This window comes from Drosophila biarmipes, unplaced genomic scaffold (genome assembly GCF_025231255.1).
Source record: "Drosophila biarmipes strain raj3 unplaced genomic scaffold, RU_DBia_V1.1 ptg000016l, whole genome shotgun sequence".
In the NCBI taxonomy this organism is placed as follows: Eukaryota; Metazoa; Arthropoda; class Insecta; order Diptera; family Drosophilidae; genus Drosophila; species Drosophila biarmipes.
Window position 1 is genome coordinate 818193 of NW_026114534.1, and position 72089 is coordinate 890281.

Sequence of the window (72089 nt, forward strand, 5' to 3'; positions counted from 1 at the left end):
GTTAAAAACTCTTTAAACCAAAAGGATCGATAGGCCGAGCTTTTGCTGTCCCTGTGTGTACTGAACACCGAGATCAAGTCAGCATTTGCCCTTTTGCTGTATGTGTGGTTTCTGTCCGCACTGAGCTGGCCTTGGGACACCTCCGTTATTATTTGAGAGATGTACCGCCCCAGTCAAACTCCCTACCTGGCAATGTCCTTGAATTGGATCATACCTGAGTAATTGGAGTTATACCAAATTTTCAAATCAAAAATACATAAATGCACCGATTTATTAAAGAATTTGTTTGCGATTATATAACAAACTCGTGATACTTTGATCAAGAAGCTTGCATCAAAACCCAATACCATAAGATATAATAAATATATCCGTATAATGGCTAGGAAATGATACACGTTCCATTTAATCAAGTAAGTAAGGAAACAATAAGAGTAGTGGTATTTCATTGGCGATACCAAACCGAGGTCTAATATCTCCCACTTATTCTACACCTCTTATGTCTCTTTACACTGCCAGATTAGAGTCAAGCTCAAAAGGGTCTTCTTTCCCCGCTAATTATTCCAAGCCCGTTCCCTTGGCTGTGGTTTCGCTAGATAGTAGATAGGGACAGTGGGAATCGGATCCCTCCGAACTTATTTAACGTGGCGTGTTCCACACTAAAGGGATTACAACCACGGCACTCACATATGCCCACTTTGGAGCATATAGTGCAGCGGGTCTAGGTTAAGCGCCAGACCAACGCCCCGGACTAGAAGCTATAGCTATGTACATAGCAACCACCCCAGTAGCAATTTAAGTACTTGCTTGTCGGGCAAGCACTTCCCCTTGCGTTGGGGCGAGATCTATCTAAAATCTCTACTGTTCTTTGGGTCGCAGCACCCGAGTTGTATAAACGAAACATCCACGTCGAGCCCGGGGACTCTACCCGCGATATAGGTGTCAACCACAGCCACCACGAAACTCCCACAAGGGGGCCGACCTCAATGAGCAGCCTTGGATAACTGCTCAACCCGTGGTACCGAAAATTACAGGCTCGGTGGGCCTCACCCCTTCAGCTCCGACAAGCTCGGATGGGGCAACCATGTCATATTAGTCGCCTCCTACGACAAGCAATGACAGACTGTGGCAGTATTCTTCGCTGCTACCACACGGCAGGGATGAGGACTAAGAGTCTCGTTAATCCATTCATGCGCGTCACTAATTAGATGACGAGGCATTTGGCTACCTTAAGAGAGTCATAGTTACTCCCGCCGTTGACCCGCGCTTACTTGAATTTCTTCACTTTGACATTCAGAGCACTGGGCAGAAATCACATTGTGTCAACACCCGCTAGGGCCATCACAATGCTTTGTTTTAATTAGACAGTCGGATTCCCCAAGTCCGTGCCAGTTCTGAATTGATTGTTAATTGATAATCGTTATAATTAATAAGAACTAATTGGTTTAACCCAATTAGTATTCTTAAAAATTTTAGCAAGAAAGTTCCACAATTGGCTACGTAACTAAACTATCCGGGGAACAAGTAACTAACATAAATGCTAGAAACTCTATTTACCCAGAACGAGCACATAAACCATGTTATTGTTTCCCAATCAAGCCCGACTATCTCAATCTTCAGAGCCAATCCTTATCCCGAAGTTACGGATCTAATTTGCCGACTTCCCTTACCTACATTATTCTATCGACTAGAGACTCTTCACCTTGGAGACCAGCTGCGGATATTGGTACGGCCTGTTGAGAAGTTTGCGTGTCCCCACCATAAATTTTCAAGGTCCGAGGAGAAAATATCGACACAACAGTATATGTCATGCTCTTCTAGCCCATCTACCATATCTCTCTGCGAAAGACTTCCATGGTAGTACGGCTATAAAACAGAAAAGAAAACTCTTCCGATATCTCTCGACGGCTTCTTTATGGTCGTTCCTGTTGCCAGGATGAGCACGAGGCCCATATTTAATAACAAACGGATACTCAACAGGTTACGGAATTGGAACCGTATTCCCTTTCGTTCAAAATTATTCAAGTATATTAATTTAGCTAGATTTTATATAATATATATATTTGTTTGGCATTTGTATTTTACTTGAAAATTTTCGGCTTTCGCCTTGAACTTAGGACCGACTAACTCGTGATCAACCACTGTTCACACGAAACCCTTCTCCACTTCAGTCCTCCAAGGTCTCATTCGATTATTTGCTACTACCACCAAGATCTGTACCAATGGCAGCTCCATGCAGGCTTACGCCAAACACTTCTACGCATACCATTGTACCTTCCTACTCACTAAAGTTTCAAAATTTATATTACAAGTAATAAAATCATCTACTTTAGCGGTAATGTATAGGTATACAACTTAAGCGCCATCCATTTTAAGGGCTAGTTGCTTCGGCAGGTGAGTTGTTACACACTCCTTAGCGGATTTCGACTTCCATGATCACCGTCCTGCTGTTACAAGCAACCAACGCCTTTCATGGTATCTGCATGAGTTGTTAATTTGGGCACCGTAACATTACGTTTGGTTCATCCCACAGCGCCAGTTCTGCTTACCAAAAGTGGCCCACTGGGCACATTATATCATAACCTTGAACTTCATATCAAGAAAGTTAAGGTTCTTACCCATTTAAAGTTTGAGAATAGGTTAAGATCGTTTCGACCCTAAGGCCTCTAATCATTCGCTTTACCAGATAAGATTATTTTATATAATATTAAAATGCACCAGCTATCCTGAGGGAAACTTCGGAAGGAACCAGCTACTAGATGGTTCGATTGGTCTTTCGCCCCTATACTCAATTCTGACAATCGATTTGCACGTCAGAACTGTTTCGGTCTTCCATCAGGGTTTCCCCTGACTTCAACCTGATCAAGTATAGTTCACCATCTTTCGGGTCACAGCATATATGCTCAAGGTACGTTCCAGTTAGAGGCATAAATAATATAAATATCATTATACATAACTATATAGAACGCCCCGGGATTGTGTTAATTAGCTATAAATAGTTAAAAAACTAATCCCATTATTAGTCAAGTTAATTACGCTATTAGGTTTATATCCCAATAACTTGCACATATGTTAGACTCCTTGGTCCGTGTTTCAAGACGGGTCCCGAAGGTATCCTGAATCTTTCGCATTGTTAATCCTACAAGTGCATATAATAAACACAAAAATCAATGATAATTATGCCATTATATAATTCCGAAAAATTAACGCACTGTATTCATATAAATCTATCAGCACTTTATCAAATTAATAACATTTATTCTGTGTTAAAATGCAAGCAAATTAATTTGAATAAACTATAAGTTATATTTTATGATAAATTTGGTATGCTAATAGATTACAATGTCCTTATATGGAAAAAATGCACACTATTATCATAATATTGTTTAAATATTACAATTCTAATGATGAATTTTCCATAACGGATATTCAGGTTCATCGGGCTTAACCTCTAAGCAGTTTCACGTACTGTTTAACTCTCTATTCAGAGTTCTTTTCAACTTTCCCTCACGGTACTTGTTTACTATCGGTCTCATGGTTATATTTAGTTTTAGATGGAGTTTACCACCCACTTAGTGCTGCACTATCAAGCAACACGACTCTTTGGAAACATCATCTAGTAATCATTAACGTTATACGGGCCTGGCACCCTCTATGGGTAAATGGCCTCATTTAAGAAGGACTTAAATCGTTAATTTCTCATACTAGAATATTGACGCTCCATACACTGCATCTCACATTTGCCATATAGACAAAGTGACTTAGTGCTGAACTGATTTCTTTTCGCTCGCCGCTACTAAGAAAATCCTTGTTAGTTTCTTTTCCTCCCCTAATTAATATGCTTAAATTCAGGGGGTAGTCCCATATGAGTTGAGGTTGTGTATAACTTTTATATGCAATTAATTCTTTATATATAATGATAAAACATTTTATTAAATTCGTTATATTAATAATATCTGTATATAAATGGCATTTGTTTGATTTAACGAATCAACGAAGAACAATAATATTGTCAACGGTTTTCTATTTTCTAATCATTAATAAGAGACAATTCTAGATAAATTTTTATGCTAGACATTTCTCAGTATCATTTGATTGAAAAAGAAAATATTTCTCTTCGTTTTTCACATTCAAATTATTTACTAATGTGAGATAATGTTTTTCATATATTTTTTAATATTATGAATAAAATAATTAAATTATTATTATCCAATAATATACCATATGCTTATAAAATTTCATTATAAAATTTGTATAAGCAACTTAATTAGCATAGTCTTACAACCCTCAACCATATGTAGTCCAAGCAGCACTATAAAATTAATTAAAGTACATAACAGCATGGACTGCGATATGCGTTCAAAATGTCGATGTTCATGTGTCCTGCAGTTCACACGATGACGCACAGTTTGCTGCGTTCTTCATCGACCCATGAGCCGAGTGATCCACCGCTTAGAGTTTTATAAATTTGTTTCTTAATTTTGTCAAATATGTTTTTATTGAAAGAAATTAAAAATACACCATTTTACTGGCATATATCAATTCCTTCAATAAATTTATTTTTATACCTAAAACGAATGCTGCGAAATGTCTTAGTTTTATATAACCAATATATATCAAAGTATTTCTTTTTAAATTGCATTTATTGTAAATAAATATATATATATATATATTAATACTTTTTTAGCGATATAAATTGAAATTTATATAAAACATTAACCTGTATAAAACCAGGTACAACATTGTACATTTTAGGTTGTTGCATTATCCAATGTATGCGCATAACTGAGATGAACAATACATATCGCAACGCGTGTATATTATGGTCCATATACACACAGTATTTTAATTGTGTTTATATACAATAATAATTTAATATTATTATTTTAATAATTCGATTTGCTTGTTCGAATTTTTATTTGTTTGTTTTGGCTGCTTATTATTTCTCTCATATGTATTAAATACAATATATAATTTTAATATTTGCATTATTTCGATTTGCTTGTTCGAAATTTCATTTGATCTATATTAGATCATATACATTTTGGCAATTCATATTTTATTTGTATTACTATAATGTATTTATTATAATATAAACAAATATTTTATTAACGGTAAGGATATACAATAATAATTTAATATTATTATTTTAATAATTCGATTTGCTTGTTCGAATTTTTATTTGTTTGCTTTGGCTGCTTATTATTTCTCTCATATGTATTAAATACAATATATAATTTTAATATTTGCATTATTTCGATTTGCTTGTTCGAAATTTTATTTGATCTATATTAGATCTCATATACATTTTGGCAATTCATATTTTATTTGTATTATTATAATGTATTTATTATAATATAAACAAATATTTTATTAACGGTAAGGATATACAATAATAATTTAATATTATTATTTTAATAATTCGATTTGCTTGTTCGAATTTTTATTTGTTTGCTTTGGCTGCTTATTAATTTCTCTCATATGTATTAAATACAATATATAATTTTAATATTTGCATTATTTCGATTTGCTTGTTCGAAATTTCATTTGATCTATATTAGATCATATACATTTTGGCAATTCATATTTTATTTGTATTACTATAATGTATTTATTATAATATAAACAAATATTTTATTAACGGTAAGGATATACAATAATAATTTAATATTATTATTTTAATAATTCGATTTGCTTGTTCGAATTTTTATTTGTTTGCTTTGGCTGCTTATTAATTTCTCTCATATGTATTAAATACAATATATAATTTTAATATTTGCATTATTTCGATTTGCTTGTTCGAAATTTCATTTGATCTATAATAGATCTCATATACATTTTGGCAATTCATATTTTATTTGTAATACTATAATGTATTTATTATAATATAAACAAATATTTTATTAACGGTAAGGATATTAAAACATTAATGATCCTTCCGCAGGTTCACCTACGGAAACCTTGTTACGACTTTTACTTCCTCTAAATAATCAAGTTCGGTCAACTTTTGCGAAACAACCGTAACACGCAAGGCGTCACAGTGATCACGTCCGGAGACCTCACTAAATAATTCAATCGGTAGTAGCGACGGGCGGTGTGTACAAAGGGCAGGGACGTAATCAATGCGAGTTAATGACTCACACTTACTGGGAATTCCAAGTTCATGTGAACAGTTTCAGTTCACAATCCCAAGCATGAAAGTGGTTCAGCGGTTTACCCGGACCTCTCGGTCTAGGAAATACACGTTGATACTTTCATTGTAGCGCGCGTGCAGCCCAGGACATCTAAGGGCATCACAGACCTGTTATTGCTCAATCTCATTATTGCTAGACGCAATTTGTCCATTTAAGAAGCTAGTGTCCTTATAATGGGACAAACCAACAGGTACGGCTCCACTTATATAAACACATTCAAACACAATAAACATTTTACTGCCACCATGAATGAAGGCTATATAAGCTTCAACACCATAATCCTGAAGATATCTATTTAATATATTTGAGTCTCGTTCGTTATCGGAATTAACCAGACAAATCACTCCACGAACTAAGAACGGCCATGCACCACCACCCATAGATTCGAGAAAGAGCTATCAATCTGTCTTACACACTTATGTTCGGACCTGGTAAGTTTTCCCGTGTTGAGTCAAATTAAGCCGCAGGCTCCACTCCTGGTGGTGCCCTTCCGTCAATTCCTTTAAGTTTCAGCTTTGCAACCATACTTCCCCCGGAGCCCAAAAGCTTTGGTTTCCCGGGAAGCGACTGAGAGAGCCATAAAAGTAGCTACACCCAATTGCTAGCTGGCATCGTTTATGGTTAGAACTAGGGCGGTATCTGATCGCCTTCGAACCTCTAACTTTCGTTCTTGATTAATGAAAACATCTTTGGCAAATGCTTTCGCTTAAGTTAGTCTTACGACGGTCCAAGAATTTCACCTCTCGCGTCGTAATACTAATGCCCCCAAACTGCTTCTATTAATCATTACCTCTTGATCTGAAAACCAATGAAAGCAGAACAGAGGTCTTATTTCATTATCCCATGCACAGAATGTTCAGGCATTTGAAGCCTGCTTTAAGCACTCTAATTTGTTCAAAGTAATTGTACCGGCCCACAATAACACTCGTTTAAGAGCACTAATGCAGGTTTTTAAATAGGAGGAACATATGAAAAAATACAAGTATCTAAGCACATGTAAGAACTCCACCGGTAATACGCTTACATACATAAAGGTATAGTACTAACCACAATTGTAAGTTGTACTACCCGTATGAAGCACAAGTTCAACTACGAACGTTTTAACCGCAACAACTTTAATATACGCTATTGGAGCTGGAATTACCGCGGCTGCTGGCACCAGACTTGCCCTCCAATTGGTCCTTGTTAAAGGATTTAAAGTGTACTCATTCCAATTACAGGGCCTCGGATATGAGTCCTGTATTGTTATTTTTCGTCACTACCTCCCCGAGCTGGGAGTGGGTAATTTACGCGCCTGCTGCCTTCCTTAGATGTGGTAGCCGTTTCTCAGGCTCCCTCTCCGGAATCGAACCCTGATTCCCCGTTACCCGTTGCAACCATGGTAGTCCTAGATACTACCATCAAAAGTTGATAGGGCAGACATTTGAAAGATCTATCGTCGGTACAAGACCATACGATCTGCATGTTATCTAGAGTTCAACCAATATAACGATCTTGCGATCGCTTGGTTTTAGCCTAATAAAAGCACATGTTCCATAAGGTTCATGTTTTAATTGCATGTATTAGCTCTAGAATTACCACAGTTATCCAAGTAACTGTTAACGATCTAAGGAACCATAACTGATATAATGAGCCTTTTGCGGTTTCACTTTTAATTCGTGTGTACTTAGACATGCATGGCTTAATCTTTGAGACAAGCATATAACTACTGGCAGGATCAACCAGAATAATGTTTTTATTCATATTTCATTCATATTTTTTGAATAGAAATTAGCAATATATATGTTGTTATAGATTTTATTTCTATCGAATACGGCCATTTTTATATAGCATTCGTATACGTTTGTTTTCCAATTTATACTTGTTTCGCCACTAATAATAACAAGTTTTTATTGATGTCAAAAAGAATCATATTCTTTATAAACACAATATTTATTTTTCATATATTTTCTTTATATATGCACATTTCATTCTAAAATATCATTTTTGTTTGACATACATAATATATTGTATCCACACATGTACAATTTTTGTTTAACCAATATAAGATATTGAGTTAATCATTTGTATTTTGACGATAAATTTAAAATTTATCTATATATATCCATATAAGTCTCTGGTAATATATAAAATAGAACCGAGTGTATATATATAATTATTACTACTATATTTATTTCTTAAATAATATATACTTATATTATTTATATATATACTCTTTATTATATATTATATAATTTCTTAAATAACTCTCTTAATAGCTATTTTTTATTATCAACAATATAAGTTGATATTAATATTGAAAATGTATTCATAATTACATTTTTATATTTCTTTGGTAGACTTTTATGTACTATTATTATTTAATAATACACATATAATATAAATCATGTTAGCCTACCTCCTAAAATTAGCGATAAAATTCGGAAACAATTTGTTATTCTATGTACAATAGAAACTTGGCCTTTGGGCTTAAAATATTAACCGCGGAGCCAAGTCTCGTATTCAAATAAATGAATAAAGAAACAAATTTGACGGATAATATCTTCTCTACTGACATATGTCAATAGCAGACGGCCGGCCCATTGACCATCCTATAGTAGTTTTTGGACACGCTGTCTCCCATTCGGGTATATTCAATTTACTTTGCCACTCACCCATATAGTGTTCTCTTATATAATAAGACAACGCACTTTTATATTCATTATATGGATATATTGCCTTCCTCATATTTGCCACACCACCTATAGTAGTTTTTGGACACGCTGTCTCCCATTCGGGTATATTCAATTTACTTTGCCACTCACCCATATAGTGTTCTCTTATATAATAAGAAAACGCACTTTTATTTTCATTATATGGATATATTGCCTTCCTCATATTTGCCACACCACCTATAGTAGTTTTTGGACACGCTGTCTCCCATTCGGGTATATTCAATTTACTTTGCCACTCACCCATATAGTGTTCTCTTATATAATAAGAAAACGCACTTTTATTTTCATTATATGGATATATTGCCTTCCTCATATTTGCCACACCACCTATAGTAGTTTTTGGACACGCTGTCTCCCATTCGGGTATATTCAATTCTCTTTGCCACTCACCCTTATAGTATTCTCTTATTTAATAAGAATACTAAAATACTTCTCATATTATAGATGTAATCTATTAACTTCTCAATATCCATACGGTTTATGTATGGTATTGACAAAATCCTATGCATTTGCATAAGATTTATTTTGCCACAATTTATAGTACTAGTGCCGCCCTCACTAGGTATAAATATCTCATTTCGCTAGTAGTGTATGGGGAAATTCTACTAGCTATTCTCATAAAAATGTCACTTATATGCCATATCTATACAATTCATGCACTTTTATATGTATATTTGCTATATTATACATTATTATGCCTTATAGGTATTATACCTATAAGCCACATCCATACGATTGCTTAATATAAATATATGTATAATTTTTTATACATATTTTTTTTTTATTTATGTATGGTTTTTTATTCATATCCATATACTGTATTCAATTTTATATGGATATGATTGGCGTTTTATATAGTATTGACAAAATCATAAGTTTGACCAATACGAGGAGAGGTCCGCCAACGACCACCTCCCTATAGGTGTTTTTGGACACGCTGTCTCCCATTCGACTGCTTACTATACTAGGGGCTACCCGCTCCGTATGATATTCTCTCATATAACAAGAGAATGCAAGAAATATTCGTATTTTATGAATATAATCCATTTATTTTTCAATATCCATACGTTTTACTTAGTTTTTTGTACGGTATTGACAAAATCCTATGCATTTGCATAAGATTTATTTTGCCACAATTTATAGTACTAGTGCCGCCCTCACTAGGTATAAATATCTCATTTCGCTAGTAGTGTATGGGCAAATTCTACTAGCTATTCTCATAAATATGTCACTTATATGCCATATCTATACAATTCATGCACTTTTATATGTATATTTGCTATATTATACATTATTATGCCTTATAGGTATTATACCTATAAGCCACATCCATACGATTGCTTAATATAAATATATGTATAATTTTTTATACATATTTTTTTTTATTTATGTATGGTTTTTTATTCATATCCATATACTGTATTCACTTTTATATGGATATGATTGGCGTTTTATATAGTATTGACAAAATCATAAGTTTGACCAATACGAGGAGAGGTCCGCCAACGACCACCTCCCTATAGGTGTTTTTGGACACGCTGTCTCCCATTCGACTGCTTACTATACTAGGGGCTACCCGCTCCGTATGATATTCTCTCATATAACAAGAGAATGCAAGAAATATTCGTATTTTATGAATATAATCCATTTATTTTTCAATATCCATACGTTTTACTTAGTTTTTTGTACGGTATTGACAAAATCCTATGCATTTGCATAAGATTTATTTTGCCACAATTTATAGTACTAGTGCCGCCCTCACTAGGTATAAATATCTCATTTCGCTAGTAGTGTATGGGGAAATTCTACTAGCTATTCTCATAAATATGTCACTTATATGCCATATCTATACAATTCATGCACTTTTATATGTATATTTGCTATATTATACATTATTATGCCTTATAGGTATTATACCTATAAGCCACATCCATACGATTGCTTAATATAAATATATGTATAATTTTTTATACATATTTTTTTTTTTATTTATGTATGGTTTTTTATTCATATCCATATACTGTATTCACTTTTATATGGATATGATTGGCGTTTTATATAGTATTGACAAAATCATAAGTTTGACCAATACGAGGAGAGGTCCGCCAACGACCACCTCCCTATAGGTGTTTTTGGACACGCTGTCTCCCATTCGACTGCTTACTATACTAGGGGCTGCCCGCTCCGTATGATATTCTCTCGTATAACAAGAGAATGCAAGAAATATTCGTATTTTATGAATATAATCCATTTATTTTTCAATATCCATACGTTTTACTTAGTTTTTTGTACGGTATTGACAAAATCCTATGCATTTGCATAAGATTTATTTTGCCACAATTTATAGTACTAGTGCCGCCCTCACTAGGTATAAATATCTCATTTCGCTAGTAGTGTATGGGCAAATTCTACTAGCTATTCTCATAAATGCCTTCTTTATGCCATATCTATACAATTTATGCACTTTTATATGTATATTTGCTAATATTATACATTATTATGCCTTATAGGTATTATACCTATAAGCCATATACATACGATTTCATTTTTTTATTTATATATGGTTTTGTATTTATAACCATATACCGTATTTACTTTTATAAGGATATGATTGGCGTTTTATATAGTATTGACAAAATTATAAGTTTGACAAACACTTTTTTAAGTCTTTTAGTTAAAATTGTCATTTTTAATTGACTATCTAAACACTAGATATATTTGCACATGGAGCAAAGAGTATAAAAATTGGTCGCGTCACTAATAATATCGCGATACATTTTTACTACCATCAAAATACCACATACGTTTATATGTCCTCTTTATTTAATTTGGTTTCTAAACCTCAGGAATAGTTTTAATTATATGTGCGCTCTAAGTTGAATGAATTTCTTGAATCTCTTTACTTGAATTTCTAAGACTTAAAAATATTTATAAATAGATGTCCTATTGCATAATATTTTTTTATCGCTTCACTTATAAAATAACGATCCTGCCTTTCTACCTTTGAATAAACATTCATATAAACATGGAGAAAAAAACGTTCGCGTCACTAACAGTATGTGACGATAAAATTTTGCTAACATTAAAAGGAACATATTTTTATATGTCAACTCTTAGTTGAATTGGTCTATTGCTTAAGATTCTAGACCTTAGGAATATTTTTATATTATATGTTTGCCAATCTTCGCGTCACTAAAAAGATGACGATTCATATTGTTATTATTAGATGGTCGAGTTGTACTTATATTGATATGTTAATCAAATTGGTCTCTTACTTGAAAATCTAGACCTTAGGAATATTTTTATATTATATGTTTGCCAATCTTCGCGTCACTAATAAGATGACGATTCATATTGTTATTATTAGATGGTCGAGTTGTACTTATATTGATATGTTAATCAAATTGGTCTCTTACTTGAAAATCTAGACCTTAGGAATATTTGTATATTATATGTTTGCCAATCTTCGCGTCAGTAATAAGATGACGATTCATATTGTTATTATTAGATGGTCGAGTTGTACTTATATTGATATGTTAATCAAATTGGTCTCTTACTTGAAAATCTAGACCTTAGGAATATTTTTATATTATATGTTTGCCAATCTTCGCGTCACTAATAAGATGACGATTCATATTGTTATTATTAGATGGTCGAGTTGTACTTATATTGATATCTTAATCAAATTGGTCTCTTACTTGAAAATCTAGACCTTAGGAATATTTTTATATTATATGTTTGCCAATCTTCGCGTCACTAATAAGATGACGATTCATATTGTTATTATTAGATGGTCGAGTTGTACTTATATTGATATGTTAATCAAATTGGTCTCTTACTTGAAAATCTAGACCTTAGGAATATTTTTATATTATATGTTTGCCAATCTTCGCGTCACTAATAAGATGACGATTCATATTGTTATTATTAGACGGTCGAGTTGTACTTATATTGATATGTTAATCAAATTGGTCTCTTACTTGAAAATCTAGACCTTAGGAATATTTTTATATTATATGTTTGCCAATCTTCGCGTCACTAATAAGATGACGATTCATATTATTATTAGATGGTCGAGTTGTACTTATATTGATATGTTAATCAAATTGGTCTCTTACTTGAAAATCTAGACCTTAGGAATATTTTTATATTATATGTTTGCCAATCTTCGCATCACTAATAAGATGACGATTCATATTGTTATTATTAGATGGTCGAGTTGTACTTATATTGATATGTTAATCAAATTGGTCTCTTACTTGAAAATCTAGACCTTAGGAATATTTTTATATTATATGTTTGCCAATCTTCGCGTCACTAATAAGATGACGATTCATATTGTTATTATTAGATGGTCGAGTTGTACTTATATTGATATGTTAATCAAATTGGTCTCTTACTTGAAAATCTAGACCTTAGGAATATTTTTATATTATATGTTTGCCAATCTTCGCGTCACTAATAAGATGACGATTCATATTGTTATTATTAGATGGTCGAGTTGTACTTATATTGATATGTTAATCAAATTGGTCTCTTACTTGAAAATCTAGACCTTAGGAATGTAATATATAAAGGATTAAAAATTCGCCACAAAGCCAAGCAAACAATCAATGCATACAAATAGATTGTTGGTTGAACTTTATATAAGAAGTTCAACACAACAAATAAATTATGCAATTTTATTATCGAATCATCAAGCAAAGGATAAGCTTCAGTGGATCGCAGTATGGCAGCTGCTCAACCACTTACAACACCTTGCCTGTTACAAAAGTCGTTTACAATTGATTCTAGGCTTTGTCATTGTATTAAATAATGCTTTTATATGTAACTAGCGCGGCATCAGGTGATCAAAGATCCTCCCAATTTACTATGTTACAAATTACATTGGCATCACATCCATTGTCGTTTAAAAAGTAAATTATAAACTTTAAATGGTTTAGAAGCCATACAATGCAAATTGCCCCTTATTTATCATTGCAGTCCAGCACGGATACGACCTTAGAGGCGTTCAGGCATAATCCAACGGACGTAGCGTCATACCACTGTTCGCTCGAACAAGTATTGTGCCATTGGTCCGTACCTGCGGTTCCTCTCGTACTACGCAGGAATGCTGTCGCAACAACGTTTTGTCATTAGTAGGGTAAAACTAACCTGTCTCACGACGGTCTAAACCCAGCTCACGTTCCCTTGCATGGGTGAACAATCCAACGCTTGGTGAATTTTGCTTCACAATGATAGGAAGAGCCGACATCGAAGAATCAAAAAGCGACGTCGCTATGAACGCTTGGCCGCCACAAGCCAGTTATCCCTATGGTAACTTTTCTGACACCTCTTGTTAAAAACTCTTTAAACCAAAAGGATCGATAGGCCGAGCTTTTGCTGTCCCTGTGTGTACTGAACACCGAGATCAAGTCAGCATTTGCCCTTTTGCTCTATGTGTGGTTTCTGTCCGCACTGAGCTGGCCTTGGGACACCTCCGTTATTATTTGAGAGATGTACCGCCCCAGTCAAACTCCCTACCTGGCAATGTCCTTGAATTGGATCATACCTGAGTAATTGGAGTTATACCAAATTTTCAAATCAAAAATACATAAATGCACCGTTTTATTAAAGAATTTGTTTGCGATTATATAACAAACTCGTGATACTTTGATCAAGAAGCTTGCATTAAAACCCAATACCATAAGATATAATAAATATATCCGTATAATGGCTAGGAAATGATACACGTTCCATTTAATCAAGTAAGTAAGGAAACAATAAGAGTAGTGGTATTTCATTGGCGATACCAAACCGAGGTCTAATATCTCCCACTTATTCTACACCTCTTATGTCTCCTTACACTGCCAGATTAGAGTCAAGCTCAAAAGGGTCTTCTTTCCCCGCTAATTATTCCAAGCCCGTTCCCTTGGCTGTGGTTTCGCTAGATAGTAGATAGGGACAGGTGTGTCTCGGATCCCTCCGAACTTATTTAACGTGACGTGTTCCGCACTGAAGGGATTACAGCCACGGCATTCTAATATACCCACAAGGGAGTATATAATGCAAGGGTCTGGGTTAAGCGCCAAACCAACGCCCTGGACTAGAAGCTATAGCTATGTACATAGCAACCACCCCAGTAGCAATTTAAGTACTTGCTTGTCGGGCAAGCACTCCCCCATGCATAGGGGCGAGATCTATCTAAAATCTCTACTGTTCTTTGGGTCGCAGCACCCGAGTTGTATTAACGCAACATCCACGTCGAGCCCGGGGACTCTACCCGCGATATAGGTGTCAACCACAGCCACCACGAAACTCCCACTAGGGGGCCGACCTCAATGAGTAGCCTTGGAGAACCACTCAACCCGTGGCACCGAAATTTCAGGCTCGGTGGGCCTCACCCCTTCAGCTCCGACAAGCTCGGATGGGGCAACCATGTCATATTAGTCGCCTCCTACGACAAGCAATGACAAGCTGTGGCAGTATTCTTCGCCGTTGCCACACGGCAAGGGGGTTTTGGGACTATTGTCCCGGCGCCTGCGGTTCATCCCTCGTCGCTTCCATCCTACGCCTCGAGAAGGCTGCATCAGCAAAAGCTCCTAGGAGACGCATCCGTTCTGGGGTCTCGACTACTCCTGCGACGTTCCATCGTTCTTGGACTCGAACAATGCCAAGGGCATCCAAGTCACGCAAATCGCTATAGAGGCGGCACTCACATAGTACGTGAAGCCAGTCCTCACTCTCCTCTCCACATGAGCATGCGGTTGTGGTGCTGAGGGTTCTACCATGGAGGAAAGCGTTGAACGACCCGTGTCCTGTCAGCAAGAATCCGGCTCTTAAGGTGAAGACAAAGTCCTTCCTCTTGTAGACGAACGCTGCCTCTGGGAAAAACTGGCGAGTCACAAAACCGTGAGCCGCTTGGTCCCATCTGAGTTGCCACTCATTTAGCAGACATTCGTCTAGCAGAGCCATCTTGGATTTCCAGTCCAACACAGACAAGTCCTGTCCATAGAGCCAGTCGCTCTCGTCCAGGGGAACGTGCTTTCTGAGCTTAAACTTCACTGCCATCCTGTGAGCATCTAAATCCATTGGAGGAGCACCAGCAAGCACCTGCAGTGCCACCGTGGACACTGTGCGGCATACCGGTAGGCATCCTAATAGGATGGTCCTCTGGCACGAGGTGAGGAGTCTTAAGGACTTGCCCTTGCTCGCCGCCTTGTACCAGACCGAGGCACCGAAGAGTGCACAGGGGACCATGAGTCCGCTGTATATCGTCCTCTTAGCACGGGAGCTGAGCCCCCAATCGACTCGGAGCACCCGTGCTAGCCCTCCGGCAACTCCAGCCAGCCGATCTCTGAGAGCAGAGATATGCGGGAGAAAGCTCATCCGCTCGCCGACTAAGATGCCAAGGTACCGGCATTTGGTGACGTATGGCAGGCTTGCTCCAGCAAACCGTACGGTCGGTCTCCTAGTGTCTGAAAGATTCCCTTTCAGCAACATGATTGCCGTCTTGCTGGTTGACACACTCACTCCAACCTCAGCTCCCCAGGCTCCCACGATGTCCATCAACTGCTCGCCCTTTCGCTCCAGATCGGCACGGGAATTCCCATCGACGAAAAGTAGCAAGTCATCTGCAAACGCGTTCAGAGCACAATGTGGCTCCAGGCGCTGAAGCAGCACATCCATCAGTAGGTTCCAAATAAATGGACCACTGACGGACCCTTGCGGGCAGCCCCGTGTAACCGACACTGTGGCCGCTTCGTAACTGCTGATGATACTGGCACTTCGACCGGAGAAATAACTTTTCCACAAGTCTATCTCTCGACAGCCGACGTCGATAAGCCGATCCAGCACCGCGTTCCACTCAACATTGTCGAAGGCACCCTTGAAATCAACAAAGATTCCCAGCACCCTCCTCTCGCGGCTGGTGGAAACGGTGTTTTTAGCGTGCATCCACGCATCCTCAACGCAGCGTCCAGGCCGAAATCCAAATTGCCATCTGCAGCCATCCGGTAGCACATCCTTCAGTCGATTCACCATGATCCCTTCCAGCACCTTTCCGAACACTGGCAAAAGGCATATGCCACGATAAGAGGCAGGATCGCTCCTGTCCTTATCTGGCCCCTTTACCAGCGGTATCACTCTCGGGTGTTTCCACTCGGCAGGAAAATATCCTTCCGAGAGGCATCGAGAGTACAACTTCGTCAGGTGCTGAGGGATAGCACGCCATACCTCCTTGACGATCCCACCCGTGATGCCGTCCATTCCCGGCGATCGCCGGCTTCTCAGCTTCGCGACGCTGGTTGCCACCTCGAAGGCTTCGAGGGTCGGTGGAGCAGCAGGAGTTATACCCTCACGCACTGTGGATTCTGCAACAGGGAAGAAGTTGCGGAGGAGTATATCTGCGCAGTCGTGCCATGTCGTAAGTAGCGCGCCGTTCGACCTAAGACATCCAAGATCGGTTGTCTTTTTCCGGCCTCGGCATATTCGGTAGGCGTGCCCCCATGGATCATCCTTGTGCCGTCCCACGAAGTCCCGCCAGTTTTGTTCCTTTGTCATCAGGATAAGCTTCTTATACTGGCCTGAGGCAAGCCTTAATCCAGCGGCAAGTCGCTCAACATCGCCGGTGCCACTCCGACGAGCTGCCTGCAGCCTGCGCCTCAGTCTCCTGACCTCTTGGCGCTTGGTACTCAGTTCAGGATTCCACCATATTACGTTTCCCCTTGCTGCAGGTATCCTGCGCCCTATTACCCTGTCGCACACTTCGTGTACGATGGAGCGAAGGGCTGACACATGATCATCCAACGGCGATTCCTCCAGTTCCTCGAGACATTCAGCTACATCCCTTAGTTCTACTCTGAATCTTCGCCAACTTGCATTGGAGAGCCTCCATTGCGGTACCGGAGCTAGGCTCTCAACGGTACTGCTTGGATCTGGAGTAACCTCAACAGTGATGATGTTGTGGTCACTCAGCTCCCAGAAGTCAACTCTCCATTCGTATGTTGCCCACACACGCGCTGCTTCGTTGGTGAAGGTCACGTCGATATCACTTCTGGAGCGGTGATTATCGAACGTGAACACCTGGCTGGCCGTATTAAGCACACAGACACCGCTTGCGATGATCCACTCGTCCATGTGCTGTCCCCGTTCGCGATTCAGACGGTCTCCAGAGTTAGCTGGAGTTTTGCTGAACCACATCGGGGAAACCGCATTCGCATCAAGTCCGAGGATTGTCGGTGTCCTGCTGGCTAGCAGCAGAACCGTATCCAGGTAGTCAGTGTAGGGCTGCAGGGCAGCTGAGTACTGGCAGTATACGGAGGACAGAAAAATGGTGCCGTATTTTCCTGTGACACTCACGCACACTCCATAATCCGTCGTCAATGTCTCGATGGGCATGCAGATGGCAGACGGGTCGTCCACGATGATGGCAGCTTTCTTCCTTTTGTCAGCGAAGATTCTCATGCCTCCAGGGAGTCCAGTGAGACGCTTGCCTGCGTCCACATAGGGCTCCTGAATGAGTGCGAACAGGTGGCCAGCATCTCTCATCCGCTTTGCAAGCTCGATGACAGCGCAACGGCCTCGACCACAATTCGCTTGGATGAAGCTGAACATGTTAATGTCTAGCTTGCACCCTGGCTAGCACAGCGCTATATATCGGGCATCCACCCGAGAGCATATAGTGCCCCGAGGGTAGCCCTTTATGGCGGCAGTTACGGCAGTCCACCGCATTTTTGCACTTCGCCGCGACGTGGTCGTTCTGTCCGCACTGGCGGCAGACCTGGTTTTCTCTAGCGTACCGACACTCGCTGACTTTGTGGTCAAAACCAAGGCATCGGTGGCACGCATAGGTGCGCACTTGAGAGCGGCAGCGGTAAGAGAACCACTTGATATACACCCTCCCGCTTTCGAGAACGGCCAACGCCTGATCATCTACTTCCAGCGTCACGTTTATAGTGGCGCTGTTAGCTGCTGACCAGGGCTTGGTCGCCAGGACTACCGCCTTCTGGAACTCCTTCAGCGACATCTCCTCGAAGTTTTTCTCTTTTAACTCCATCATGAACTCATCCGGCGTCACAGTGGTGTCCACATCCTGTACCGTCACCCTGGGTTTTGCGGCAGTGTTTTTGGACACCTTAAGGCCCACCTCAGCGAATTTTGCGGAGGCAACGATTTTCGACATCTCCGCCTGCGATGGCGTGCGAATAATCGCGCCGCCCCGCTTCAACTCTCGCACCTCATGCACTCTGACGCCCAAAGCAGGCGCTACCTCTTTGCGGACCTTGTCCGCAATTTGCCTCCCTGATAAGGCCGGATCATCACATGCAACGACTGCCGACCAGGTCTCCCGGATTTTCCGCGGTGCGGCTACAGGGGCATAGGGGGCGACAGGGGCAGCAGGTGAGGCGATAAGGTGCGCGCCTCTAGCAGCGGCGGCTGCGTATGAGACGGCCGAGGCAACCGGTGTCTGCTTCTTAAGGCGGTCCTCAAGCACTCCAATCCGTATAAGGAGGGCTGCAACAACCTCCTCGTAGCGGTTGGCTACGGACTGCACCTTCACATTTGTGGCCGGGTTGGCATAGGAGACCATGAACATCCTACCGATCTCCGATCGGATGTCCCCCATCTCGGCAGCGACGGCACCATTACCTCTCCACTCCCTATCCGAGAAGGATTTTAGAGGACTGGCTGGTGCAACGAAGGTCTTCTCGTGTTCAGCAGAGGATGCAGCAGCGGCGGGGGCTGCGGGAGCGGCAGGGGCTGCGGCAAGGGCAGCGACAGGCGCAGCGGCAGCGGCAGCAGCAGGGGCAGCGGCAGCGGCAGCGGCAGGGGCTGTCGCAGTGTCAGCGGCAGTTGCATCCAGTGCCATCAACTTGCACCTAGAGGCGTCCCTCAGCGGCGCTTTATTGCGCTTACCTCTGGGTCGTCCTCTGCCCCCACTGCTTCCCCTACTACTAGCACTCTCACTGCCAGAATCTCCAACATCCATTTTGGGTGGCGCCATCCGCCGGTTATCGGCAGTTCCAACCCAAAAGCTTTTCCACCAAGGACTTACCCCTTTATTATCAGCTGGTCGGAAAGCTCTATCAGCTGATCAGCTGATAAAAGTTTAGCGATGACACAAACCGCACAGCTGTTTTAGGCAAAATGTGCCTAAATAAGCCTAACTCCTCTCTCAAGAGAGCGCCTCTCTCGTGACACACGTGGCGCAATGGAAAATTTCCAATGGGAAAAACCCAATTTCACCCGGTTTCACCACTTTTACACAGGGAAAACACGCGCACTGGGTTCGCAGGCACAAAACACGAATTTTCGTGCTGTTTCTAGCTTCGTATCTGGTCTCTATCAGTCAATATTGGCTACACTCGCGGAGCGTACGGAAAACACGTCTGTTCGCACGAGCAATCTAACACCGACTGAGTAGATAGGGACAGGGGTGTCTCGGATCCCTCCGAACTTATTTAACGTGACGTGTTCCGCACTGAAGGGATTACAGCCACGGCATTCTAATATACCCACAAGGGAGTATATAATGCAAGGGTCTGGGTTAAGCGCCAAACCAACGCCCTGGACTAGAAGCTATAGCTATGTACATAGCAACCACCCTAGTAGCAATTTAAGTACTTGCTTGTCGGGCAAGCACTCCCCCTTGCATAGGGGCGAGATCTATCTAAAATCTCTACTGTTCTTTGGGTCGCAGCACCCGAGTTGTATTAACGCAACATCCACGTCGAGCCCGGGGACTCTACCCGCGATATAGGTGTCAACCACAGCCACCACGAAACTCCCACTAGGGGGCCGACCTCAATGAGTAGCCTTGGAGAACCACTCAACCCGTGGCACCGAAATTTCAGGCTCGGTGGGCCTCACCCCTTCAGCTCCGACAAGCTCGGATGGGGCAACCATGTCATATTAGTCGCCTCCTACGACAAGCAATGACAAGCTGTGGCAGTATTCTTCGCCGTTGCCACACGGCAAGGGGGTTTTGGGACTATTGTCCCGGCGCCTGCGGTTCATCCCTCGTCGCTTCCATCCTACGCCTCGAGAAGGCAGCATCAGCAAAAGCTCCTAGGAGACGCATCCGTTCTGGGGTCTCGACTACTCCTGCGACGTTCCATCGTTCTTGGACTCGAACAATGCCAAGGGCATCCAAGTCACGCAAATCGCTATAGAGGCGGCACTCACATAGTACGTGAAGCCAGTCCTCACTCTCCTCTCCACATGAGCATGCGGTTGTGGTGCTGAGGGTTCTACCATGGAGGAAAGCGTTGAACGACCCGTGTCCTGTCAGCAAGAATCCGGCTCTTAAGGTGAAGACAAAGTCCTTCCTCTTGTAGACGAACGCTGCCTCTGGGAAAAACTGGCGAGTCACAAAACCGTGAGCCGCTTGGTCCCATCTGAGTTGCCACTCATTTAGCAGACATTCGTCTAGCAGAGCCATCTTGGATTTCCAGTCCAACACAGACAAGTCCTGTCCATAGAGCCAGTCGCTCTCGTCCAGGGGAACGTGCTTTCTGAGCTTAAACTTCACTGCCATCCTGTGAGCATCTAAATCCATTGGAGGAGCACCAGCAAGCACCTGCAGTGCCACCGTGGACACTGTGCGGCATACCGGTTGGCATCCTAATAGGATGGTCCTCTGGCACGAGGTGAGGAGTCTTAAGGACTTGCCCTTGCTCGCCGCCTTGTACCAGACTGAGGCACCGAAGAGTGCACAGGGGACCATGAGTCCGCTGTATATCGTCCTCTTAGCACGGGAGCTGAGCCCCCAATCGACTCGGAGCACCCGTGCTAGCCCTCCGGCAACTCCAGCCAGCCGATCTCTGAGAGCAGAGATATGCGGGAGAAAGCTCATCCGCTCGCCGACTAAGATGCCAAGGTACCGGCATTTGGTGACGTATGGCAGGCTTGCTCCAGCAAACCGTACGGTCGGTCTCCTAGTGTCTGAAAGATTCCCTTTCAGCAACATGATTGCCGTCTTGCTGGTTGACACACTCACTCCAACCTCAGCTCCCCAGGCTCCCACGATGTCCATCAACTGCTCGCCCTTTCGCTCCAGATCGGCACGGGAATTCCCATCGACGAAAAGTAGCAAGTCATCTGCAAACGCGCTCAGAGCACAATGTGGCTCCAGGCGCTGAAGCAGCACATCCATCAGTAGGTTCCAAATAAATGGACCACTGACGGACCCTTGCGGGCAGCCCCGTGTAACCGACACTGTGGCCGCTTCGTAACTGCTGATGATACTGGCACTTCGACCGGAGAAATAACTTTTCCACAAGTCTATCTCTCGACAGCCGACGTCGATAAGCCGATCCAGCACCGCGTTCCACTCAACATTGTCGAAGGCACCCTTGAAATCAACAAAGATTCCCAGCACCCTCCTCTCGCGGCTGGTGGAAACGGTGTTTTTAGCGTGCATCCACGCATCCTCAACGCAGCGTCCAGGCCGAAATCCAAATTGCCATCTGCAGCCATCCGGTAGCACATCCTTCAGTCGATTCACCATGATCCCTTCCAGCACCTTTCCGAACACTGGCAAAAGGCATATGCCACGATAAGAGGCAGGATCGCTCCTGTCCTTATCTGGCCCCTTTACCAGCGGTATCACTCTCGGGTGTTTCCACTCGGCAGGAAAATATCCTTCCGAGAGGCATCGAGAGTACAACTTCGTCAGGTGCTGAGGGATAGCACGCCATACCTCCTTGACGATCCCACCCGTGATGCCGTCCATTCCCGGCGATCGCCGGCTTCTCAGCTTCGCGACGCTGGTTGCCACCTCGAAGGCTTCGAGGGTCGGTGGAGCAGCAGGAGTTATACCCTCACGCACTGTGGATTCCGCAACAGGGAAGAAGTTGCGGAGGAGTATATCTGCGCAGTCGTGCCATGTCGTAAGTAGCGCGCCGTTCGACCTAAGACATCCAAGATCGGTTGTCTTTTTCCGGCCTCGGCATATTCGGTAGGCGTGCCCCCATGGATCCTTGTGCCGTCCCACGAAGTCCCGCCAGTTTTGTTCCTTTGTCATCAGGATAAGCTTCTTATACTGGCCTGTGCCGTCCCACGAAGTCCCGCCAGTTTTGTTCCTTTGTCATCAGGATAAGCTTCTTATACTGGCCTGAGGCAAGCCTTAATCCAGCGGCAAGTCGCTCAACATCGCCGGTGCCACTCCGACGAGCTGCCTGCAGCCTGCGCCTCAGTCTCCTGACCTCTTGGCGCTTGGTACTCAGTTCAGGATTCCACCATATTACGTTTCCCCTTGCTGCAGGTATCCTGCGCCCTATTACCCTGTCGCACACTTCGTGTACGATGGAGCGAAGGGCTGACACATGATCATCCAACGGCGATTCCTCCAGTTCCTCGAGACATTCAGCTACATCCCTTAGTTCTACTCTGAATCTTCGCCAACTTGCATTGGAGAGCCTCCATTGCGGTACCGGAGCTAGGCTCTCAACGGTACTGCTTGGATCTGGAGTAACCTCAACAGTGATGATGTTGTGGTCACTCAGCTCCCAGAAGTCAACTCTCCATTCGTATGTTGCCCACACACGCGCTGCTTCGTTGGTGAAGGTCACGTCAATATCACTTCTGGAGCGGTGATTATCGAACGTGAACACCTGGCTGGCCGTATTAAGCACACAGACACCGCTTGCGATGATCCACTCGTCCATGTGCTGTCCCCGTTCGCGATTCAGACGGTCTCCAGAGTTAGCTGGAGTTTTGCTGAACCACATCGGGGAAACCGCATTCGCATCAAGTCCGAGGATTGTCGGTGTCCTGCTGGCTAGCAGCAGAACCGTATCCAGGTAGTCAGTGTAGGGCTGCAGGGCAGCTGAGTACTGGCAGTATACGGAGGACAGAAAAATGGTGCCGTATTTTCCTGTGACACTCACGCACACTCCATAATCCGTCGTCAATGTCTCGATGGGCATGCAGATGGCAGACGGGTCGTCCACGATGATGGCAGCTTTCTTCCTTTTGTCAGCGAAGATTCTCATGCCTCCAGGGAGTCCAGTGAGACGCTTGCCTGCGTCCACATAGGGCTCCTGAATGAGTGCGAACAGGTGGCCAGCATCTCTCATCCGCTTTGCAAGCTCGATGACAGCGCAACGGCCTCGACCACAATTCGCTTGGATGAAGCTGAACATGTTAATGTCTAGCTTGCACCCTGGCTAGCACAGCGCTATATATCGGGCATCCACCCGAGAGCATATAGTGCCCCGAGGGTAGCCCTTTATGGCGGCAGTTACGGCAGTCCACCGCATTTTTGCACTTCGCCGCGACGTGGTCGTTCTGTCCGCACTGGCGGCAGACCTGGTTTTCTCTAGCGTACCGACACTCGCTGACTTTGTGGTCAAAACCAAGGCATCGGTGGCACGCATAGGTGCGCACTTGAGAGCGGCAGCGGTAAGAGAACCACTTGATATACACCCTCCCGCTTTCGAGAACGGCCAACGCCTGATCATCTACTTCCAGCGTCACGTTTATAGTGGCGCTGTTAGCTGCTGACCAGGGCTTGGTCGCCAGGACTACCGCCTTCTGGAACTCCTTCAGCGACATCTCCTCGAAGTTTTTCTCTTTTAACTCCATCATGAACTCATCCGGCGTCACAGTGGTGTCCACATCCTGTACCGTCACCCTGGGTTTTGCGGCAGTGTTTTTGGACACCTTAAGGCCCACCTCAGCGAATTTTGCGGAGGCAACGATTTTCGACATCTCCGCCTGCGATGGCGTGCGAATAATCGCGCCGCCCCGCTTCAACTCTCGCACCTCATGCACTCTGACGCCCAAAGCAGGCGCTACCTCTTTGCGGACCTTGTCCGCAATTTGCCTCCCTGATAAGGCCGGATCATCACATGCAACGACTGCCGACCAGGTCTCCCGGATTTTCCGCGGTGCGGCTACAGGGGCATAGGGGGCGACAGGGGCAGCAGGTGAGGCGATAAGGTGCGCGCCTCTAGCAGCGGCGGCTGCGTATGAGACGGCCGAGGCAACCGGTGTCTGCTTCTTAAGGCGGTCCTCAAGCACTCCAATCCGTATAAGGAGGGCTGCAACAACCTCCTCGTAGCGGTTGGCTACGGACTGCACCTTCACATTTGTGGCCGGGTTGGCATAGGAGACCATGAACATCCTACCGATCTCCGATCGGATGTCCCCCATCTCGGCAGCGACGGCACCATTACCTCTCCACTCCCTATCCGAGAAGGATTTTAGAGGACTGGCTGGTGCAACGAAGGTCTTCTCGTGTTCAGCAGAGGATGCAGCAGCGGCGGGGGCTGCGGGAGCGGCAGGGGCTGCGGCAAGGGCAGCGACAGGCGCAGCGGCAGCGGCAGCAGCAGGGGCAGCGGCAGCGGCAGTGGCAGGGGCTGTCGCAGTGTCAGCGGCAGTTGCATCCAGTGCCATCAACTTGCACCTAGAGGCGTCCCTCAGCGGCGCTTTATTGCGCTTACCTCTGGGTCGTCCTCTGCCCCCACTGCTTCCCCTACTACTAGCACTCTCACTGCCAGAATCTCCAACATCCATTTTGGGTGGCGCCATCCGCCGGTTATCGGCAGTTCCAACCCAAAAGCTTTTCCACCAAGGACTTACCCCTTTATTATCAGCTGGTCGGAAAGCTCTATCAGCTGATCAGCTGATAAAAGTTTAGCGATGACACAAACCGCACAGCTGTTTTAGGCAAAATGTGCCTAAATAAGCCTAACTCCTCTCTCAAGAGAGCGCCTCTCTCGTGACACACGTGGCGCAATGGAAAATTTCCAATGGGAAAAACCCAATTTCACCCGGTTTCACCACTTTTACACAGGGAAAACACGCGCACTGGGTTCGCAGGCACAAAACACGAATTTTCGTGCTGTTTCTAGCTTCGTATCTGGTCTCTATCAGTCAATATTGGCTACACTCGCGGAGCGTACGGAAAACACGTCTGTTCGCACGAGCAATCTAACACCGACTGTGGGTAGATAGGGACAGTAGGAATCTCGTTAATCCATTCATGCGCGTCACTAATTAGATGACGAGGCATTTGGCTACCTTAAGAGAGTCATAGTTACTCCCGCCGTTGACCCGCGCTTACTTGAATTTCTTCACTTTGACATTCAGAGCACTGGGCAGAAATCACATTGTGTCAACACCCGCTAGGGCCATCACAATGCTTTGTTTTAATTAGACAGTCGGATTCCCCAAGTCCGTGCCAGTTCTGAATTGATTGTTAATTGATAATCGTTATAATTAATAAGAACTAATTGGTTTAACCCAATTAGTATTCTTAAAAATTTTAGCAAGAAAGTTCCACAATTGGCTACGTAACTAAACTATCCGGGGAACAAGTAACTAACATAAATGCTAGAAACTCTATTTACCCAGAACGAGCACATAAACCATGTTATTGTTTCCCAATCAAGCCCGACTATCTCAATCTTCAGAGCCAATCCTTATCCCGAAGTTACGGATCTAATTTGCCGACTTCCCTTACCTACATTATTCTATCGACTAGAGACTCTTCACCTTGGAGACCAGCTGCGGATATTGGTACGGCCTGTTGAGAAGTTTGCGTGTCCCCACCATAAATTTTCAAGGTCCGAGGAGAAAATATCGACACAACAGTATATGTCATGCTCTTCTAGCCCATCTACCATATCTCTCTGCGAAAGACTTCCATGGTAGTACGGCTATAAAACAGAAAAGAAAACTCTTCCGATATCTCTCGACGGCTTCTTTATGGTCGTTCCTGTTGCCAGGATGAGCACGAGGCCCATATTTAATAACAAACGGATACTCAACAGGTTACGGAATTGGAACCGTATTCCCTTTCGTTCAAAATTATTCAAGTATATTAATTTAGCTAGATTTTATATAATATATATATTTGTTTGGCATTTGTATTTTACTTGAAAATTTTCGGCTTTCGCCTTGAACTTAGGACCGACTAACTCGTGATCAACCACTGTTCACACGAAACCCTTCTCCACTTCAGTCCTCCAAGGTCTCATTCGATTATTTGCTACTACCACCAAGATCTGTACCAATGGCAGCTCCATGCAGGCTTACGCCAAACACTTCTACGCATACCATTGTACCTTCCTACTCACTAAAGTTTCAAAATTTATATTACAAGTAATAAAATCATCTACTTTAGCGGTAATGTATAGGTATACAACTTAAGCGCCATCCATTTTAAGGGCTAGTTGCTTCGGCAGGTGAGTTGTTACACACTCCTTAGCGGATTTCGACTTCCATGATCACCGTCCTGCTGTTTTAAGCAACCAACGCCTTTCATGGTATCTGCATGAGTTGTTAATTTGGGCACCGTAACATTACGTTTGGTTCATCCCACAGCGCCAGTTCTGCTTACCAAAAGTGGCCCACTGGGCACATTATATCATAACCTTGAACTTCATATCAAGAAAGTTAAGGTTCTTACCCATTTAAAGTTTGAGAATAGGTTAAGATCGTTTCGACCCTAAGGCCTCTAATCATTCGCTTTACCAGATAAGATTATTTTATATAATATTAAAATGCACCAGCTATCCTGAGGGAAACTTCGGAAGGAACCAGCTACTAGATGGTTCGATTGGTCTTTCGCCCCTATACTCAATTCTGACAATCGATTTGCACGTCAGAACTGTTTCGGTCTTCCATCAGGGTTTCCCCTGACTTCAACCTGATCAAGTATAGTTCACCATCTTTCGGGTCACAGCATATATGCTCAAGGTACGTTCCAGTTAGAGGCATAAATAATATAAATATCATTATACATAACTATATAGAACGCCCCGGGATTGTGTTAATTAGCTATAAATAGTTAAAAAACTAATCCCATTATTAGTCAAGTTAATTACGCTATTAGGTTTATATCCCAATAACTTGCACATATGTTAGACTCCTTGGTCCGTGTTTCAAGACGGGTCCCGAAGGTATCCTGAATCTTTCGCATTGTTAATCCTACAAGTGCATATAATAAACACAAAAATCAATGATAATTATGCCATTATATAATTCCGAAAAATTAACGCACTGTATTCATATAAATCTATCAGCACTTTATCAAATTAATAACATTTATTCTGTGTTAAAATGCAAGCAAATTAATTTGAATAAACTATAAGTTATATTTTATGATAAATTTGGTATGCTAATAGATTACAATGTCCTTATATGGAAAAAATGCACACTATTATCATAATATTGTTTAAATATTACAATTCTAATGATGAATTTTCCATAACGGATATTCAGGTTCATCGGGCTTAACCTCTAAGCAGTTTCACGTACTGTTTAACTCTCTATTCAGAGTTCTTTTCAACTTTCCCTCACGGTACTTGTTTACTATCGGTCTCATGGTTATATTTAGTTTTAGATGGAGTTTACCACCCACTTAGTGCTGCACTATCAAGCAACACGACTCTTTGGAAACATCATCTAGTAATCATTAACGTTATACGGGCCTGGCACCCTCTATGGGTAAATGGCCTCATTTAAGAAGGACTTAAATCGTTAATTTCTCATACTAGAATATTGACGCTCCATACACTGCATCTCACATTTGCCATATAGACAAAGTGACTTAGTGCTGAACTGATTTCTTTTCGCTCGCCGCTACTAAGAAAATCCTTGTTAGTTTCTTTTCCTCCCCTAATTAATATGCTTAAATTCAGGGGGTAGTCCCATATGAGTTGAGGTTGTGTATAACTTTTATATGCAATTAATTCTTTATATATAATGATAAAACATTTTATTAAATTCGTTATATTAATAATATCTGTATATAAATGGCATTTGTTTGATTTAACGAATCAACGAAGAACAATAATATTGTCAACGGTTTTCTATTTTCTAATCATTAATAAGAGACAATTCTAGATAAATTTTTATGCTAGACATTTCTCAGTATCATTTGATTGAAAAAGAAAATATTTCTCTTCGTTTTTCACATTCAAATTATTTACTAATGTGAGATAATGTTTTTCATATATTTTTTAATATTATGAATAAAATAATTAAATTATTATTATCCAATAATATACCATATGCTTATAAAATTTCATTATAAAATTTGTATAAGCAACTTAATTAGCATAGTCTTACAACCCTCAACCATATGTAGTCCAAGCAGCACTATAAAATTAATTAAAGTACATAACAGCATGGACTGCGATATGCGTTCAAAATGTCGATGTTCATGTGTCCTGCAGTTCACACGATGACGCACAGTTTGCTGCGTTCTTCATCGACCCATGAGCCGAGTGATCCACCGCTTAGAGTTTTATAAATTGGTTTCTTAATTTTGTCAAATATGTTTTTATTGAAAGAAATTAAAAATACACCATTTTACTGGCATATATCAATTCCTTCAATAAATTTATTTTTATACCTAAAACGAATGCTGCGAAATGTCTTAGTTTTATATAACCAATATATATCAAAGTATTTCTTTTTAAATTGCATTTATTGTAAATAAATATATATATATATATATTAATACTTTTTTAGCGATATAAATTGAAATTTATATAAAACATTAACCTGTATAAAACCAGGTACAACATTGTACATTTTAGGTTGTTGCATAATCCAATGTATGCGCATAACTGAGATGAACAATACATATCGCAACGCGTGTATATTATGGTCCATATACACACAGTATTTTAATTGTGTTTATATACAATAATAATTTAATATAATTATTTTAATAATTCGATTTGCTTGTTCGAATTTTTATTTGTTTGTTTTGGCTGCTAATTATTTCTCTCATATGTATTAAATACAATATATAATTTTAATATTTGCATTATTTCGATTTGCTTGTTCGAAATTTCATTTGATCTATATTAGATCATATACATTTTGGCAATTCATATTTTATTTGTATTACTATAATGTATTTATTATAATATAAACAAATATTTTATTAACGGTAAGGATATACAATAATAATTTAATATTATTATTTTAATAATTCGATTTGCTTGTTCGAATTTTTATTTGTTTGCTTTGGCTGCTTATTATTTCTCTCATATGTATTAAATACAATATATAATTTTAATATTTGCATTATTTCGATTTGCTTGTTCGAAATTTTATTTGATCTATATTAGATCTCATATACATTTTGGCAATTCATATTTTATTTGTATTATTATAATGTATTTATTATAATATAAACAAATATTTTATTAACGGTAAGGATATACAATAATAATTTAATATTATTATTTTAATAATTCGATTTGCTTGTTCGAATTTTTATTTGTTTGCTTTGGCTGCTTATTAATTTCTCTCATATGTATTAAATACAATATATAATTTTAATATTTGCATTATTTCGATTTGCTTGTTCGAAATTTCATTTGATCTATAATAGATCTCATATACATTTTGGCAATTCATATTTTATTTGTAATACTATAATGTATTTATTATAATATAAACAAATATTTTATTAACGGTAAGGATATTAAAACATTAATGATCCTTCCGCAGGTTCACCTACGGAAACCTTGTTACGACTTTTACTTCCTCTAAATAATCAAGTTCGGTCAACTTTTGCGAAACAACCGTAACACGCAAGGCGTCACAGTGATCACGTCCGGAGACCTCACTAAATAATTCAATCGGTAGTAGCGACGGGCGGTGTGTACAAAGGGCAGGGACGTAATCAATGCGAGTTAATGACTCACACTTACTGGGAATTCCAAGTTCATGTGAACAGTTTCAGTTCACAATCCCAAGCATGAAAGTGGTTCAGCGGTTTACCCGGACCTCTCGGTCTAGGAAATACACGTTGATACTTTCATTGTAGCGCGCGTGCAGCCCAGGACATCTAAGGGCATCACAGACCTGTTATTGCTCAATCTCATTATTGCTAGACGCAATTTGTCCATTTAAGAAGCTAGTGTCCTTATAATGGGACAAACCAACAGGTACGGCTCCACTTATATAAACACATTCAAACACAATAAACATTTTACTGCCACCATGAATGAAGGCTATATAAGCTTCAACACCATAATCCTGAAGATATCTATTTAATATATTTGAGTCTCGTTCGTTATCGGAATTAACCAGACAAATCACTCCACGAACTAAGAACGGCCATGCACCACCACCCATAGATTCGAGAAAGAGCTATCAATCTGTCTTACACACTTATGTTCGGACCTGGTAAGTTTTCCCGTGTTGAGTCAAATTAAGCCGCAGGCTCCACTCCTGGTGGTGCCCTTCCGTCAATTCCTTTAAGTTTCAGCTTTGCAACCATACTTCCCCCGGAGCCCAAAAGCTTTGGTTTCCCGGGAAGCGACTGAGAGAGCCATAAAAGTAGCTACACCCAATTGCTAGCTGGCATCGTTTATGGTTAGAACTAGGGCGGTATCTGATCGCCTTCGAACCTCTAACTTTCGTTCTTGATTAATGAAAACATCTTTGGCAAATGCTTTCGCTTAAGTTAGTCTTACGACGGTCCAAGAATTTCACCTCTCGCGTCGTAATACTAATGCCCCCAAACTGCTTCTATTAATCATTACCTCTTGATCTGAAAACCAATGAAAGCAGAACAGAGGTCTTATTTCATTATCCCATGCACAGAATATTCAGGCATTTGAAGCCTGCTTTAAGCACTCTAATTTGTTCAAAGTAATTGTACCGGCCCACAATAACACTCGTTTAAGAGCACTAATGCAGGTTTTTAAATAGGAGGAACATATGAAAAAATACAAGTATCTAAGCACATGTAAGAACTCCACCGGTAATACGCTTACATACATAAAGGTATAGTACTAACCACAATTGTAAGTTGTACTACCCGTATGAAGCACAAGTTCAACTACGAACGTTTTAACCGCAACAACTTTAATATACGCTATTGGAGCTGGAATTACCGCGGCTGCTGGCACCAGACTTGCCCTCCAATTGGTCCTTGTTAAAGGATTTAAAGTGTACTCATTCCAATTACAGGGCCTCAGATATGAGTCCTGTATTGTTATTTTTCGTCACTACCTCCCCGAGCTGGGAGTGGGTAATTTACGCGCCTGCTGCCTTCCTTAGATGTGGTAGCCGTTTCTCAGGCTCCCTCTCCGGAATCGAACCCTGATTCCCCGTTACCCGTTGCAGCCATGGTAGTCCTAGATACTACCATCAAAAGTTGATAGGGCAGACATTTGAAAGATCTGTCGTCGGTACAAGACCATACGATCTGCATGTTATCTAGAGTTCAACCAATATAACGATCTTGCGATCGCTTGGTTTTAGCCTAATAAAAGCACATGTTCCATAAGGTTCATGTTTTAATTGCATGTATTAGCTCTAGAATTACCACAGTTATCCAAGTAACTGTTAACGATCTAAGGAACCATAACTGATATAATGAGCCTTTTGCGGTTTCACTTTTAATTCGTGTGTACTTAGACATGCATGGCTTAATCTTTGAGACAAGCATATAACTACTGGCAGGATCAACCAGAATAATGTTTTTATTCATATTTCATTCATATTTTTTGAATAGAAATTAGCAATATATATGTTGTTATAGATTTTATTTCTATCGAATACGGCAATTTTTATATAGCATTCGTATACGTTTGTTTTCCAATTTATACTTGTTTCGCCACTAATAATAACAAGTTTTTATTGATGTCAAAAAGAATCATATTCTTTATAAACACAATATTTATTTTTCATATATTTTCTTTATATATGCACATTTCATTCTAAAATATCATTTTTGTTCGACATACATAATATATTGTATCCACACATGTACAATTTTTGTTTAACCAATATAAGATATTGAGTTAATCATTTGTATTTTGACGATAAATTTAAAATTTATCTATATATATCCATATAAGTCTCTGGTAATATATAAAATAGAACCGAGTGTATATATATAATTATTACTACTATATTTATTTCTTAAATAATATATACTTATATATTATTTATATATATACTCTTTATTATATATTATATAATTTCTTAAATAACTCTCTTAATAGCTATTTTTTATTATCAACAATATAAGTTGATATTAATATTGAAAATGTATTCATAATTACATTTTTATATTTCTTTGGTAGACTTTTATGTACTATTATTATTTAATAATACACATATAATATAAATCATGTTAGCCTACCTCCTAAAATTAACGATAAAATTCGGAAACAATTTGTTATTCTATGTACAATAGAAACTTGGCCTTTGTTTCAACGTTATTATCTTTGGGCTTAAAATATTAACCGCGGAGCCAAGTCTCGTATTCAAATAAATGAATAAAGAAACAAATTTGACGGATAATATCTTCTCTACTGACATATGTCAATAGCAGACGGCCGGCCCATTGACCATCCTATAGTAGTTTTTGGACACGCTGTCTCCCATTCGGGTATATTCAATTTACTTTGCCACTCACCCATATAGTGTTCTCTTATATAATAAGACAACGCACTTTTATATTCATTATATGGATATATTGCCTTCCTCATATTTGCCACACCACCTATAGTAGTTTTTGGACACGCTGTCTCCCATTCGGGTATATTCAATTTACTTTGCCACTCACCCATATAGTGTTCTCTTATATAATAAGAAAACGCACTTTTATTTTCATTATATGGATATATTGCCTTCCTCATATTTGCCACACCACCTATAGTAGTTTTTGGACACGCTGTCTCCCATTCGGGTATATTCAATTTACTTTGCCACTCACCCATATAGTGTTCTCTTATATAATAAGAAAACGCACTTTTATTTTCATTATATGGATATATTGCCTTCCTCATATTTGCCACACCACCTATAGTAGTTTTTGGACACGCTGTCTCCCATTCGGGTATATTCAATTCTCTTTGCCACTCACCCTTATAGTATTCTCTTATTTAATAAGAATACTAAAATACTTCTCATATTATAGATGTAATCTATTAACTTCTCAATATCCATACGGTTTATGTATGGTATTGACAAAATCCTATGCATTTGCATAAGATTTATTTTGCCACAATTTATAGTACTAGTGCCGCCCTCACTAGGTATAAATATCTCATTTCGCTAGTAGTGTATGGGGAAATTCTACTAGCTATTCTCATAAATATGTCACTTATATGCCATATCTATACAATTCATGCACTTTTATATGTATATTTGCTATATTATACATTATTATGCCTTATAGGTATTATACCTATAAGCCACATCCATACGATTGCTGCCCGCTCCGTATGATATTCTCTCGTATAACAAGAGAATGCAAGAAATAATCGTATTTTATGAATATAATCCATTTATTTTTCAATATCCATACGTTTTACTTAGTTTTTTGTACGGTATTGACAAAATCCTATGCATTTGCATAAGATTTATTTTGCCACAATTTATAGTACTAGTGCCGCCCTCACTAGGTATAAATATCTCATTTCGCTAGTAGTGTATGGGCAAATTCTACTAGCTATTCTCATAAATGCCTTCTTTATGCCATATCTATACAATTTATGCACTTTTATATGTATATTTGCTAATATTATACATTATTATGCCTTATAGGTATTATACCTATAAGCCATATACATACGATTTCATTTTTTTATTTATATATGGTTTTGTATTTATAACCATATACCGTATTTACTTTTATAAGGATATGATTGGCGTTTTATATAGTATTGACAAAATTATAAGTTTGACAAACACTTTTTTAAGTCTTTTAGTTAAAATTGTCATTTTTAATTGACTATCTAAACACTAGATATATTTGCACATGGAGCAAAGAGTATAAAAATTGGTCGCGTCACTAATAATATCGCGATACATTTTTACTACCATCAAAATACCACATACGTTTATATGTCCTCTTTATTTAATTTGGTTTCTAAACCTCAGGAATAGTTTTAATTATATGTGCGCTCTAAGTTGAATGAATTTCTTGAATCTCTTTACTTGAATTTCTAAGACTTAAAAATATTTATAAATAGATGTCCTATTGCATAATATTTTTTTATCGCTTCACTTATAAAATACCGATCCTGCCTTTCTACCTTTGAATAAACATTCATATAAACATGGAGAAAAAAACGTTCGCGTCACTAACAGTATGTGACGATAAAATTTTGCTAACATTAAAAGGAACATATTTTTATACGTCAACTCTTAGTTGAATTGGTCTATTGCTTAAGATTCTAGACCTTAGGAATATTTTTATATTATATGTTTGCCAATCTTCGCGTCACTAAAAAGATGACGATTCATATTGTTATTATTAGATGGTCGAGTTGTACTTATATTGATATGTTAATCAAATTGGTCTCTTACTTGAAAATCTAGACCTTAGGAATATTTTTATATTATATGTTTGCCAATCTTCGCGTCAGTAATAAGATGACGATTCATATTGTTATTATTAGATGGTCGAGTTGTACTTATATTGATATGTTAATCAAATTGGTCTCTTACTTGAAAATCTAGACCTTAGGAATATTTGTATATTATATGTTTGCCAATCTTCGCGTCAGTAATAAGATGACGATTCATATTGTTATTATTAGATGGTCGAGTTGTACTTATATTGATATGTTAATCAAATTGGTCTCTTACTTGAAAATCTAGACCTTAGGAATATTTTTATATTATATGTTTGCCAATCTTCGCGTCACTAATAAGATGACGATTCATATTGTTATTATTAGATGGTCGAGTTGTACTTATATTGATATGTTAATCAAATTGGTCTCTTACTTGAAAATCTAGACCTTAGGAATATTTTTATATTATATGTTTGCCAATCTTCGCGTCACTAATAAGATGACGATTCATATTGTTATTATTAGATGGTCGAGTTGTACTTATATTGATATGTTAATCAAATTGGTCTCTTACTTGAAAATCTAGACCTTAGGAATGTAATATATAAAGGATTAAAAATTCGCCACAAAGCCAAGCAAACAATCAATACATACAAATAGATTGTTGGTTGAACTTTATATAAGAAGTTCAACACAACAAATAAATTTTGCAATTTTATTATCGAATCATCAAGCAAAGGATAAGCTTCAGTGGATCGCAGTATGGCAGCTGCTCAACCACTTACAACACCTTGCCTGTTACAAAAGTCGTTTACAATTGATTCTAGGCTTTGTCATTGTATTAAATAATGCTTTTATATGTAACTAGCGCGGCATCAGGTGATCAAAGATCCTCCCAATTTACTATGTTACAAATTACATTGGCATCACATCCATTGTCGTTTAAAAAGTAAATTATAAACTTTAAATGGTTTAGAAGCCATACAATGCAAATTGCCCCTTATTTATCATTGCAGTCCAGCACGGATACGACCTTAGAGGCGTTCAGGCATAATCCAACGGACGTAGCGTCATACCACTGTTCGCTCGAACAAGTATTGTGCCATTGGTCCGTACCTGCGGTTCCTCTCGTACTACGCAGGAATGCTGTCGCAACAACGTTTTGTCATTAGTAGGGTAAAACTAACCTGTCTCACGACGGTCTAAACCCAGCTCACGTTCCCTTGCATGGGTGAACAATCCAACGCTTGGTGAATTTTGCTTCACAATGATAGGAAGAGCCGACATCGAAGGATCAAAAAGCGACGTCGCTATGAACGATTGGCCGCCACAAGCCAGTTATCCCTATGGTAACTTTTCTGACACCTCTTGTTAAAAACTCTTTAAACCAAAAGGATCGATAGGCCGAGCTTTTGCTGTCCCTGTGTGTACTGAACACCGAGATCAAGTCAGCATTTGCCCTTTTGCTCTATGTGTGGTTTCTGTCCGCACTGAGCTGGCCTTGGGACACCTCCGTTATTATTTGAGAGATGTACCGCCCCAGTCAAACTCCCTACCTGGCAATGTCCTTGAATTGGATCATACCTGAGTAATTGGAGTTATACCAAATTTTCAAATCAAAAATACATAAATGCACCGTTTTATTAAAGAATTTGTTTGCGATTATATAACAAACTCGTGATACTTTGATCAAGAAGCTTGCATCAAAACCCAATACCATAAGATATAATAAATATATCCGTATAATGGCTAGGAAATGATACACGTTCCATTTAATCAAGTAAGTAAGGAAACAATAAGAGTAGTGGTATTTCATTGGCGATACCAAACCGAGGTCTAATATCTCCCACTTATTCTACACCTCTTATGTCTCCTTACACTGCCAGATTAGAGTCAAGCTCAAAAGGGTCTTCTTTCCCCGCTAATTATTCCAAGCCCGTTCCCTTGGCTGTGGTTTCGCTAGATAGTAGATAGGGACAGGTGTGTCTCGGATCCCTCCGAACTTATTTAACGTGACGTGTTCCGCACTGAAGGGATTACAGCCACGGCATTCTAATATACCCACAAGGGAGTATATAATGCAAGGGTCTGGGTTAAGCGCCAAACCAACGCCCTGGACTAGAAGCTATAGCTATGTACATAGCAACCACCCCAGTAGCAATTTAAGTACTTGCTTGTCGGGCAAGCACTCCCCCTTGCATAGGGGCGAGATCTATCTAAAATCTCTACTGTTCTTTGGGTCGCAGCACCCGAGTTGTATTAACGCAACATCCACGTCGAGCCCGGGGACTCTACCCGCGATATAGGTGTCAACCACAGCCACCACGAAACTCCCACTAGGGGGCCGACCTCAATGAGTAGCCTTGGAGAACCACTCAACCCGTGGCACCGAAATTTCAGGCTCGGTGGGCCTCACCCCTTCAGCTCCGACAAGCTCGGATGGGGCAACCATGTCATATTAGTCGCCTCCTACGACAAGCAATGACAAGCTGTGGCAGTATTCTTCGCCGTTGCCACACGGCAAGGGGGTTTTGGGACTATTGTCCCGGCGCCTGCGGTTCATCCCTCGTCGCTTCCATCCTACGCCTCGAGAAGGCAGCATCAGCAAAAGCTCCTAGGAGACGCATCCGTTCTGGGGTCTCGACTACTCCTGCGACGTTCCATCGTTCTTGGACTCGAACAATGCCAAGGGCATCCAAGTCACGCAAATCGCTATAGAGGCGGCACTCACATAGTACGTGAAGCCAGTCCTCACTCTCCTCTCCACATGAGCATGCGGTTGTGGTGCTGAGGGTTCTACCATGGAGGAAAGCGTTGAACGACCCGTGTCCTGTCAGCAAGAATCCGGCTCTTAAGGTGAAGACAAAGTCCTTCCTCTTGTAGACGAACGCTGCCTCTGGGAAAAACTGGCGAGTCACAAAACCGTGAGCCGCTTGGTCCCATCTGAGTTGCCACTCATTTAGCAGACATTCGTCTAGCAGAGCCATCTTGGATTTCCAGTCCAACACAGACAAGTCCTGTCCATAGAGCCAGTCGCTCTCGTCCAGGGGAACGTGCTTTCTGAGCTTAAACTTCACTGCCATCCTGTGAGCATCTAAATCCATTGGAGGAGCACCAGCAAGCACCTGCAGTGCCACCGTGGACACTGTGCGGCATACCGGTAGGCATCCTAATAGGATGGTCCTCTGGCACGAGGTGAGGAGTCTTAAGGACTTGCCCTTGCTCGCCGCCTTGTACCAGACCGAGGCACCGAAGAGTGCACAGGGGACCATGAGTCCGCTGTATATCGTCCTCTTAGCACGGGAGCTGAGCCCCCAATCGACTCGGAGCACCCGTGCTAGCCCTCCGGCAACTCCAGCCAGCCGATCTCTGAGAGCAGAGATATGCGGGAGAAAGCTCATCCGCTCGCCGACTAAGATGCCAAGGTACCGGCATTTGGTGACGTATGGCAGGCTTGCTCCAGCAAACCGTACGGTCGGTCTCCTAGTGTCTGAAAGATTCCCTTTCAGCAACATGATTGCCGTCTTGCTGGTTGACACACTCACTCCAACCTCAGCTCCCCAGGCTCCCACGATGTCCATCAACTGCTCGCCCTTTCGCTCCAGATCGGCACGGGAATTCCCATCGACGAAAAGTAGCAAGTCATCTGCAAACGCGCTCAGAGCACAATGTGGCTCCAGGCGCTGAAGCAGCACATCCATCAGTAGGTTCCAAATAAATGGACCACTGACGGACCCTTGCGGGCAGCCCCGTGTAACCGACACTGTGGCCGCTTCGTAACTGCTGATGATACTGGCACTTCGACCGGAGAAATAACTTTTCCACAAGTCTATCTCTCGACAGCCGACGTCGATAAGCCGATCCAGCACCGCGTTCCACTCAACATTGTCGAAGGCACCCTTGAAATCAACAAAGATTCCCAGCACCCTCCTCTCGCGGCTGGTGGAAACGGTGTTTTTAGCGTGCATCCACGCATCCTCAACGCAGCGTCCAGGCCGAAATCCAAATTGCCATCTGCAGCCATCCGGTAGCACATCCTTCAGTCGATTCACCATGATCCCTTCCAGCACCTTTCCGAACACTGGCAAAAGGCATATGCCACGATAAGAGGCAGGATCGCTCCTGTCCTTATCTGGCCCCTTTACCAGCGGTATCACTCTCGGGTGTTTCCACTCGGCAGGAAAATATCCTTCCGAGAGGCATCGAGAGTACAACTTCGTCAGGTGCTGAGGGATAGCACGCCATACCTCCTTGACGATCCCACCCGTGATGCCGTCCATTCCCGGCGATCGCCGGCTTCTCAGCTTCGCGACGCTGGTTGCCACCTCGAAGGCTTCGAGGGTCGGTGGAGCAGCAGGAGTTATACCCTCACGCACTGTGGATTCCGCAACAGGGAAGAAGTTGCGGAGGAGTATATCTGCGCAGTCGTGCCATGTCGTAAGTAGCGCGCCGTTCGACCTAAGACATCCAAGATCGGTTGTCTTTTTCCGGCCTCGGCATATTCGGTAGGCGTGCCCCCATGGATCATCCTTGTGCCGTCCCACGAAGTCCCGCCAGTTTTGTTCCTTTGTCATCAGGATAAGCTTCTTATACTGGCCTGAGGCAAGCCTTAATCCAGCGGCAAGTCGCTCAACATCGCCGGTGCCACTCCGACGAGCTGCCTGCAGCCTGCGCCTCAGTCTCCTGACCTCTTGGCGCTTGGTACTCAGTTCAGGATTCCACCATATTACGTTTCCCCTTGCTGCAGGTATCCTGCGCCCTATTACCCTGTCGCACACTTCGTGTACGATGGAGCGAAGGGCTGACACATGATCATCCAACGGCGATTCCTCCAGTTCCTCGAGACATTCAGCTACATCCCTTAGTTCTACTCTGAATCTTCGCCAACTTGCATTGGAGAGCCTCCATTGCGGTACCGGAGCTAGGCTCTCAACGGTACTGCTTGGATCTGGAGTAACCTCAACAGTGATGATGTTGTGGTCACTCAGCTCCCAGAAGTCAACTCTCCATTCGTATGTTGCCCACACACGCGCTGCTTCGTTGGTGAAGGTCACGTCGATATCACTTCTGGAGCGGTGATTATCGAACGTGAACACCTGGCTGGCCGTATTAAGCACACAGACACCGCTTGCGATGATCCACTCGTCCATGTGCTGTCCCCGTTCGCGATTCAGACGGTCTCCAGAGTTAGCTGGAGTTTTGCTGAACCACATCGGGGAAACCGCATTCGCATCAAGTCCGAGGATTGTCGGTGTCCTGCTGGCTAGCAGCAGAACCGTATCCAGGTAGTCAGTGTAGGGCTGCAGGGCAGCTGAGTACTGGCAGTATACGGAGGACAGAAAAATGGTGCCGTATTTTCCTGTGACACTCACGCACACTCCATAATCCGTCGTCAATGTCTCGATGGGCATGCAGATGGCACACGGGTCGTCCACGATGATGGCAGCTTTCTTCCTTTTGTCAGCGAAGATTCTCATGCCTCCAGGGAGTCCAGTGAGACGCTTGCCTGCGTCCACATAGGGCTCCTGAATGAGTGCGAACAGGTGGCCAGCATCTCTCATCCGCTTTGCAAGCTCGATGACAGCGCAACGGCCTCGACCACAATTCGCTTGGATGAAGCTGAACATGTTAATGTCTAGCTTGCACCCTGGCTAGCACAGCGCTATATATCGGGCATCCACCCGAGAGCATATAGTGCCCCGAGGGTAGCCCTTTATGGCGGCAGTTACGGCAGTCCACCGCATTTTTGCACTTCGCCGCGACGTGGTCGTTCTGTCCGCACTGGCGGCAGACCTGGTTTTCTCTAGCGTACCGACACTCGCTGACTTTGTGGTCAAAACCAAGGCATCGGTGGCACGCATAGGTGCGCACTTGAGAGCGGCAGCGGTAAGAGAACCACTTGATATACACCCTCCCGCTTTCGAGAACGGCCAACGCCTGATCATCTACTTCCAGCGTCACGTTTATAGTGGCGCTGTTAGCTGCTGACCAGGGCTTGGTCGCCAGGACTACCGCCTTCTGGAACTCCTTCAGCGACATCTCCTCGAAGTTTTTCTCTTTTAACTCCATCATGAACTCATCCGGCGTCACAGTGGTGTCCACATCCTGTACCGTCACCCTGGGTTTTGCGGCAGTGTTTTTGGACACCTTAAGGCCCACCTCAGCGAATTTTGCGGAGGCAACGATTTTCGACATCTCCGCCTGCGATGGCGTGCGAATAATCGCGCCGCCCCGCTTCAACTCTCGCACCTCATGCACTCTGACGCCCAAAGCAGGCGCTACCTCTTTGCGGACCTTGTCCGCAATTTGCCTCCCTGATAAGGCCGGATCATCACATGCAACGACTGCCGACCAGGTCTCCCGGATTTTCCGCGGTGCGGCTACAGGGGCATAGGGGGCGACAGGGGCAGCAGGTGAGGCGATAAGGTGCGCGCCTCTAGCAGCGGCGGCTGCGTATGAGACGGCCGAGGCAACCGGTGTCTGCTTCTTAAGGCGGTCCTCAAGCACTCCAATCCGTATAAGGAGGGCTGCAACAACCTCCTCGTAGCGGTTGGCTACGGACTGCACCTTCACATTTGTGGCCGGGTTGGCATAGGAGACCATGAACATCCTACCGATCTCCGATCGGATGTCCCCCATCTCGGCAGCGACGGCACCATTACCTCTCCACTCCCTATCCGAGAAGGATTTTAGAGGACTGGCTGGTGCAACGAAGGTCTTCTCGTGTTCAGCAGAGGATGCAGCAGCGGCGGGGGCTGCGGGAGCGGCAGGGGCTGCGGCAAGGGCAGCGACAGGGGCAGCGGCAGCGGCAGCAGCAGGGGCAGCGGCAGCGGCAGGGGCTGTCGCAGTGTCAGCGGCAGTTGCATCCAGTGCCATCAACTTGCACCTAGAGGCGTCCCTCAGCGGCGCTTTATTGCGCTTACCTCTGGGTCGTCCTCTGCCCCCACTGCTTCCCCTACTACTAGCACTCTCACTGCCAGAATCTCCAACATCCATTTTGGGTGGCGCCATCCGCCGGTTATCGGCAGTTCCAACCCAAAAGCTTTTCCACCAAGGACTTACCCCTTTATTATCAGCTGATCGGAAAGCTCTATCAGCTGATCAGCTGATAAAAGTTTAGCGATGACACAAACCGCACAGCTGTTTTAGGCAAAATGTGCCTAAATAAGCCTAACGCCTCTCTCAAGAGAGCGCCTCTCTCGTGACACACGTGGCGCAATGGAAAATTTCCAATGGGAAAAACCCAATTTCACCCGGTTTCACCACTTTTACACAGGGAAAACACGCGCACTGGGTTCGCAGGCACAAAACAAGAATTTTCGTGCTGTTTCTAGCTTCGTATCTGGTCTCTATCAGTCAATATTGGCTACACTCGCGGAGCGTACGGAAAACACGTCTGTTCGCACGAGCAATCTAACACCGACGATGAGTAGATAGGGACAGTGGGAATCGGATCCCTCCGAACTTATTTAACGTGGCGTGTTCCACACTAAAGGGATTACAACCACGGCACTCACATATGCCCACTTTGGAGCATATAGTGCAGCGGGTCTAGGTTAAGCGCCAGACCAACGCCCCGGACTAGAAGCTATAGCTATGTACATAGCAACCACCCCAGTAGCAATTTAAGTACTTGCTTGTCGGGCAACTTGCGTTGGGGCGAGATCTATCTAAAATCTCTACTGTTCTTTGGGTCGCAGCACCCGAGTTGTATAAACGCAACATCCACGTCGAGCCCGGGGACTCTACCCGCGATATAGGTGTCAACCACAGCCACCACGAAACTCCCACAAGGGGGCCGACCTCAATGAGCAGCCTTGGATAACTGCTCAACCCGTGGTACCGAAAATTACAGGCTCGGTGGGCCTCACCCCTTCAGCTCCGACAAGCTTGGATGGGGCAACCATGTCATATTAGTCGCCTCCTACGACAAGCAATGACAGACTGTGGCAGTATTCTTCGCTGCTACCACACGGCAGGGATGAGGACTAAGAGTCCCTCCTCCGGTTGAACGCCTCCTCGGCAAACGCTGTAAGCCTTCTGGTCTTCTCCTGATCCGCTAGTATGCCATCGAATCCAATCCATCTTTCGCCAACTTGCTGCACACCAAGTCCATCGAGGTCTCGCAAATCTTCATAGTTCGGGCAGTCGCATAGAACATGTTGCCAGTCCTCATATGGGTCGCCACATGAGCATGCGGCAGTGCCCGACGCTCTGACACCAAACAGAAATGCGTTAAGCGATCCATGTCCTGTAAGCAAGAATCCGGTACGCATCGTGAATCCAAAGTTAGGATCGCGATAGGCAAATTCGACATCCGGGATGAACTTGTAGGTCACCCGGCCGGATGACTCTACGCTATCCCATCTGTCTTGCCACGCGTGCAGTAGATAGGGACAGGTGTGTCTCGGATCCCTCCGAACTTATTTAACGTGACGTGTTCCGCACTGAAGGGATTACAGCCACGGCATTCTAATATACCCACAAGGGAGTATATAATGCAAGGGTCTGGGTTAAGCGCCAAACCAACGCCCTGGACTAGAAGCTATAGCTATGTACATAGCAACCACCCCAGTAGCAATTTAAGTACTTGCTTGTCGGGCAAGCACTCCCCCTTGCATAGGGGCGAGATCTATCTAAAATCTCTACTGTTCTTTGGGTCGCAGCACCCGAGTTGTATTAACGCAACATCCACGTCGAGCCCGGGGACTCTACCCGCGATATAGGTGTCAACCACAGCCACCACGAAACTCCCACTAGGGGGCCGACCTCAATGAGTAGCCTTGGAGAACCACTCAACCCGTGGCACCGAAATTTCAGGCTCGGTGGGCCTCACCCCTTCAGCTCCGACAAGCTCGGATGGGGCAACCATGTCATATTAGTCGCCTCCTACGACAAGCAATGACAAGCTGTGGCAGTATTCTTCGCCGTTGCCACACGGCAAGGGAGTTTTGGGACTATTGTCCCGGCGCCTGCGGTTCATCCCTCGTCGCTTCCATCCTACGCCTCGAGAAGGCAGCATCAGCAAAAGCTCCTAGGAGACGCATCCGTTCTGGGGTCTCGACTACTCCTGCGACGTTCCATCGTTCTTGGACTCGAACAATGCCAAGGGCATCCAAGTCACGCAAATCGCTATAGAGGCGGCACTCACATAGTACGTGAAGCCAGTCCTCACTCTCCTCTCCACATGAGCATGCGGTTGTGGTGCTGAGGGTTCTACCATGGAGGAAAGCGTTGAACGACCCGTGTCCTGTCAGCAAGAATCCGGCTCTTAAGGTGAAGACAAAGTCCTTCCTCTTGTAGACGAACGCTGCCTCTGGGAAAAACTGGCGAGTCACAAAACCGTGAGCCGCTTGGTCCCATCTGAGTTGCCACTCATTTAGCAGACATTCGTCTAGCAGAGCCATCTTGGATTTCCAGTCCAACACAGACAAGTCCTGTCCATAGAGCCAGTCGCTCTCGTCCAGGGGAACGTGCTTTCTGAGCTTAAACTTCACTGCCATCCTGTGAGCATCTAAATCCATTGGAGGAGCACCAGCAAGCACCTGCAGTGCCACCGTGGACACTGTGCGGCATACCGGTAGGCATCCTAATAGGATGGTCCTCTGGCACGAGGTGAGGAGTCTTAAGGACTTGCCCTTGCTCGCCGCCTTGTACCAGACCGAGGCACCGAAGAGTGCACAGGGGACCATGAGTCCGCTGTATATCGTCCTCTTAGCACGGGAGCTGAGCCCCCAATCGACTCGGAGCACCCGTGCTAGCCCTCCGGCAACTCCAGCCAGCCGATCTCTGAGAGCAGAGATATGCGGGAGAAAGCTCATCCGCTCGCCGACTAAGATGCCAAGGTACCGGCATTTGGTGACGTATGGCAGGCTTGCTCCAGCAAACCGTACGGTCGGTCTCCTAGTGTCTGAAAGATTCCCTTTCAGCAACATGATTGCCGTCTTGCTGGTTGACACACTCACTCCAACCTCAGCTCCCCAGGCTCCCACGATGTCCATCAACTGCTCACCCTTTCGCTCCAGATCGGCACGGGAATTCCCATCGACGAAAAGTAGCAAGTCATCTGCAAACGCGCTCAGAGCACAATGTGGCTCCAGGCGCTGAAGCAGCACATCCATCAGTAGGTTCCAAATAAATGGACCACTGACGGACCCTTGCGGGCAGCCCCGTGTAACCGACACTGTGGCCGCTTCGTAACTGCTGATGATACTGGCACTTCGACCGGAGAAATAACTTTTCCACAAGTCTATCTCTCGACAGCCGACGTCGATAAGCCGATCCAGCACCGCGTTCCACTCAACATTGTCGAAGGCACCCTTGAAATCAACAAAGATTCCCAGCACCCTCCTCTCGCGGCTGGTGGAAACGGTGTTTTTAGCGTGCATCCACGCATCCTCAACGCAGCGTCCAGGCCGAAATCCAAATTGCCATCTGCAGCCATCCGGTAGCACATCCTTCAGTCGTTTCACCATGATCCCTTCCAGCACCTTTCCGAACACTGGCAAAAGGCATATGCCACGATAAGAGGCAGGATCGCTCCTGTCCTTATCTGGCCCCTTTACCAGCGGTATCACTCTCGGGTGTTTCCACTCGGCAGGAAAATATCCTTCCGAGAGGCATCGAGAGTACAACTTCGTCAGGTGCTGAGGGATAGCACGCCATACCTCCTTGACGATCCCACCCGTGATGCCGTCCATTCCCGGCGATCGCCGGCTTCTCAGCTTCGCGACGCTGGTTGCCACCTCGAAGGCTTCGAGGGTCGGTGGAGCAGCAGGAGTTATACCCTCATGCACTGTGGATTCCGCAACAGGGAAGAAGTTGCGGAGGAGTATATCTGCGCAGTCGTGCCATGTCGTAAGTAGCGCGCCGTTCGACCTAAGACATCCAAGATCGGTTGTCTTTTTCCGGCCTCGGCATATTCGGTAGGCGTGCCCCCATGGATCATCCTTGTGCCGTCCCACGAAGTCCCGCCAGTTTTGTTCCTTTGTCATCAGGATAAGCTTCTTATACTGGCCTGAGGCAAGCCTTAATCCAGCGGCAAGTCGCTCAACATCGCCGGTGCCACTCCGACGAGCTGCCTGCAGCCTGCGCCTCAGTCTCCTGACCTCTTGGCGCTTGGTACTCAGTTCAGGATTCCACCATATTACGTTTCCCCTTGCTGCAGGTATCCTGCGCCCTATTACCCTGTCGCACACTTCGTGTACGATGGAGCGAAGGGCTGACACATGATCATCCAACGGCGATTCCTCCAGTTCCTCGAGACATTCAGCTACATCCCTTAGTTCTACTCTGAATCTTCGCCAACTTGCATTGGAGAGCCTCCATTGCGGTACCGGAGCTAGGCTCTCAACGGTACTGCTTGGATCTGGAGTAACCTCAACAGTGATGATGTTGTGGTCACTCAGCTCCCAGAAGTCAACTCTCCATTCGTATGTTGCCCACACACGCGCTGCTTCGTTGGTGAAGGTCACGTCGATATCACTTCTGGAGCGGTGATTATCGAACGTGAACACCTGGCTGGCCGTATTAAGCACACAGACACCGCTTGCGATGATCCACTCGTCCATGTGCTGTCCCCGTTCGCGATTCAGACGGTCTCCAGAGTTAGCTGGAGTTTTGCTGAACCACATCGGGGAAACCGCATTCGCATCAAGTCCGAGGATTGTCGGTGTCCTGCTGGCTAGCAGCAGAACCGTATCCAGGTAGTCAGTGTAGGGCTGCAGGGCAGCTGAGTACTGGCAGTATACGGAGGACAGAAAAATGGTGCCGTATTTTCCTGTGACACTCACGCACACTCCATAATCCGTCGTCAATGTCTCGATGGGCATGCAGATGGCAGACGGGTCGTCCACGATGATGGCAGCTTTCTTCCTTTTGTCAGCGAAGATTCTCATGCCTCCAGGGAGTCCAGTGAGACGCTTGCCTGCGTCCACATAGGGCTCCTGAATGAGTGCGAACAGGTGGCCAGCATCTCTCATCCGCTTTGCAAGCTCGATGACAGCGCAACGGCCTCGACCACAATTCGCTTGGATGAAGCTGAACATGTTAATGTCTAGCTTGCACCCTGGCTAGCACAGCGCTATATATCGGGCATCCACCCGAGAGCATATAGTGCCCCGAGGGTAGCCCTTTATGGCGGCAGTTACGGCAGTCCACCGCATTTTTGCACTTCGCCGCGACGTGGTCGTTCTGTCCGCACTGGCGGCAGACCTGGTTTTCTCTAGCGTACCGACACTCGCTGACTTTGTGGTCAAAACCAAGGCATCGGTGGCACGCATAGGTGCGCACTTGAGAGCGGCAGCGGTAAGAGAACCACTTGATATACACCCTCCCGCTTTCGAGAACGGCCAACGCCTGATCATCTACTTCCAGCGTCACGTTTATAGTGGCGCTGTTAGCTGCTGACCAGGGCTTGGTCGCCAGGACTACCGCCTTCTGGAACTCCTTCAGCGACATCTCCTCGAAGTTTTTCTCTTTTAACTCCATCATGAACTCATCCGGCGTCACAGTGGTGTCCACATCCTGTACCGTCACCCTGGGTTTTGCGGCAGTGTTTTTGGACACCTTAAGGCCCACCTCAGCGAATTTTGCGGAGGCAACGATTTTCGACATCTCCGCCTGCGATGGCGTGCGAATAATCGCGCCGCCCCGCTTCAACTCTCGCACCTCATGCACTCTGACGCCCAAAGCAGGCGCTACCTCTTTGCGGACCTTGTCCGCAATTTGCCTCCCTGATAAGGCCGGATCATCACATGCAACGACTGCCGACCAGGTCTCCCGGATTTTCCGCGGTGCGGCTACAGGGGCATAGGGGGCGACAGGGGCAGCAGGTGAGGCGATAAGGTGCGCGCCTCTAGCAGCGGCGGCTGCGTATGAGACGGCCGAGGCAACCGGTGCCTGCTTCTTAAGGCGGTCCTCAAGCACTCCAATCCGTATAAGGAGGGCTGCAACAACCTCCTCGTAGCGGTTGGCTACGGACTGCACCTTCACATTTGTGGCCGGGTTGGCATAGGAGACCATGAACATCCTACCGATCTCCGATCGGATGTCCCCCATCTCGGCAGCGACGGCACCATTACCTCTCCACTCCCTATCCGAGAAGGATTTTAGAGGACTGGCTGGTGCAACGAAGGTCTTCTCGTGTTCAGCAGAGGATGCAGCAGCGGCGGGGGCTGCGGGAGCGGCAGGGGCTGCGGCAAGGGCAGCGACAGGGGCAGCGGCAGCGGCAGCAGCAGGGGCAGCGGCAGCGGCAGCGGCAGCGGCAGGGGCTGTCGCAGTGTCAGCGGCAGTTGCATCCAGTGCCATCAACTTGCACCTAGAGGCGTCCCTCAGCGGCGCTTTATTGCGCTTACCTCTGGGTCGTCCTCTGCCCCCACTGCTTCCCCTACTACTAGCACTCTCACTGCCAGAATCTCCAACATCCATTTTGGGTGGCGCCATCCGCCGGTTATCGGCAGTTCCAACCCAAAAGCTTTTCCACCAAGGACTTACCCCTTTATTATCAGCTGGTCGGAAAGCTCTATCAGCTGATCAGCTGATAAAAGTTTAGCGATGACACAAACCGCACAGCTGTTTTAGGCAAAATGTGCCTAAATAAGCCTAACTCCTCTCTCAAGAGAGCGCCTCTCTCGTGACACACGTGGCGCAATGGAAAATTTCCAATGGGAAAAACCCAATTTCACCCGGTTTCACCACTTTTACACAGGGAAAACACGCGCACTGGGTTCGCAGGCACAAAACACGAATTTTCGTGCTGTTTCTAGCTTCGTATCTGGTCTCTATCAGTCAATATTGGCTACACTCGCGGAGCGTACGGAAAACACGTCTGTTCGCACGAGCAATCTAACACCGACTGTGAGTAGATAGGGACAGTAGGAATCTCGTTAATCCATTCATGCGCGTCACTAATTAGATGACGAGGCATTTGGCTACCTTAAGAGAGTCATAGTTACTCCCGCCGTTGACCCGCGCTTACTTGAATTTCTTCACTTTGACATTCAGAGCACTGGGCAGAAATCACATTGTGTCAACACCCGCTAGGGCCATCACAATGCTTTGTTTTAATTAGACAGTCGGATTCCCCAAGTCCGTGCCAGTTCTGAATTGATTGTTAATTGATAATCGTTATAATTAATAAGAACTAATTGGTTTAACCCAATTAGTATTCTTAAAAATTTTAGCAAGAAAGTTCCACAATTGGCTACGTAACTAAACTATCCGGGGAACAAGTAACTAACATAAATGCTAGAAACTCTATTTACCCAGAACGAGCACATAAACCATGTTATTGTTTCCCAATCAAGCCCGACTATCTCAATCTTCAGAGCCAATCCTTATCCCGAAGTTACGGATCTAATTTGCCGACTTCCCTTACCTACATTATTCTATCGACTAGAGACTCTTCACCTTGGAGACCAGCTGCGGATATTGGTACGGCCTGTTGAGAAGTTTGCGTGTCCCCACCATAAATTTTCAAGGTCCGAGGAGAAAATATCGACACAACAGTATATGTCATGCTCTTCTAGCCCATCTACCATATCTCTCTGCGAAAGACTTCCATGGTAGTACGGCTATAAAACAGAAAAGAAAACTCTTCCGATATCTCTCGACGGCTTCTTTATGGTCGTTCCTGTTGCCAGGATGAGCACGAGGCCCATATTTAATAACAAACGGATACTCAACAGGTTACGGAATTGGAACCGTATTCCCTTTCGTTCAAAATTATTCAAGTATATTAATTTAGCTAGATTTTATATAATATATATATTTGTTTGGCATTTGTATTTTACTTGAAAATTTTCGGCTTTCGCCTTGAACTTAGGACCGACTAACTCGTGATCAACCACTGTTCACACGAAACCCTTCTCCACTTCAGTCCTCCAAGGTCTCATTCGATTATTTGCTACTACCACCAAGATCTGTACCAATGGCAGCTCCATGCAGGCTTACGCCAAACACTTCTACGCATACCATTGTACCTTCCTACTCACTAAAGTTTCAAAATTTATATTACAAGTAATAAAATCATCTACTTTAGCGGTAATGTATAGGTATACAACTTAAGCGCCATCCATTTTAAGGGCTAGTTGCTTCGGCAGGTGAGTTGTTACACACTCCTTAGCGGATTTCGACTTCCATGATCACCGTCCTGCTGTTTTAAGCAACCAACGCCTTTCATGGTATCTGCATGAGTTGTTAATTTGGGCACCGTAACATTACGTTTGGTTCATCCCACAGCGCCAGTTCTGCTTACCAAAAGTGGCCCACTGGGCACATTATATCATAACCTTGAACTTCATATCAAGAAAGTTAAGGTTCTTACCCATTTAAAGTTTGAGAATAGGTTAAGATCGTTTCGACCCTAAGGCCTCTAATCATTCGCTTTACCAGATAAGATTATTTTATATAATATTAAAATGCACCAGCTATCCTGAGGGAAACTTCGGAAGGAACCAGCTACTAGATGGTTCGATTGGTCTTTCGCCCCTATACTCAATTCTGACAATCGATTTGCACGTCAGAACTGTTTCGGTCTTCCATCAGGGTTTCCCCTGACTTCAACCTGATCAAGTATAGTTCACCATCTTTCGGGTCACAGCATATATGCTCAAGGTACGTTCCAGTTAGAGGCATAAATAATATAAATATCATTATACATAACTATATAGAACGCCCCGGGATTGTGTTAATTAGCTATAAATAGTTAAAAAACTAATCCCATTATTAGTCAAGTTAATTACGCTATTAGGTTTATATCCCAATAACTTGCACATATGTTAGACTCCTTGGTCCGTGTTTCAAGACGGGTCCCGAAGGTATCCTGAATCTTTCGCATTGTTAATCCTACAAGTGCATATAATAAACACAAAAATCAATGATAATTATGCCATTATATAATTCCGAAAAATTAACGCACTGTATTCATATAAATCTATCAGCACTTTATCAAATTAATAACATTTATTCTGTGTTAAAATGCAAGCAAATTAATTTGAATAAACTATAAGTTATATTTTATGATAAATTTGGTATGCTAATAGATTACAATGTCCTTATATGGAAAAAATGCACACTATTATCATCGGTCTCATGGTTATATTTAGTTTTAGATGGAGTTTACCACCCACTTAGTGCTGCACTATCAAGCAACACGACTCTTTGGAAACATCATCTAGTAATCATTAACGTTATACGGGCCTGGCACCCTCTATGGGTAAATGGCCTCATTTAAGAAGGACTTAAATCGTTAATTTCTCATACTAGAATATTGACGCTCCATACACTGCATCTCACATTTGCCATATAGACAAAGTGACTTAGTGCTGAACTGATTTCTTTTCGCTCGCCGCTACTAAGAAAATCCTTGTTAGTTTCTTTTCCTCCCCTAATTAATATGCTTAAATTCAGGGGGTAGTCCCATATGAGTTGAGGTTGTGTATAACTTTTATATGCAATTAATTCTTTATATATAATGATAAAACATTTTATTAAATTCGTTATATTAATAATATCTGTATATAAATGGCATTTGTTTGATTTAACGAATCAACGAAGAACAATAATATTGTCAACGGTTTTTTATTTTCTAATCATTAATAAGAGACAATTCTAGATAAATTTTTATGCTAGACATTTCTCAGTATCATTTGATTGAAAAAGAAAATATTTCTCTTCGTTTTTCACATTCAAATTATTTACTAATGTGAGATAATGTTTTTCATATATTTTTTAATATTATGAATAAAATAATTAAATTATTATTATCCAATAATATACCATATGCTTATAAAATTTCATTATAAAATTTGTATAAGCAACTTAATTAGCATAGTCTTACAACCCTCAACCATATGTAGTCCAAGCAGCACTATAAAATTAATTAAAGTACATAACAGCATGGACTGCGATATGCGTTCAAAATGTCGATGTTCATGTGTCCTGCAGTTCACACGATGACGCACAGTTTGCTGCGTTCTTCATCGACCCATGAGCCGAGTGATCCACCGCTTAGAGTTTTATAAATTGGTTTCTTAATTTTGTCAAATATGTTTTTATTGAAAGAAATTAAAAATACACCATTTTACTGGCATATATCAATTCCTTCAATAAATTTATTTTTATACCTAAAACGAATGCTGCGAAATGTCTTAGTTTTATATAACCAATATATATCAAAGTATTTCTTTTTAAATTGCATTTATTGTAAATAAATATATATATATATATATTAATACTTTTTTAGCGATATAAATTGAAATTTATATAAAACATTAACCTGTATAAAACCAGGTACAACATTGTACATTTTAGGTTGTTGCATAATTCAATGTATGCGCATAACTGAGATGAACAATACATATCGCAACGCGTGTATATTATGGTCCATATACACACAGTATTTTAATTGTGTTTATATACAATAATAATTTAATATTATTATTTTAATAATTCGATTTGCTTGTTCGAATTTTTATTTGTTTGTTTTGGCTGCTTATTATTTCTCTCATATGTATTAAATACAATATATAATTTTAATATTTGCATTATTTCGATTTGCTTGTTCGAAATTTCATTTGATCTATATTAGATCATATACATTTTGGCAATTCATATTTTATTTGTATTACTATAATGTATTTATTATAATATAAACAAATATTTTATTAACGGTAAGGATATACAATAATAATTTAATATTATTATTTTAATAATTCGATTTGCTTGTTCGAATTTTTATTTGTTTGCTTTGGCTGCTTATTATTTCTCTCATATGTATTAAATACAATATATAATTTTAATATTTGCATTATTTCGATTTGCTTGTTCGAAATTTTATTTGATCTATATTAGATCTCATATACATTTTGGCAATTCATATTTTATTTGTATTATTATAATGTATTTATTATAATATAAACAAATATTTTATTAACGGTAAGGATATACAATAATAATTTAATATTATTATTTTAATAATTCGATTTGCTTGTTCGAATTTTTATTTGTTTGCTTTGGCTGCTTATTAATTTCTCTCATATGTATTAAATACAATATATAATTTTAATATTTGCATTATTTCGATTTGCTTGTTCGAAATTTCATTTGATCTATAATAGATCTCATATACATTTTGGCAATTCATATTTTATTTGTAATACTATAATGTATTTATTATAATATAAACAAATATTTTATTAACGGTAAGGATATTAAAACATTAATGATCCTTCCGCAGGTTCACCTACGGAAACCTTGTTACGACTTTTACTTCCTCTAAATAATCAAGTTCGGTCAACTTTTGCGAAACAACCGTAACACGCAAGGCGTCACAGTGATCACGTCCGGAGACCTCACTAAATAATTCAATCGGTAGTAGCGACGGGCGGTGTGTACAAAGGGCAGGGACGTAATCAATGCGAGTTAATGACTCACACTTACTGGGAATTCCAAGTTCATGTGAACAGTTTCAGTTCACAATCCCAAGCATGAAAGTGGTTCAGCGGTTTACCCGGACCTCTCGGTCTAGGAAATACACGTTGATACTTTCATTGTAGCGCGCGTGCAGCCCAGGACATCTAAGGGCATCACAGACCTGTTATTGCTCAATCTCATTATTGCTAGACGCAATTTGTCCATTTAAGAAGCTAGTGTCCTTATAATGGGACAAACCAACAGGTACGGCTCCACTTATATAAACACATTCAAACACAATAAACATTTTACTGCCACCATGAATGAAGGCTATATAAGCTTCAACACCATAATCCTGAAGATATCTATTTAATATATTTGAGTCTCGTTCGTTATCGGAATTAACCAGACAAATCACTCCACGAACTAAGAACGGCCATGCACCACCACCCATAGATTCGAGAAAGAGCTATCAATCTGTCTTACACACTTATGTTCGGACCTGGTAAGTTTTCCCGTGTTGAGTCAAATTAAGCCGCAGGCTCCACTCCTGGTGGTGCCCTTCCGTCAATTCCTTTAAGTTTCAGCTTTGCAACCATACTTCCCCCGGAGCCCAAAAGCTTTGGTTTCCCGGGAAGCGACTGAGAGAGCCATAAAAGTAGCTACACCCAATTGCTAGCTGGCATCGTTTATGGTTAGAACTAGGGCGGTATCTGATCGCCTTCGAACCTCTAACTTTCGTTCTTGATTAATGAAAACATCTTTGGCAAATGCTTTCGCTTAAGTTAGTCTTACGACGGTCCAAGAATTTCACCTCTCGCGTCGTAATACTAATGCCCCCAAACTGCTTCTATTAATCATTACCTCTTGATCTGAAAACCAATGAAAGCAGAACAGAGGTCTTATTTCATTATCCCATGCACAGAATATTCAGGCATTTGAAGCCTGCTTTAAGCACTCTAATTTGTTCAAAGTAATTGTACCGGCCCACAATAACACTCGTTTAAGAGCACTAATGCAGGTTTTTAAATAGGAGGAACATATGAAAAAATACAAGTATCTAAGCACATGTAAGAACTCCACCGGTAATACGCTTACATACATAAAGGTATAGTACTAACCACAATTGTAAGTTGTACTACCCGTATGAAGCACAAGTTCAACTACGAACGTTTTAACCGCAACAACTTTAATATACGCTATTGGAGCTGGAATTACCGCGGCTGCTGGCACCAGACTTGCCCTCCAATTGGTCCTTGTTAAAGGATTTAAAGTGTACTCATTCCAATTACAGGGCCTCGGATATGAGTCCTGTATTGTTATTTTTCGTCACTACCTCCCCGAGCTGGGAGTGGGTAATTTACGCGCCTGCTGCCTTCCTTAGATGTGGTAGCCGTTTCTCAGGCTCCCTCTCCGGAATCGAACCCTGATTCCCCGTTACCCGTTGCAACCATGGTAGTCCTAGATACTACCATCAAAAGTTGATAGGGCAGACATTTGAAAGATCTGTCGTCGGTACAAGACCATACGATCTGCATGTTATCTAGAGTTCAACCAATATAACGATCTTGCGATCGCTTGGTTTTAGCCTAATAAAAGCACATGTTCCATAAGGTTCATGTTTTAATTGCATGTATTAGCTCTAGAATTACCACAGTTATCCAAGTAACTGTTAACGATCTAAGGAACCATAACTGATATAATGAGCCTTTTGCGGTTTCACTTTTAATTCGTGTGTACTTAGACATGCATGGCTTAATCTTTGAGACAAGCATATAACTACTGGCAGGATCAACCAGAATAATGTTTTTATTCATATTTCATTCATATTTTTTGAATAGAAATTAGCAATATATATGTTGTTATAGATTTTATTTCTATCGAATACGGCCATTTTTATATAGCATTCGTATACGTTTGTTTTCCAATTTATACTTGTTTCGCCACTAATAATAACAAGTTTTTATTGATGTCAAAAAGAATCATATTCTTTATAAACACAATATTTATTTTTCATATATTTTCTTTATATATGCACATTTCATTCTAAAATATCATTTTTGTTCGACATACATAATATATTGTATCCACACATGTACAATTTTTGTTTAACCAATATAAGATATTGAGTTAATCATTTGTATTTTGACGATAAATTTAAAATTTATCTATATATATCCATATAAGTCTCTGGTAATATATAAAATAGAACCGAGTGTATATATATAATTATTACTACTATATTTATTTCTTAAATAATATATACTTATATATTATTTATATATATACTCTTTATTATATATTATATAATTTCTTAAATAACTCTCTTAATAGCTATTTTTTATTATCAACAATATAAGTTGATATTAATATTGAAAATGTATTCATAATTACATTTTTATATTTCTTTGGTAGACTTTTATGTACTATTATTATTTAATAATACACATATAATATAAATCATGTTAGCCTACCTCCTAAAATTAACGATAAAATTCAGAAACAATTTGTTATTCTATGTACAATAGAAACTTGGCCTTTGTTTCAACGTTATTATCTTTGGGCTTAAAATATTAACCGCGGAGCCAAGTCTCGTATTCAAATAAATGAATAAAGAAACAAATTTGACGGATAATATCTTCTCTACTGACATATGTCAATAGCAGACGGCCGGCCCATTGACCATCCTATAGTAGTTTTTGGACACGCTGTCTCCCATTCGGGTATATTCAATTTACTTTGCCACTCACCCATATAGTGTTCTCTTATATAATAAGACAACGCACTTTTATATTCATTATATGGATATATTGCCTTCCTCATATTTGCCACACCACCTATAGTAGTTTTTGGACACGCTGTCTCCCATTCGGGTATATTCAATTTACTTTGCCACTCACCCATATAGTGTTCTCTTATATAATAAGAAAACGCACTTTTATTTTCATTATATGGATATATTGCCTTCCTCATATTTGCCACACCACCTATAGTAGTTTTTGGACACGCTGTCTCCCATTCGGGTATATTCAATTTACTTTGCCACTCACCCATATAGTGTTCTCTTATATAATAAGAAAACGCACTTTTATTTTCATTATATGGATATATTGCCTTCCTCATATTTGCCACACCACCTATAGTAGTTTTTGGACACGCTGTCTCCCATTCGGGTATATTCAATTCTCTTTGCCACTCACCCTTATAGTATTCTCTTATTTAATAAGAATACTAAAATACTTCTCATATTATAGATGTAATCTATTAACTTCTCAATATCCATACGGTTTATGTATGGTATTGACAAAATCCTATGCATTTGCATAAGATTTATTTTGCCACAATTTATAGTACTAGTGCCGCCCTCACTAGGTATAAATATCTCATTTCGCTAGTAGTGTATGGGCAAATTCTACTAGCTATTCTCATAAATATGTCACTTATATGCCATATCTATACAATTCATGCACTTTTATATGTATATTTGCTATATTATACATTATTATGCCTTATAGGTATTATACCTATAAGCCACATCCATACGATTGCTTAATATAAATATATGTATAATTTTTTATACATATTTTTTTTTTATTTATGTATGGTTTTTTATTCATATCCATATACTGTATTCAATTTTATATGGATATGATTGGCGTTTTATATAGTATTGACAAAATCATAAGTTTGACCAATACGAGGAGAGGTCCGCCAACGACCACCTCCCTATAGGTGTTTTTGGACACGCTGTCTCCCATTCGACTGCTTACTATACTAGGGGCTACCCGCTCCGTATGATATTCTCTCATATAACAAGAGAATGCAAGAAATATTCGTATTTTATGAATATAATCCATTTATTTTTCAATATCCATACGTTTTACTTAGTTTTTTGTACGGTATTGACAAAATCCTATGCATTTGCATAAGATTTATTTTGCCACAATTTATAGTACTAGTGCCGCCCTCACTAGGTATAAATATCTCATTTCGCTAGTAGTGTATGGGCAAATTCTACTAGCTATTCTCATAAATATGTCACTTATATGCCATATCTATACAATTCATGCACTTTTATATGTATATTTGCTATATTATACATTATTATGCCTTATAGGTATTATACCTATAAGCCACATCCATACGATTGCTTAATATAAATATATGTATAATTTTTTATACATATTTTTTTTTATTTATGTATGGTTTTTTATTCATATCCATATACTGTATTCACTTTTATATGGATATGATTGGCGTTTTATATAGTATTGACAAAATCATAAGTTTGACCAATACGAGGAGAGGTCCGCCAACGACCACCTCCCTATAGGTGTTTTTGGACACGCTGTCTCCCATTCGACTGCTTACTATACTAGGGGCTACCCGCTCCGTATGATATTCTCTCATATAACAAGAGAATGCAAGAAATATTCGTATTTTATGAATATAATCCATTTATTTTTCAATATCCATACGTTTTACTTAGTTTTTTGTACGGTATTGACAAAATCCTATGCATTTGCATAAGATTTATTTTGCCACAATTTATAGTACTAGTGCCGCCCTCACTAGGTATAAATATCTCATTTCGCTAGTAGTGTATGGGGAAATTCTACTAGCTATTCTCATAAATATGTCACTTATATGCCATATCTATACAATTCATGCACTTTTATATGTATATTTGCTATATTATACATTATTATGCCTTATAGGTATTATACCTATAAGCCACATCCATACGATTGCTTAATATAAATATATGTATAATTTTTTATACATATTTTTTTTTTTATTTATGTATGGTTTTTTATTCATATCCATATACTGTATTCACTTTTATATGGATATGATTGGCGTTTTATATAGTATTGACAAAATCATAAGTTTGACCAATACGAGGAGAGGTCCGCCAACGACCACCTCCCTATAGGTGTTTTTGGACACGCTGTCTCCCATTCGACTGCTTACTATACTAGGGGCTGCCCGCTCCGTATGATATTCTCTCGTATAACAAGAGAATGCAAGAAATATTCGTATTTTATGAATATAATCCATTTATTTTTCAATATCCATACGTTTTACTTAGTTTTTTGTACGGTATTGACAAAATCCTATGCATTTGCATAAGATTTATTTTGCCACAATTTATAGTACTAGTGCCGCCCTCACTAGGTATAAATATCTCATTTCGCTAGTAGTGTATGGGGAAATTCTACTAGCTATTCTCATAAATATGTCACTTATATGCCATATCTATACAATTCATGCACTTTTATATGTATATTTGCTATATTATACATTATTATGCCTTATAGGTATTATACCTATAAGCCACATCCATACGATTGCTTAATATAAATATATGTATAATTTTTTATACATATTTTTTTTTTTATTTATGTATGGTTTTTTATTCATATCCATATACTGTATTCACTTTTATATGGATATGATTGGCGTTTTATATAGTATTGACAAAATCATAAGTTTGACCAATACGAGGAGAGGTCCGCCAACGACCACCTCCCTATAGGTGTTTTTGGACACGCTGTCTCCCATTCGACTGCTTACTATACTAGGGGCTGCCCGCTCCGTATGATATTCTCTCGTATAACAAGAGAATGCAAGAAATATTCGTATTTTATGAATATAATCCATTTATTTTTCAATATCCATACGTTTTACTTAGTTTTTTGTACGGTATTGACAAAATCCTATGCATTTGCATAAGATTTATTTTGCCACAATTTATAGTACTAGTGCCGCCCTCACTAGGTATAAATATCTCATTTCGCTAGTAGTGTATGGGGAAATTCTACTAGCTATTCTCATAAATATGTCACTTATATGCCATATCTATACAATTCATGCACTTTTATATGTATATTTGCTATATTATACATTATTATGCCTTATAGGTATTATACCTATAAGCCACATCCATACGATTGCTTAATATAAATATATGTATAATTTTTTATACATATTTTTTTTTTTATTTATGTATGGTTTTTTATTCATATCCATATACTGTATTCACTTTTATATGGATATGATTGGCGTTTTATATAGTATTGACAAAATCATAAGTTTGACCAATACGAGGAGAGGTCCGCCAACGACCACCTCCCTATAGGTGTTTTTGGACACGCTGTCTCCCATTCGACTGCTTACTATACTAGGGGCTGCCCGCTCCGTATGATATTCTCTCGTATAACAAGAGAATGCAAGAAATATTCGTATTTTATGAATATAATCCATTTATTTTTCAATATCCATACGTTTTACTTAGTTTTTTGTACGGTATTGACAAAATCCTATGCATTTGCATAAGATTTATTTTGCCACAATTTATAGTACTAGTGCCGCCCTCACTAGGTATAAATATCTCATTTCGCTAGTAGTGTATGGGCAAATTCTACTAGCTATTCTCATAAATGCCTTCTTTATGCCATATCTATACAATTTATGCACTTTTATATGTATATTTGCTAATATTATACATTATTATGCCTTATAGGTATTATACCTATAAGCCATATACATACGATTTCATTTTTTTATTTATATATGGTTTTGTATTTATAACCATATACCGTATTTACTTTTATAAGGATATGATTGGCGTTTTATATAGTATTGACAAAATTATAAGTTTGACAAACACTTTTTTAAGTCTTTTAGTTAAAATTGTCATTTTTAATTGACTATCTAAACACTAGATATATTTGCACATGGAGCAAAGAGTATAAAAATTGGTCGCGTCACTAATAATATCGCGATACATTTTTACTACCATCAAAATACCACATACGTTTATATGTCCTCTTTATTTAATTTGGTTTCTAAACCTCAGGAATAGTTTTAATTATATGTGCGCTCTAAGTTGAATGAATTTCTTGAATCTCTTTACTTGAATTTCTAAGACTTAAAAATATTTATAAATAGATGTCCTATTGCATAATATTTTTTTATCGCTTCACTTATAAAATAACGATCCTGCCTTTCTACCTTTGAATAAACATTCATATAAACATGGAGAAAAAAACGTTCGCGTCACTAACAGTATGTGACGATAAAATTTTGCTAACATTAAAAGGAACATATTTTTATATGTCAACTCTTAGTTGAATTGGTCTATTGCTTAAGATTCTAGACCTTAGGAATATTTTTATATTATATGTTTGCCAATCTTCGCGTCACTAAAAAGATGACGATTCATATTGTTATTATTAGATGGTCGAGTTGTACTTATATTGATATGTTAATCAAATTGGTCTCTTACTTGAAAATCTAGACCTTAGGAATATTTTTATATTATATGTTTGCCAATCTTCGCGTCACTAATAAGATGACGATTCATATTGTTATTATTAGATGGTCGAGTTGTACTTATATTGATATGTTAATCAAATTGGTCTCTTACTTGAAAATCTAGACCTTAGGAATATTTGTATATTATATGTTTGCCAATCTTCGCGTCAGTAATAAGATGACGATTCATATTGTTATTATTAGATGGTCGAGTTGTACTTATATTGATATGTTAATCAAATTGGTCTCTTACTTGAAAATCTAGACCTTAGGAATATTTTTATATTATATGTTTGCCAATCTTCGCGTCACTAATAAGATGACGATTCATATTGTTATTATTAGATGGTCGAGTTGTACTTATATTGATATGTTAATCAAATTGGTCTCTTACTTGAAAATCTAGACCTTAGGAATATTTTTATATTATATGTTTGCCAATCTTCGCGTCACTAAAAAGATGACGATTCATATTGTTATTATTAGATGGTCGAGTTGTACTTATATTGATATGTTAATCAAATTGGTCTCTTACTTGAAAATCTAGACCTTAGGAATATTTTTATATTATATGTTTGCCAATCTTCGCGTCACTAATAAGATGACGATTCATATTGTTATTATTAGATGGTCGAGTTGTACTTATATTGATATGTTAATCAAATTGGTCTCTTACTTGAAAATCTAGACCTTAGGAATATTTGTATATTATATGTTTGCCAATCTTCGCGTCAGTAATAAGATGACGATTCATATTGTTATTATTAGATGGTCGAGTTGTACTTATATTGATATGTTAATCAAATTGGTCTCTTACTTGAAAATCTAGACCTTAGGAATATTTTTATATTATATGTTTGCCAATCTTCGCGTCACTAATAAGATGACGATTCATATTGTTATTATTAGATGGTCGAGTTGTACTTATATTGATATGTTAATCAAATTGGTCTCTTACTTGAAAATCTAGACCTTAGGAATATTTTTATATTATATGTTTGCCAATCTTCGCGTCACTAATAAGATGACGATTCATATTGTTATTATTAGATGGTCGAGTTGTACTTATATTGATATGTTAATCAAATTGGTCTCTTACTTGAAAATCTAGACCTTAGGAATATTTTTATATTATATGTTTGCCAATCTTCGCGTCACTAATAAGATGACGATTCATATTGTTATTATTAGATGGTCGAGTTGTACTTATATTGATATGTTAATCAAATTGGTCTCTTACTTGAAAATCTAGACCTTAGGAATGTAATATATAAAAGATTAAAAATTCGCCACAAAGCCAAGCAAACAATCAATGCATACAAATAGATTGTTGGTTGAACTTTATATAAGAAGTTCAACACAACAAATAAATTATGCAATTTTATTATCGAATCATCAAGCAAAGGATAAGCTTCAGTGGATCGCAGTATGGCAGCTGCTCAACCACTTACAACACCTTGCCTGTTACAAAAGTCGTTTACAATTGATTCTAGGCTTTGTCATTGTATTAAATAATGCTTTTATATGTAACTAGCGCGGCATCAGGTGATCAAAGATCCTCCCAATTTACTATGTTACAAATTACATTGGCATCACATCCATTGTCGTTTAAAAAGTAAATTATAAACTTTAAATGGTTTAGAAGCCATACAATGCAAATTGCCCCTTATTTATCATTGCAGTCCAGCACGGATACGACCTTAGAGGCGTTCAGGCATAATCCAACGGACGTAGCGTCATACCACTGTTCGCTCGAACAAGTATTGTGCCATTGGTCCGTACCTGCGGTTCCTCTCGTACTACGCAGGAATGCTGTCGCAACAACGTTTTGTCATTAGTAGGGTAAAACTAACCTGTCTCACGACGGTCTAAACCCAGCTCACGTTCCCTTGCATGGGTGAACAATCCAACGCTTGGTGAATTTTGCTTCACAATGATAGGAAGAGCCGACATCGAAGGATCAAAAAGCGACGTCGCTATGAACGCTTGGCCGCCACAAGCCAGTTATCCCTATGGTAACTTTTCTGACACCTCTTGTTAAAAACTCTTTAAACCAAAAGGATCGATAGGCCGAGCTTTTGCTGTCCCTGTGTGTACTGAACACCGAGATCAAGTCAGCATTTGCCCTTTTGCTCTATGTGTGGTTTCTGTCCGCACTGAGCTGGCCTTGGGACACCTCCGTTATTATTTGAGAGATGTACCGCCCCAGTCAAACTCCCTACCTGGCAATGTCCTTGAATTGGATCATACCTGAGTAATTGGAGTTATACCAAATTTTCAAATCAAAAATACATAAATGCACCGTTTTATTAAAGAATTCGTTTGCGATTATATAACAAACTCGTGATACTTTGATCAAGAAGCTTGCATCAAAACCCAATACCATAAGATATAATAAATATATCCGTATAATGGCTAGGAAATGATACACGTTCCATTTAATCAAGTAAGTAAGGAAACAATAAGAGTAGTGGTATTTCATTGGCGATACCAAACCGAGGTCTAATATCTCCCACTTATTCTACACCTCTTATGTCTCCTTACACTGCCAGATTAGAGTCAAGCTCAAAAGGGTCTTCTTTCCCCGCTAATTATTCCAAGCCCGTTCCCTTGGCTGTGGTTTCGCTAGATAGTAGATAGGGACAGTGGGAATCGGATCCCTCCGAACTTATTTAACGTGGCGTGTTCCACACTAAAGGGATTACAACCACGGCACTCACATATGCCCACTTTGGAGCATATAGTGCAGCGGGTCTAGGTTAAGCGCCAGACCAACGCCCCGGACTAGAAGCTATAGCTATGTACATAGCAACCACCCCAGTAGCAATTTAAGTACTTGCTTGTCGGGCAAGCACTTCCCCTTGCGTTGGGGCGAGATCTATCTAAAATCTCTACTGTTCTTTGGGTCGCAGCACCCGAGTTGTATAAACGCAACATCCACGTCGAGCCCGGGGACTCTACCCGCGATATAGGTGTCAACCACAGCCACCACGAAACTCCCACAAGGGGGCCGACCTCAATGAGCAGCCTTGGATAACTGCTCAACCCGTGGTACCGAAAATTACAGGCTCGGTGGGCCTCACCCCTTCAGCTCCGACAAGCTCGGATGGGGCAACCATGTCATATTAGTCGCCTCCTACGACAAGCAATGACAGACTGTGGCAGTATTCTTCGCTGCTACCACACGGCAGGGATGAGGACTAAGAGTCCCTCCTCCGGTTGAACGCCTCCTCGGCAAACGCTGTAAGCCTTCTGGTCTTCTCCTGATCCGCTAGTATGCCATCGAATCCAATCCATCTTTCGCCAACTTGCTGCACACCAAGTCCATCGAGGTCTCGCAAATCTTCATAGTTCGGGCAGTCGCATAGAACATGTTGCCAGTCCTCATATGGGTCGCCACATGAGCATGCGGCAGTGCCCGACGCTCTGACACCAAACAGAAATGCGTTTAGCGATCCATGTCCTGTAAGCAAGAATCCGGTACGCATCGTGAATCCAAAGTTAGGATCGCGATAGGCAAATTCGACATCCGGGATGAACTTGTAGGTCACCCGGCCGGATGACTCTACGCTATCCCATCTGTCTTGCCACGCGTGCAGTATGCACTGCTCAGTACGCACCTTCATCTGCCCTCGGCTAAGACTTGTGAGGTCCTCGCCATAACACAGATCGTACTCCTCCAACGGGTATCCACGCTTAAGCTTGTATTTGGCTGCCACTTGCTTGGCGACCAAATCAAGCGGGGGAGCGCCAGCAAGAACCTGCAGTGCCACAGTAGACACTGTTCGGCAAACCGGGAGGCTACCAAGCAGGATGAGCCTCTGGCAAGAAAGAAGTCGCTTCCTGGCCACTACTTCCTGCGTCGTATCGACATACCATATCGGGGCACCAAATAGCACACAGGGTACCATGAGTCCGGCATAGATGGTCCGCTTGGCTCGAGGACTGAATCCCCAGTCTGCTCGAAGCACACGCGCCAATGCTCCAACGACTCCGGTCATTCGCTGCTTGAGCGAGGTGAAGTGCTTGGAGAATTTCAAGCCTTCTTCGACCGTGATGCCAAGATACCGGCAGCTGCTTACATACGGCAAGCTTGCTCCAGCAAGCTTGACCGCTGGGGGCCGACTAAGCACACCCGAAGGATTACGTGCCAAAGGTGGGCGGGCGTTCTCCTTAAGCAGCATTATCACCGTCTTGCTGGTGGAGACGGCAACGCCGACTTCCATCCCCCACGCTTCTACGATGGACATTAGCTGCGCTCCTTTTGTCTCTAGCACGCTTCGGGATTCTCCCTCGACGAGAAGCAGCAGGTCATCCGCGTACGCGCTCAAGGCGCAGTACGACTCAAGGCGTCGGAGCAGAACGTCCATCAGCAAGTCCCATATAAATGGGCCGCTGATTGATCCCTGCGGACAGCCTCTAGTTACGGGAACATTAACTGCCTCGTAACTGCTTCGGATCACTGCGCTTCTGCCTGAGAAAAAGCTCTGCCACAAGCCCATCTCTCGGCATCCCAGTTCGGCTAATCGGCGCAATGCAGCACTCCATTCCACGTTGTCAAAGGCTCCCTTGAAGTCCACGAAAATTCCGAGCACGTATTTCGCCGGGCTGGCATGAACACTGCTCTTAACGTGCATCCAAGCGTCCTCCACACAACGTCCTTGGCGAAATCCGAATTGCCATCTACAGCCTTCCGGAAGAACTTCCCTCACACGATCCACCATAATGGCCTCGAGCACCTTGCCAAAAACCGGCAGCAGGCAAATTCCGCGATATGACGACGGTTCGCACTTGTCCTTGTCGGGTCCCTTGAGCAGTGCCACTACACGTGGACATTTCCACTCTGCGGGGAAGTACCCCGACCGGACGCAGTTTGAATACAGCACCGTCAGATGCTGAGGTATGGCACGCCACACAGCCTTGCAAATCGTCCCGTTGATACCGTCCATGCCAGGCGAGCGCTTGCTCTTCAACCTGGCGACACAAGCATCAACTTCCGAGACATTCAAGGGCGGTGGGATTTCCTCCACGGGGGCAATCGGTGCGTCAGACTCCGCAGCTGGGAAAAAGTTGCGGAGGAGCACTCGCGCACAGTCACTCCAATTGGTGACCAGCTCGCCATTCACGCGGAGGCACCCAATCTCCGTCCGTCTCTTGCGACCTCGGCACATCTTGTAGACGCGCCCCCAGGGATCGTGCGAGTTTTCTCCCACGATGCGTCTCCAGCTGTTCTCCTTGGTCCTCACGATAAGCTTCCTGTAGTCGGCTGTGGCAAGCCTCAGCTCCACTACAGTCAGCTCGGCCACGTCATCATGCTGATGGCGTCTGGCATCCTGAAGACGGCGCCTGAGTCTCCTGACTTGGCGGCGCTTTGCGCAAAGGTCAGCGGTCCACCAACTTACCCTCGTTCTCGGCTGTCCGGGCGTTCTCCTTCCCAACGCAAGGTCGCACACATCGTGCACCATCCTGCGGAGTCTAGACACTTGTTGGTCCAGCGGCAATCCTTGGAAGTCTTCCGGAATCTCGGCTGCCCTATTCACCAATTCCTGTTCGAACAGACGCCAACGTGCATTGGAGAAGTTCCAGGACGGTACCGGAGATAATCTCCCAACGGCATTCGCGGTCGAGGTGCTGGCCACAACGGAAATTACGTTGTGGTCACTCAATTCCCACTCGTCCACTCTCCACTCATATGTGGCTAGCATATGTCCTGCTGAGTTGGCGAATGTCACGTCGATATCGCTGTGCGATCTTATGTTATCGAACGTGTAGCTTTGACTAGGTTGGTTCAAGACCACCGCTCCCTTCGTCAGCATCCACTCGGACAGCAGCTCACCCCGGGAGTAGTTAGTTAGTCCCTCCGGTCGAGGAGGGAGTTTACTAAACCACATGGGGGACGCTGCGTTCGCGTCAAGTCCGAAGATTGCTGGAGTACTGCTGGCCAGCAGCAGGACAGAATCTAAGTACCTTAGGTACGACTGGAGGTTGTAGCTGTATTCATCCGGTTGCGGGTTCGGTCTACCATTTGGTCTGCTATCGAACTGGCAGTATGCGGCGCAAAGGAAGATTGAGCCAAAACTTCCTTTAATGCACACACACACGCCGTAGTTGTTGGTGAGCGGCTCCACTGGCATGCAGATGACATCCTGGTGGCTGACAAAGATGGCTGCCTTCCCTCGCCGATCGACGAAGCTTCGCACTCCATCCGGCAACACGTCTATCCTCTCGTCACCTGCGTAAGGCTCCTGAACCAGTGCGAACAGACTCTTGCTTTCAAGCAACCGGACTCCGAGCTCGATGGTCGCCGCTCGTCCTCGACCACAGTTTGCTTGGATGAACCTAAACATTAATGTCTAGAGTTCACCCTCGCAAGCACTGCCGCATATACGGGACATCCCGGGGACAGCATGTGGTGTCCCGACGGGTAGCCCTTAAACCGGCAGTTCCGGCAGTCCACCGGCTTCTGGCACTCGCGTGCACTGTGGCCAGTTTGTCCGCACTGTCGGCAGATAGGGACAGTAGGAATCTCGTTAATCCATTCATGCGCGTCACTAATTAGATGACGAGGCATTTGGCTACCTTAAGAGAGTCATAGTTACTCCCGCCGTTGACCCGCGCTTACTTGAATTTCTTCACTTTGACATTCAGAGCACTGGGCAGAAATCACATTGTGTCAACACCCGCTAGGGCCATCACAATGCTTTGTTTTAATTAGACAGTCGGATTCCCCAAGTCCGTGCCAGTTCTGAATTGATTGTTAATTGATAATCGTTATAATTAATAAGAACTAATTGGTTTAACCCAATTAGTATTCTTAAAAATTTTAGCAAGAAAGTTCCACAATTGGCTACGTAACTAAACTATCCGGGGAACAAGTAACTAACATAAATGCTAGAAACTCTATTTACCCAGAACGAGCACATAAACCATGTTATTGTTTCCCAATCAAGCCCGACTATCTCAATCTTCAGAGCCAATCCTTATCCCGAAGTTACGGATCTAATTTGCCGACTTCCCTTACCTACATTATTCTATCGACTAGAGACTCTTCACCTTGGAGACCAGCTGCGGATATTGGTACGGCCTGTTGAGAAGTTTGCGTGTCCCCACCATAAATTTTCAAGGTCCGAGGAGAAAATATCGACACAACAGTATATGTCATGCTCTTCTAGCCCATCTACCATATCTCTCTGCGAAAGACTTCCATGGTAGTACGGCTATAAAACAGAAAAGAAAACTCTTCCGATATCTCTCGACGGCTTCTTTATGGTCGTTCCTGTTGCCAGGATGAGCACGAGGCCCATATTTAATAACAAACGGATACTCAACAGGTTACGGAATTGGAACCGTATTCCCTTTCGTTCAAAATTATTCAAGTATATTAATTTAGCTAGATTTTATATAATATATATATTTGTTTGGCATTTGTATTTTACTTGAAAATTTTCGGCTTTCGCCTTGAACTTAGGACCGACTAACTCGTGATCAACCACTGTTCACACGAAACCCTTCTCCACTTCAGTCCTCCAAGGTCTCATTCGATTATTTGCTACTACCACCAAGATCTGTACCAATGGCAGCTCCATGCAGGCTTACGCCAAACACTTCTACGCATACCATTGTACCTTCCTACTCACTAAAGTTTCAAAATTTATATTACAAGTAATATAAATCATCTACTTTAGCGGTAATGTATAGGTATACAACTTAAGCGCCATCCATTTTAAGGGCTAGTTGCTTCGGCAGGTGAGTTGTTACACACTCCTTAGCGGATTTCGACTTCCATGATCACCGTCCTGCTGTTTTAAGCAACCAACGCCTTTCATGGTATCTGCATGAGTTGTTAATTTGGGCACCGTAACATTACGTTTGGTTCATCCCACAGCGCCAGTTCTGCTTACCAAAAGTGGCCCACTGGGCACATTATATCATAACCTTGAACTTCATATCAAGAAAGTTAAGGTTCTTACCCATTTAAAGTTTGAGAATAGGTTAAGATCGTTTCGACCCTAAGGCCTCTAATCATTCGCTTTACCAGATAAGATTATTTTATATAATATTAAAATGCACCAGCTATCCTGAGGGAAACTTCGGAAGGAACCAGCTACTAGATGGTTCGATTGGTCTTTCGCCCCTATACTCAATTCTGACAATCGATTTGCACGTCAGAACTGTTTCGGTCTTCCATCAGGGTTTCCCCTGACTTCAACCTGATCAAGTATAGTTCACCATCTTTCGGGTCACAGCATATATGCTCAAGGTACGTTCCAGTTAGAGGCATAAATAATATAAATATCATTATACATAACTATATAGAACGCCCCGGGATTGTGTTAATTAGCTATAAATAGTTAAAAAACTAATCCCATTATTAGTCAAGTTAATTACGCTATTAGGTTTATATCCCAATAACTTGCACATATGTTAGACTCCTTGGTCCGTGTTTCAAGACGGGTCCCGAAGGTATCCTGAATCTTTCGCATTGTTAATCCTACAAGTGCATATAATAAACACAAAAATCAATGATAATTATGCCATTATATAATTCCGAAAAATTAACGCACTGTATTCATATAAATCTATCAGCACTTTATCAAATTAATAACATTTATTCTGTGTTAAAATGCAAGCAAATTAATTTGAATAAACTATAAGTTATATTTTATGATAAATTTGGTATGCTAATAGATTACAATGTCCTTATATGGAAAAAATGCACACTATTATCATAATATTGTTTAAATATTACAATTCTAATGATGAATTTTCCATAACGGATATTCAGGTTCATCGGGCTTAACCTCTAAGCAGTTTCACGTACTGTTTAACTCTCTATTCAGAGTTCTTTTCAACTTTCCCTCACGGTACTTGTTTACTATCGGTCTCATGGTTATATTTAGTTTTAGATGGAGTTTACCACCCACTTAGTGCTGCACTATCAAGCAACACGACTCTTTGGAAACATCATCTAGTAATCATTAACGTTATACGGGCCTGGCACCCTCTATGGGTAAATGGCCTCATTTAAGAAGGACTTAAATCGTTAATTTCTCATACTAGAATATTGACGCTCCATACACTGCATCTCACATTTGCCATATAGACAAAGTGACTTAGTGCTGAACTGATTTCTTTTCGCTCGCCGCTACTAAGAAAATCCTTGTTAGTTTCTTTTCCTCCCCTAATTAATATGCTTAAATTCAGGGGGTAGTCCCATATGAGTTGAGGTTGTGTATAACTTTTATATGCAATTAATTCTTTATATATAATGATAAAACATTTTATTAAATTCGTTATATTAATAATATCTGTATATAAATGGCATTTGTTTGATTTAACGAATCAACGAAGAACAATAATATTGTCAACGGTTTTCTATTTTCTAATCATTAATAAGAGACAATTCTAGATAAATTTTTATGCTAGACATTTCTCAGTATCATTTGATTGAAAAAGAAAATATTTCTCTTCGTTTTTCACATTCAAATTATTTACTAATGTGAGATAATGTTTTTCATATATTTTTTAATATTATGAATAAAATAATTAAATTATTATTATCCAATAATATACCATATGCTTATAAAATTTCATTATAAAATTTGTATAAGCAACTTAATTAGCATAGTCTTACAACCCTCAACCATATGTAGTCCAAGCAGCACTATAAAATTAATTAAAGTACATAACAGCATGGACTGCGATATGCGTTCAAAATGTCGATTTTCATGTGTCCTGCAGTTCACACGATGACGCACAGTTTGCTGCGTTCTTCATCGACCCATGAGCCGAGTGATCCACCGCTTAGAGTTTTATAAATTGGTTTCTTAATTTTGTCAAATATGTTTTTATTGAAAGAAATTAAAAATACACCATTTTACTGGCATATATCAATTCCTTCAATAAATTTATTTTTATACCTAAAACGAATGCTGCGAAATGTCTTAGTTTTATATAACCAATATATATCAAAGTATTTCTTTTTAAATTGCATTTATTGTAAATAAATATATATATATATATATTAATACTTTTTTAGCGATATAAATTGAAATTTATATAAAACATTAACCTGTATAAAACCAGGTACAACATTGTACATTTTAGGTTGTTGCATTATCCAATGTATGCGCATAACTGAGATGAACAATACATATCGCAACGCGTGTATATTATGGTCCATATACACACAGTATTTTAATTGTGTTTATATACAATAATAATTTAATATTATTATTTTAATAATTCGATTTGCTTGTTCGAATTTTTATTTGTTTGTTTTGGCTGCTTATTATTTCTCTCATATGTATTAAATACAATATATAATTTTAATATTTGCATTATTTCGATTTGCTTGTTCGAAATTTCATTTGATCTATATTAGATCATATACATTTTGGCAATTCATATTTTATTTGTATTACTATAATGTATTTATTATAATATAAACAAATATTTTATTAACGGTAAGGATATACAATAATAATTTAATATTATTATTTTAATAATTCGATTTGCTTGTTCGAATTTTTATTTGTTTGCTTTGGCTGCTTATTATTTCTCTCATATGTATTAAATACAATATATAATTTTAATATTTGCATTATTTCGATTTGCTTGTTCGAAATTTTATTTGATCTATATTAGATCTCATATACATTTTGGCAATTCATATTTTATTTGTATTATTATAATGTATTTATTATAATATAAACAAATATTTTATTAACGGTAAGGATATACAATAATAATTTAATATTATTATTTTAATAATTCGATTTGCTTGTTCGAATTTTTATTTGTTTGCTTTGGCTGCTTATTAATTTCTCTCATATGTATTAAATACAATATATAATTTTAATATTTGCATTATTTCGATTTGCTTGTTCGAAATTTCATTTGATCTATAATAGATCTCATATACATTTTGGCAATTCATATTTTATTTGTAATACTATAATGTATTTATTATAATATAAACAAATATTTTATTAACGGTAAGGATATTAAAACATTAATGATCCTTCCGCAGGTTCACCTACGGAAACCTTGTTACGACTTTTACTTCCTCTAAATAATCAAGTTCGGTCAACTTTTGCGAAACAACCGTAACACGCAAGGCGTCACAGTGATCACGTCCGGAGACCTCACTAAATAATTCAATCGGTAGTAGCGAC

The 72089-nt window shown here is 41.4% G+C and overlaps 7 non-coding genes and 4 pseudogenes across 7 annotated transcripts in view; all 11 read right to left on the reverse strand.

Annotated features, from left to right (window-relative positions):
• LOC127011963 (large subunit ribosomal RNA) overlaps nucleotides 1-3876 on the reverse strand; it is a 4525-nt pseudogene extending 649 nt beyond the window's left edge.
• Nucleotides 3877-4278: 402 nt separating this feature from the next.
• Nucleotides 4279-4457, reverse strand: LOC127012030 (5.8S ribosomal RNA). The gene has a single exon (XR_007765453.1). It is a non-coding gene; the product is annotated as a 5.8S ribosomal RNA (ribosomal RNA).
• A 1467-nt stretch (nucleotides 4458-5924) lies between these two features.
• LOC122817957 (small subunit ribosomal RNA) lies at nucleotides 5925-7919 on the reverse strand. Its single transcript, XR_006367499.2, has one exon. It is a non-coding gene; the product is annotated as a small subunit ribosomal RNA (ribosomal RNA).
• Nucleotides 7920-25779: 17860 nt separating this feature from the next.
• LOC127012001 (large subunit ribosomal RNA) lies at nucleotides 25780-28563 on the reverse strand (annotated as a pseudogene).
• A 402-nt stretch (nucleotides 28564-28965) lies between these two features.
• LOC127012031 (5.8S ribosomal RNA) lies at nucleotides 28966-29144 on the reverse strand. The gene has a single exon (XR_007765454.1). It is a non-coding gene; the product is annotated as a 5.8S ribosomal RNA (ribosomal RNA).
• Nucleotides 29145-30347: 1203 nt separating this feature from the next.
• Nucleotides 30348-32342, reverse strand: LOC122817965 (small subunit ribosomal RNA). The gene has a single exon (XR_006367505.2). It is a non-coding gene; the product is annotated as a small subunit ribosomal RNA (ribosomal RNA).
• Nucleotides 32343-52017: 19675 nt separating this feature from the next.
• LOC127012032 (5.8S ribosomal RNA) lies at nucleotides 52018-52196 on the reverse strand. Its single transcript, XR_007765455.1, has one exon. It is a non-coding gene; the product is annotated as a 5.8S ribosomal RNA (ribosomal RNA).
• Nucleotides 52197-53399: 1203 nt separating this feature from the next.
• LOC127011899 (small subunit ribosomal RNA) lies at nucleotides 53400-55394 on the reverse strand. The gene has a single exon (XR_007765357.1). It is a non-coding gene; the product is annotated as a small subunit ribosomal RNA (ribosomal RNA).
• A 6905-nt stretch (nucleotides 55395-62299) lies between these two features.
• Nucleotides 62300-70143, reverse strand: LOC127011964 (large subunit ribosomal RNA; annotated as a pseudogene).
• A 402-nt stretch (nucleotides 70144-70545) lies between these two features.
• LOC127011865 (5.8S ribosomal RNA) lies at nucleotides 70546-70724 on the reverse strand (annotated as a pseudogene).
• A 1203-nt stretch (nucleotides 70725-71927) lies between these two features.
• The window catches only part of LOC127011907 (small subunit ribosomal RNA), a 1995-nt gene continuing 1833 nt past the window's right edge, over nucleotides 71928-72089 (reverse strand). Inside the window, exon 1 of the ribosomal RNA XR_007765365.1 lies at nucleotides 71928-72089. This exon is cut by the window's right edge and continues 1833 nt beyond it. This is a non-coding gene — a ribosomal RNA (small subunit ribosomal RNA).